This window comes from Punica granatum, chromosome 6, assembly GCF_007655135.1.
Source record: "Punica granatum isolate Tunisia-2019 chromosome 6, ASM765513v2, whole genome shotgun sequence".
NCBI lineage: Eukaryota > Viridiplantae > Streptophyta > Magnoliopsida > Myrtales > Lythraceae > Punica > Punica granatum.
The window spans coordinates 14,721,555-14,793,643 of record NC_045132.1 but is presented as its reverse complement, the minus strand read 5'-3'; the positions used below and the strand labels follow the sequence as shown (position 1 = coordinate 14,793,643).

Sequence of the window (72,089 nt, the reverse complement as noted above, 5' to 3'; positions counted from 1 at the left end):
AAAAATTAACATTAAATCTATCATTGTTATTGTTAAATTTGAATTCAAAATTTGAATTCTATCCTTTTTTTTTCTATTTTTCAATTAAGAATGTTATAGTGTAGTGCCACCAAGCTAACCCGTCAGTGAAAGCAAGTGCAGCAAGTATCATTGTCCACACTCCCATGTGGTTTGACGCAGCTGAACCTAAATTGCGATCTATTGATTCGCGCACGAATACCAGACAACAACTTTCTATCACCTGTTGATTCTACGAATATCAGGAATATGCATCAAACTCGAAAACAAATCAGAGATTGGAAGAAAGAGTACAGTAGCTCCACAACTTTATTGATAAATCCGAAATTCGACCCCTTAACCCTAGGGTTGTACAAAGCTTAAATAGGTCTTAAAAATGCTTAAATTGCACAAAAAACATAAATTTTCCTAACTTATAAAAACGTCCTAAATAACATAAATTGCCTGTTTGAGGCCCTAAACAATGTAATTTGCCTTAAATATCGAAAAATCACGGCGAAGCGTTGAGTTTTGCTCCAGAGGCCGTTTCCTTCGAAATAGGGTCGTCAGAACCTATTTTTCTCCATGTACCGACTTGCCGCCTCTTCTACCGCATCATTCTCCCATGGGTGGAGAGAATTCGCCCTCAAATTGTCCTCGTCCGAGCTGTCACTCGTGTAAGGAATCAGGTGCTTCACATTAAACACATCAGCAGTACGAATGTGGCTAGGAAGCTTAAGCCGATATGCATTCGAATTGATCTTCTCTAAAACCTCTATCGGCCCAATCTTCCTTGCTGAAAGCTTGTTGTACTCCCCAGCTGGATATCGATCCTTAGTAAGAATTGCCCACACATAATCACCCACTTCAAATTCCACCGAATGATGCTTTTTATCCGCAGCTTGCTTATACTTGGCATTAGCTGCTGTCAAATGTTCAAACACTGCTTGATGAATCTCTCGCAAGCTATCCACAAAATCTACTGCCTTACCATGAACTTTAGATTTGTTAGTTAAAGGAATTAAACCCAGAGGACCTTCGGGAACAGCAACATACACAACTTGGAAAGGGCTAAAACCCGTGCTACGATTGACTGCATGATTATGGGCAAACTCAGCTTGGCACAACTTGAGATCCCAACACTTCACATGCTCCCCCACCAGACTTCGCAGCAAGTTACCCAACGACCGATTCACGACCTCAGTTTGCCCATCGGTTTGGGGATAATAAGCACTGCTGAATTGCAGTTGTGTATCCACCATCTTCCATAAACTACGCCAAAAGTGGCTAAGGAACCGGGTATCCCGATCAGAAACAATGAACTTTGGTAATCCATGAAGAGGATACACCTCACGAAAGTACAGCTAAGCCACTCGAATAGCATATGTCGTCTCCTTACAAGGAATAAAATGTACCATCTTAGAGAATCGATCAACAACAACATAGATGGAATCATTACCACGCTGTGTTCGCGGTAGACCTAGCACAAAATCCATGCTGACATCCTCCCAAGGTCACGATGGAACCGATAATGGCATATATAACCCGGCATTGGTAGCTGTCCCTTTGGACACGTTGCAGACCCGACACCTCTGCACGTACTTTTCCACCTCCTTGCGAATGGTCGGCCAAAAATACGAGCCTTGCACTAGCTGTAACATCCGATCTCACCCAACATGCCCTTCTCCATGCAACTCCTTAATAATTTGCAAATGGAGGCTGCAATCTGGAATACACAACTGGTTGCCCTTGAACAGAAACCCATCATGCAGCAAAAATTTTGACTTCTCCCCAGCACGAACTTTCCCCAAAACATTAGAGAAATATAGATCAGTCTCAAGCAAATTACAAAGAAAGTCAAAGCCAGGTACCTCAATATGCAGATTAACCAATAGATTGTTCCTGCGGCTCAACGCATCAGCTACCCGATTCGTCACCCCTGACTTGTGTTTCACCACGAAGGTAAAACGCTGCAAATAAGCAATCCACGAGGCATGTCGTGGGGACAACTTATCTTGGCGGTGAAGGTGTTTTAATGCCTCATGATCAGTATAAAGCACGAACTCTCGATGAAACAAATAATGCTGCCAATGTTTGACTGCTTGTACCACCGCATAGAACTCCACATCATAGGTGTTGTACTTTAACTTAGCCTCAGACAGTTTTTCACTGAAATATGCAACAAGCCTATCGTTCTGGCTCAAAACTGCACCAATGCCCACTTTAGAAGCATCACAATGTAACTCAAAGGGCTGAACAAAATCAGGCAAGACTAATATTGGGGCAGTCGTAAGACGCATCTTGATAAGCTAAAATGCCTTCTCTGCTTCTTCCGTCCACGCAAACTTTCCACCCTTCATGCAATATGCTACAGGCGCCATAATTGTACTGAAGTGAGAGATGAAACGCCTATAAAAGGACGCAAGCCCATGGAAGCTGCGAACTTCAGTAAGGGTCCTCAGTTGCGGCCATTGCCTCACCACTTCGATCTTGGACTCATCTACCTTCAGTCTTTCCCCGGAGACCACATACCCAAGGAATAAAACCTTTGATGCCATGAATACACACTTCTTCACGGCAGCATAGAATTTCTCCCTGCGAAGCACACACAAAACTGCCCGCAAGTGCTGGAGATGCTCTGTTTGGTTAGCACTATAAATCAGAATATCATCGAAATAAACAACAACGCACTTGCCAATGAATGGTCGCAAGGCTTGATTCATCACACGCATAAAGGTGCTCGGTGCGTTAGACAGCCCAAAAGGCATCACCATCCACTCATACAATCCCTCGCGTATTTTGAAAGCTGTTTTCCACTCGTCGCCGGGCCTTATGCGAATTTGATGGTATCCACTCTTCAAATCCAGCTTCGTAAACACTGTTGCACCGCTGACCTGATCAAGCAAATCATGCAATCGAGGAATTGGAAATCTGTATCGCACCGTAATTCTATTAATGGCTCGACTATCCACACACATGCGCCGTGAGCCATCCTTCTTGGGTGTAAGCAAGGCTGGAACTGTACAGGGACTCAATCGTTCACGTATATGTCCCCTGGCCAGCAACTCCTCAACTTGCCTCCGCAACTCCTCATGTTCCCCCGGACTCATCCTGTAATGGGGTCTATTTAGCAGTGTCGCTCCTGGCTCCAAGTCAATTCGGTGCTGAATATCCCGCAAGGGTGGCAAACCATCAGGAAGCTCATCAGTAAAGACATCCACATACTCAGCCACTACAGGTGCGGCCGCAGTTGGAATTGACGCCTCACCGGCCACTTCTTTTCTGATTAGCACATAAATTAACTGCGATTCGTCCACCTCTTCTTCGAACCTCGCCAATGACAAAAGCTTCATTTCTCCACCCATAGAGGTTGGTTTCTCCGTCTCTCTACTGGGAACTACACAATCGTCACATTTTCAAACATAAAACTGTATGAGTTAGTCCGCCCCTCTTGAATCACTCGACGGTCATACTGCCACGGCCTACCCAATAGTAAATGACATGCATCCATTGCCACCACATCACACCACACAACATCTTTGTATTTCAGGCCAATGGAAAAAGAAACCAATGCACGTTCTGACACATTAACCTCGCCTCCCTATTTCTTCACCACCTCCGTAGAGACGATATTCTCGCAGCTGCCAGCGTCGATAACAAAACGACACACCTTACAGAGAACAGTGCACATGGACTGAAAAATATTATGCCTCAGCCAATTGTCGTCTGCAACCTTAGGCGTCAAGCATGAACGCCTAACAACCAGTGCCGTTCCTGTGTCTCCAGTCACGACTCCCTTGTCGACGACCTCCTCACTATCAAACTCAGGATATTCGGCTTCCTCCACATCCTCATCTTCGCCCTCCTCCGTGTCAACGAAGAATGTCTTTTTGCCAGCGGTATTCCGACTCTCAGATTGCCTGTGACCAACCTCGCCACATCCGAAGCACTTCATCCCAGTACCTGTTGGTCTATTTGGTTGGTTTGTGTTGGTAGTATTTATGTTGGTTCCTCCTCTAGGGCAGTTCACCCCGCTACTGCCACTACCACTACCACCAGGACGACTCGCACCACTACTGCTTCCTATACTGGAGGAATTCTCGAAATTACTGTTGCGTCGGGACTTTTTTTTTAACTTGTAGAGCCCTTTGATGCGCTGCCGAGACACTGGGTGGATCAAACATATTCACCATGTCTTGAATCTGCACCCGCAATCATCTGATATACCTCGCCACTAATTGATCTTCAGTTTCGTGTACTTCATTATGGACTATAAGTTGGAAAAACTCGGTGGTATATTCATCCACCGTTCGAGTTCCTTGCCGTAAATTCTGCAATCGCTGATACATCAATCTCTGAAAATTATATGGCAGAAAACTGACCCGCAAGTGTTTCTTCATCTTCTCCAACGTCACAACTTTTGACTTGCCCAATCTGCTTCTGGTCAATTTGAGTTGCTGCCACCAAGCCGTGGGTCTGTCTCGCAACCTAATTGCCACCAAAGGTACACATTTGTCTTCAGGCACTCCTTTAAATTCCAAAATCTCCTCAATTGTAGCCAGTCAATCAAGAAACTCCCCAAGTTTGAGGCTGCCATGAAATTCTTGAATTTTAGTCCGCATCCCCGACTCCCAACGCCTCCTGTCTTCCTCAAATGGTCACCTCCTGTTATGCTCGACAGCGCCCATTTGTTGTCTTCGTGGAATATCAACAAAATAGTTCTCTCTTTCCGACTCCTCTTCGGTTTCCTCTCGATCAAGGTCAGAATTCGAATTAGGGTTTCTCCGATTCTGGTTCTCCATAAGTGCAGCCATCTACTGTGTGAACTGCTTCATCATACGATCCATCCTCTGATTCACGACTTGCTCCATCCATTCCATCCTCTGTCCTAGTTGTCGCAAGTTGTCACGCTCAAGAACATCGTCCATACGATCCCTTCTCCCGGGCGGCATGGCTGTTCCAGATCAAACCGTAGGCTCTGATACCAACTGACGCAGCGGAACCTAAATTGCGATCTGTTGATTCGCGCACGAATACCAGACAACAACCTTCTATCACTTGTTGATTCTACGAATACCAGGAATAGGCATCAAACTTGAAAACAAATCCGAGACTGGAAGAAAGAGCACGGTAGCTCCACAACTTTATTGATAAATCCGAAATTCAACCCCTCAACCCTAGGGTTGTATAAAGCTTAAATAGATCTCAAAAGCGCTTAAATTGCACAAAAAACATAAACGTTCCTAAAAATATATAAACGTCCTAAATAACATAAATTGCCTGTTTGAGACCCTAAACGATGGAATTTGCCTTAAATATCGAAAAATCACGGCAAAGCGGTGAGTTTTACTCCGGAGGCCGTTTCCTTCGAAATAGGGTCGTCAGAACCTATTTTTCTTCAGGTACCGACTTGCCGCCTCTTCTACCGCATCATGGTTTGAAGACCCCTAGGTCTTGAGTTCGAATCACCCTGTGACATATGCTAGGGTGGGCTCTTTGGCTTGGGCAGGTCATCTCCGGCTTCTGTGAATTATACTAGGCCTATGGTGGTGTTATGCTAACGAGGCCAATGCTTGCGCTTATTCAATTCGTCTGATATGTTCGCGGTTGAACATGAGAGTCCGAATATTGTATAGGAGGCGGCAATGTTGCCATCAGTGCTGCACACCATTAAAAAAAATTCAGCAAAAAAAAAGCATCATTGTTCAGTTTTGAAACTACATGATGTGTATCCAGGGTAGTTGTCGATCTTTTCTTGGGTAAATGCTGTGATAATTCCTTACTAATGCCCATTATTTTGGATTGTAGGACCGTAGCTAGTTCCTTCATCGTATTCAAGATTGAGCATGCATTTCGAGAGGTAAATGTAGTTGCGGACTTCCTCGCTCGGACAGCCTGTGAAGACTTGCAAGCTCAGGAAGCAGTTGTCTACTTTGATTCCCCTCCTGATGGGGCACTGAAATTTATATAATTAGATTAGGGTGTTAAAACTATATGTACTGTTTGTACTAATCGAGATGTCTCGGTGGATCCTAGATAGTTGAAGTTTTTTAATATTGTTCCTTTTCTACCAAAAATGAAACTACATGATGTGTCATTAGAATATGGATATATTGTGATGCGGTACAAAAAGCGGCAAGTCGGTACCTGAAGAAAAACAGGTTCTGACAACCCTATGTCAAGGGAAATGGCCTCCGGAGCAATACTCACACTTTGCAGTGATTTTTCGATATTTAAGGCAAATTCTATCGTTTAGGGCATCAAACGGGCATTTTATCATTATTTGGGTATTTTTGCAATTTTAAAAATGTTTATTTCTTTTTGTGCAATTTAGGTTTTTTTTAATCCCTATTTAAGTTTTATAAAGCCCTAGGGCTAAGACAGTGAATTTCGGATTTTATCAATAAAGTCGTGGAGCTACCTTGCTCTTTCTCCCAATCTCGGATTTGTTTTCGAGTTTGATGCCTATTCTTGGTATTCGTAGAATCAACAGGCAATAGAAGGTCGTAGTTCCGGAATTCATGCGCGAATCAACGGGTCTGTGACTGGTTACTTGCGTGTACGCTTCGTCATATTGCATCATATACCTAACGTTGATAGATATTCTTAGATCTATCTCAACGTCGATTTTTTGCCTGAAGTATCCCAACGTTGCTAATTTGATGTCACCATCTAGCCTCAGGGGATAGTTGGTGAAACAAAAATAGCAACGTTGGGATACCTCAGGCAAAAAAACGACATTGGGATAGATCTAAAAATATATGTTAACGTTAAGTTATATGGTGTAATAAACTCTTAAAAGAACGGATCCTGTTACTTAAGAAAAGTTTTCCGTAGAAGCAAGTTAAGCGTGTCAATCCATATTGAACTAAGTCAAAACTAGGGGAACATAACTTAGGCCAACCGGCCTGTTACTAGCATCGACAATATATGCGCATAAAAGTTATAAGAAAAATATAACCTGATTCACAAACATATTGTTGCCTTTGTTGACATTAAACCATGTGCACCTGAATTCAAGATAATTTGATGTTCCCTGGACTTCGGAAATATGAGAAGCCACCTTCCTTGCATCAATTAGTGGCTAATTTATGTTCCATACATTGGGCCAAAATTATCAGTCCAATGAATACATAACTTTTGCACTTAATGTTTCTTCTTTGTTTGATACTTATTTCTTTCGAGAAGAATTCACGACATGTCGAGACTATAAGAAAATAAATAGATAAAACATTATTGAAACACGAAGGATGAACTTTAGAGTCATAAGTTAGCTAGTCACTATTAACTTTCAGAGACATAATTAACCTATATGGTTATTCAGTAAAAGAGTAACTCTCATATCTAATCCGACAGTCTTTTAACTGAACTTGTCCTCCATATTTCATTCTACAAAGATGAAATACTGCGCGATATGCAACCTCCATGCAGAACTTGCAATCACCATATGACATCTCTCCGTTACAAGCACCATGTCCATAAGCAATTTCTTCAGTCCATGGAGATGTATCATGATAATAGTAACCATTCTTGGGAGTCATAATAGACACATCCCCCAGAACGAAATTCACACTTCGGCTGAAACGGCCATCTTGTGGAAAGTTATTGACGTTACACGACCATCACAGACGTGTCTGGTCGTGCTCCAACGATGCTCCACCCAGCAAAAAGCCCGAGGAAGAGAATGAGAATTCCTTGCATACTAAACATTATTTAGACTGTTTCATGAGCTTTTAAACACTGGGTACTTAACGCTAAATGAATTTACTTTCTTATAGTTGTTTGTCTGTGCTTTCAAGGAGAATATAATTAATTTATTGTTCCTCTCGTTTTGTTGCAATTTTTTTTTAAAATCCAGCTTGTGTAATATAAAATATTATATTTCTTTACTCAATGAATTGAGTGTGCATTGTTTAATAATTAAAGAAACTCTTTTGCCAATTTAGCATCTCTAATTTCATGAGTACTATATATGCATGTTGATGCATGATACTCATAGCAATCATTGGGAAGAGCGAAACATATATATGCCAAGCGCATAATGCTGACACTAGTTGACTTAAATTTGGTGAACAAAACTATGCTTGAGCAGGGGGTTTAGAAAGAACCGATGACATAGGTGTTTGTATATAAAGATGGACGAATAGTTCAACAACTAACATGATTTTTTTTTAATTGTCAATCGTTCATTATATATTGTGATTTTTGAACTGTTAAAACGAAATTGAAAATATTAAAATATTAAAAAACTTAACAAACTAATTTCTAAGTACGTAACTAGGTTTGCTGATTTTATCAACATCACATAAAATTCCGGGTAAACTAGCTAGTTTGGTCTTGGTTCAACTGATTGAAGAAGAATATCTTTAGTGGTATGTACGTTATCATAACCCAAAGTACACTGTTTCTCATCGTTATTTTTTTTTAATGTATTTCGAGGTATCTCATTCCTTTTATGTTTTGTTACTCAATAAATATGGAGATTAATTAAACACCTAAGTAGGATTAAATCAGGAACGCACATTTCAAAATAACCAAAATGGATTTAGCACCAACCAGCACATTGTAACACTAGCCAAAAAATTACAATAAAGATTAAAAAACATAAATTTTATATGTTTGTCATTATTTGCACTTTGGAAGATACAAGGGAAAAATAGAAGGCCAAACATATCCCTGGCAAACCATTACAGTGCCTTTAGCGACTGATCTGCATTTGCAACATAAACAATATATATATATATATATATATATATATATATATATGTAAAACTCAATTGAGTAGCATTAATGCTGTTGAGCTAATGCATTTAAAAAATAAAAAAAATGTAATTTTAACTTTAGAAATTAAAAAATACTTAAAGATATCGGAAACTTGTTGTAAATACAAGTACTTATGTATTAATTGCAAGGACAAATGCTATTACATGTGGCATTATAAGTAGATATATCCGTTAATAATTAAAAGAAAATTTTAAAAATGAATTAAATTTAACAAGAAAAATTTTTATGAGAAAAGACTTATACGAGAAGCAATTCCTAAAATTAAAGGCATGTGATAATTAGATTTTTAAAAGATGAACTAAATTACAAGTGGAACAAAAATTAGAAAAAAAAATTGAAACATGAAAAATGATACAAAAAAATACATAATAAGAAAAGAAGAAATATGCTAAATATATTCGCCTCATAAAAATGATGCCATTTGTAATCAAAATGTTAAAAGATGACATCAAGTTAAACTAGAATTGCAAAAAATAAAACAAAAATTAACCACAAAGAATGATTATAAAAAAATCTTAAAATCGCATTCAAAAAATAATCTCTAGAGGTATTAAATATGCTAAAAATTACATAAAAATTATATTTGAATTGGAAAATTTCTAGTAAAAATTCACCTCAAAGTTCGAAATTAAGGAGTTTCATTGACTAAATGTTTGACAAACATTTTTAATATATTAATATCATATTTGTTATTAAATTCCTAGAAAATATTGATATTCATAAAAATGCATAGCAACATAAATTCTGTCTCGTTTGATTTTAAACTCAACTATACCAAAACTTTATATATATATATTTATTTATTTAATTGAGTCGTAATGATTGTATTATTGAATTATGAGAAAAAGTGTGAAAAAATAATAAATAGTTGAGAGAATTTAGTATTAAAAATTGAATTGAATTGTTAAAAAAATTGAAGAAAAAGAGAAAAATAATAATTGTGTTGTTAAATTGAAGATAAGTGGAGTAGAGTGGAGTAGAGTTAAAAAATAACTCTAAAACCAAACAGGACCTAAAAGTTTAGGAATCTTAAGATTATCCTTTTAATTGTTGACATTTATTAATTCATTTTAATATGACAAGCTCAAGACCCGTGCTACGCACATGATTGATAATTTTGGCATGTAATACATGAGAGGAGAAAAAGAAAATTATTGCATTAAAATAGGGAAGACAAAGTTTCAGTCATTCCATTTACGTAAGGTAATCTAATAATAATAACACCCAACATAAAAAAAGGTAATCTAATAATAAAAGAGAAAGTATTATTGCATTAGAGAGCGAGTATGAGAAAATAAAATAACATTAAAAAGAGTATAAAAATATCGTCTACTCTTGGCTGTGATTTACATGAATATATGTATTGGCGGTTCCATATCTCCATCTTCTTGCCCTTGGCCTTCCATAGCCAATAACAAATTCCACCAATTATATGTATATCGAACAACAAATTTCACTTGTAACCGGAAAAACAACAAAGTTCACCAATTAAAAGTGGAACACGTACATGAGAGTGTAGTTTTCTAATTTATTTTATTTTTCTTTAATTTATGAGTTCCTTATGTACTTAATTTGGTAATCGAAAAGTTAAGATGATTATTGCTTTGCTCACATATATCATGCATCGTGTGCAAAATTTTCATTGAAGAATTTGAATAACTTCTATCGCGGAGTGTATATTGTGTGAAGAAGTATAATTGCTCTGATGAAGGGAAGAAAAGAAAAGGAAAGAAATGGGAGAAAAATAAACAAAGCAACTGAATTTCGTTGAAGATCAGCACGTATCCTATCTATCAAAGCCGGAAAAATTCACTGAATAGCTTACCAACGAAGATGGAAAGAAAGAGGAAGAAAAGGAGGAAAAGAAATTAATACTCACTCACGCTAGAAGACAAAAAGGATGGCACACCGTCTTGTACATAGGCCAGAAACCACACATAAACAACTCAGCAAAGCAAAGCAATGTTAATAAATGCACAAATAAAATAAAAAAAGGAAAAAAGTGAAAGAATTATCAAAAAACGGGGAAGGGCTCAGCTGGGCAATGGAAGGGAAAAGGAAGATGAGCAAGTTTCCGCAATAAAAGGGAAACTGCGAGTTTTCACCCCAAAAAGAAAAAGAAAAGTAAGGGGTGATCGATTTCGGGTACTTTATTTTTTTTCACGATATCCGGACCATATCTTGTAAGGGATCGATTTCAAGATTTTGGAACTGGACCATACCCTGTTGAATTCTGGAACCAAAACCTACTCGGAACCTATATTATACCACAGGTTCCGGATATCCTGTTAAAATCTGTAAATTTTTTTATCTCGCCATATAAAACCGAAAATATCTCATCCATAATCAGTAATCACGGTAAAGATTCCCTGATTCACTATCAAAAAAATACATAAAGTCATTTTCTTCGTTTAAGTCTGTGTAGGCAATGATTTGTTCTGTCCATTGCTCTGGTTTCCTTTTCTTTAGAATGTATGTTGGCTTGGCTATGTTCAATATATGTGCCTTCTTATTCAACGCCAATATTGCATAATGTATTTATCTTTCCAGAGCATGTGTGAGCAATTTGTTGATATATAAAATTTGCAAAAGCAATGTTACATTGGTTCTTAAACTTTGAAATTTGGGATGAGTTGTGTAGATCTTTTATTGAAACAGTCGAAACAGAATTTGTAGTCAAACTGGGATGAGTTAGGTTACGAACAGTATAGACTAATAGAGCCAATTTATACAAACCGGGTGAGTAGAGGAGTCCAGAGGAGAATCGAAGATGAGAGCGACGGAGAAGAGGCAGAATCTCACCGAGAAAGAGAGCTTGAAGAAGAGTCGGAGACAAGAGCGATGGAGAGGAGTTGGAGTGGAGACACGAAGACGAGAGCAATGGAGAGGAGTCGGAGTGGAGAGACGGAGAAGAAAGCGACGGAGAGGAGGTAGAAGCTCACTGAGAAAGAGAGCTGGAAGGAGAATCGGAGACGGAGAGTCAGAGACGTGAGGCGAGCAACGGAGAGGAGCTGGAGTGGACAGTCGGAGACGAGAAGCGAGCGACGGAGAGGAGCTGAGACGAGAGGCGATTTAGGGTACTGAGTCTACAGACTAACAGAGCTAAGTTCCTATCGTCTGAGGAGCGAGGCTTAACTTTGCTCTCTTTTTTTAATTAGTAATTATCATCCGGTTTTGGTTCCGATTCTGGTTCTAGGTGCCCTGTAGGTGGGAACCGGATTCCGCCGGTTCCTTATTTTGTTACCCGGACTCTACCCTATTTTCAATTCGAGCCACCCGAACCCTACCCTAATGGGTAGGTTCCAACCGGTTTCGGGTATACCCAGTATCCGTGCACATCCCTAAAAAAAAGTAACCGTCAATCTGGATATTTAGTATTTTTATTGTAAAATTTGAAAAAGAAATTTATTACTAAGTCTAGGGCAAATGAGGAAAAGGAAATTTACCCCCATGCACTTTCCTTTTCCAATTTGTAGTATAATTTATATTGTAAGTAATATATTTTAACTGAATTATTTTAGTAACTAAATAATATTTGATATAAATCTGTGTGCATAGAATAGAAATCTATTATGTGACTAAGTAATATGCTATTGATAAATATTCTCAAAATGATCGTTACAAATAATTTATTCTATATCTGTCTATATACATATAGTTAAATGTTGACTTTCAAGAGCACTAATATATTAGCATAATTTGCAACGTAAACAATATAATTAGTATAACATACAATATTGCATTAGCTTATTAACATGTATGATAATGAAAAGTCAACTAAGAGGCGAGGAATTCTATGAGGGCTGCAAGTTTATAAATACCGAACTTAGTGGAATTGAATAAGAAACAAACCAAGAATAGGTGTTATAGAGAAAGTATGGCAACTCCATACAAAATCGTGATTATCTTATTTGGTTTCTTTTCAATATTAAACCATATTGGAAGAGCAGATCCAGACACAAGCTTTGTATACGCACACTGCAACGATGAGACGTTTGTGGATGGTGGCTCGTTCGGTGAAGGCCTAAACATGCTCCTCCCTGATATTGTGTTTCATACACCAGAATCAGGTTTTGATTATTATGAGGTATCTCCTCCATCTTATGACATTTCCTACGGACATGGAGCCTGTAATGGAGCGCTTTCAAAACTTGATTGCAAAAAGTGCTCGCGTTATGTATCTCGTAAAATAAGGGATATTTGTTACTTAAGATATGTGGGTCAAGTTCAATTAAATGATTGTAGATTAAGATATGAACGGTATCAATTCAGTGAATGATAGAACATTTAGAGAATCGCCAAAGAGCTGACAGCCTAGTTATCAATTTATCCTTTTTCGAAAAAAAAAATTGTTTGTATCTTTCTCATAGGCTATCAAGTTTTGCCGTGTATCACGTCATCATAAATAGCGATGCCTTTCCTTAAAATTTCATTGATCGATGATTCTATATTTGTTGATAATATAAATGTTCTACCTCAAGCTCCTCAAGGAGAAGATATTGCAATGAGCCTTTATGACACTCGCCGGTAACACATTCTCAGATCCTCAAGTTCAACTTGGAATGAACAAATGAACACATGAGATATATAGAGAGAAGACATCAATAAACAAAAAATAGCCCCATTTAATTGGGGCATATGCGACTAGTGAAGATAGCAAAAGAAAATTTTATTATATGAAAATTAAATATATCCGATCCACCTTTTACTCTCCAGCCTTATGCAGAACGATCACTAAATAAGATTGCAAACAAAATCGCCGTACATACCCAATCGTGATGATATCAATCAAAACTTTCACGTCAGTCACAGACGAATCTGAGTGGGACACTCAATGAGAATCCTCCTGAGATATCCAGACTTGTCCTGACCCATGCATACAGCAATTGCCAATTCTACTCTCTAATAGCCATGCCACCTCTGTGCGTGCTAGACAAAGTCAGGTCAGACCTGGTCCAAACATGTCCGATTATGGCAGAGACCAGTTTGCACCTCAATTTATAATATCTATTCACAAAGAACCTGGTCAATAAGCCCTAAAGAGGAAATCTTAAATAACACTACTTAAAATGATTTTGATGCAGAGCCACTAATATTGTCATAATGAATTACAATTATGACACAATTACTTGTGTTACTATTTCCGATGAAAATTTCTCTATAGAAATTCCGTAACACAAGTAATTTGGGAAGCACAAGCCCTACTTTCAAGTTTAGATGAACATTAATTCATATAAACCATCTAAACAACGAATTATAGAGGAAGGTGTCTCAGCGTAGTGGTATAGGGCGTAAGGTTCGATACTCACCAATGAAACTTATGTGCCTATTTATTTCGCTTTATTTCTCTTATCCTTGTATTAGGTCCATTGACCTTTCTTATTACATGAAAAAAAAGAAAGAAAGACTTCCTATTGATTTCTTAGACTACGAAAGAAAGACTATCGCTCTAAGCCTTTACATGGTAGGATCTCTCATGTATTGACTCCAAACCGCAGGTTACTTTTACATTTCTTCCATGCATTTCTTCATTTCGTGTCATCGCATGTTCATGAACAGAAGATCCATGTTGCACTGATTCACTCCTGGATATGACATGAGCGGAGTCACCCACCACGTAATGGTGGAGAGGAGAATTTTCACTTTGTGTTGTTATCACTAACTATTTGGTGGTCTGCTATGTCAAATAAGTAATATACTTGAGGAACTAAGTTATGAAGAACCGAGTTCGACGTAAAATATTGGTTCTGACTGTCAGCACTCCATTTCGGTCCACCGACTTCAAAGTGACAAAATCGTCACTTTGTCACCCCGTATGAGGGAAGTATTTCTAGCAAATTGCTCGAGTATTCATGGCCTTTGAAAAAGTGACATTTTTTTAATTTAACATCAATTTTATAAAAATATTTTACGGGATGTCTTTGAATTTCACGCGTGTCAACGTCAATTTTCAAAATCCGGAAAGAAAATTCGATGCCGAAAAATATTTTGCATAACACTAATCCATAAATTTTTCTGAACACAATGCCAGTCTTAGATCATTTTTTGGACATCCAATTGTAAAAATGAGATTTTAATCTCCATTAAATTTAAATTTTCGAATTAAAAAAAAAAAAGTCAGGTAGGTCAGAGCTGGTCTGACCGACATGACAGATGGGTCAGGGTCGGTCAGACCGACTGCTGACCCCTTTTAAAAAAAAAAGGGTCAGAGGCAACGGTCAACTTTGACCGTTGCCCCTCAATTCCCCCACCTATTTTGTCTTCTTCCTCATTCCCTTCTTTTTCCCCGATTCTTCCTTCTCTTCTTCCTTCTTCTTCCTTCTTCCTAAAAAAAAACCGAAAACCCTAATGGAAGGAAAAAGAAAACGGAACCCTAGCCGCCACATTCTTCACCTCTCTTCTTCTTTTCTTTCAGCCGGATAAAAGGAAACCCGCAGCTCGTTTTGGAAAGAAAAAAATCGCAGCTCATTATGGAAAAAAAGGGCAACACATTCGGCAAGAAAAAAAAATAAAACTCTAAGCTCGCCCGGATTGAAGAGGAGGCCTCATGAAACCCTAGCCGCGACTCCCCCACAAAGAACGTCCGCTTTCTTGCTCTTTCTCCCTCTGGTTTTTTCGAAAAAAAAAAAAAAAGAACCCGTAGCTCGACTTGGGGAAGACGGGAACTTCCGAATTCCCTTAGCTCCTCGGTGTTACGATCCTACGACTCGTCCCCAACGCTCATAGCTTGCTCTCGGATTCTACTCCCAGCCGACGCCCGAATTTCCTTGAGCTCGCGATCCGGTTAACTTCATCGATTCACCTCTTCTCCTCGGTTCCCTTTCAACACTAATCGGGTCGGTTTCCGTTTCTTTTGGGCCAGCCTGTTCGTGAGCCCAACGGCCCAGCCCGTGCGCGTCCAGCAGCTCGGCCTGTGCCCAGCAACACGGCCCAATCCGCCTCCATCGGCCCAATCCAGTAGAGGTCCAATCCGGCCCAGTTCGGCCTAGTTTGCCCCCGTCAGCCCGGTCCAATCCATTGGCCCAGTTCGGCCCACTCCCCAGCAGCCCAACTCATCTGGCGAATTTTTTTTTATTTACAGAATCACCCATCGGCTTCTCGAATTAGGTAAATTCCCAACTTAGTGGCATGTTTAGGACTCCATTTCTGAATATTAATGTTTGCTTGGATGGATATGATGTGAAATGAGCGTTGTTGGGCTGCGTGGATGATCGGATTTGTCCCGAATCGATTTTATGAACTTTCTGTTTTGTCTCATTTCAGTCCTGAGGACATCTTTCATTTTTTAAAAATCAGCCCTTAACTTTCCGATGCGTTTGACTCAATTCCCGATCATTTTAATATTTTCCAATCAGTCCTTGAATTTTCCAGAATTTTTCAATCATTCCAAGGAACTTTTCAAATTGTTTCAGTTTAGTCCCGGGGCTATTTTCCGCCGTTTTCAGATCTGCCCCGAATTTTAAAATTCCTTTCAGTCAAGTCCCAGCCGTTTTTACCATCTTCCAATCAGTCCCTGAACTTTTCAAAATTTCTAAACCTATTCCGGGAACTTTTCATGTTGTTTCAGTTCAATCCCTGGGGCATTTTTCACCTTTCATATCAGTCCAAACTTTCAAATTCATTTCAAAAAAGTCCTGGGACATTTTCAGTAATTTTTACATAGTCCTTAATTTTTCTAGAATTTTCAAATCAGTGCCCCGAACTTTATCCGAATTTTCAAATTAGTCCTTGTTCTTTTAAAATTATTCAATTCAGTCCCTGGATATTTTCTAAAGATACCCAGTCCTTTCCTACTCGGATTCCCGACATGTGTGCCCCGCTCAAATAATTTTGTTTCAGTAATCATATGTATATAACATGACAATGTGTGTTCTTTTATGTTTTTTCGCTTCCATGAGTCGGTGTTGTTTTACTGATTCCGTTAATATTATGTTTGTGTATGTTTGTATGTGCTTATCGTGATCATGACGGCACCGATTATGTAAAAATATGTGTGTTTATCGTGCTTGACGTGATAATGTGCTCTTGATCTGTATTTGAATGATTTATTTTCGTTTTAATCGAAACCTCAAATGAATCGATTTAATCATGCAAACTCGGCCTAAAATCAAAATTTTAAATTTTAAGACGATCGGAAATTCGAGTTTATCGGGCGGTCAACTAATGGCTATTCCGACGACTTGAAACCCGTAAATTAAAGCATTCGATAAATTTCTAATTAACCTAAAATCCTACATACGGGATAATCGGGACGTTAAATTTGACTAAATTAAATCACTCGACTCCTTTAAATGAATTGTATGAACCGATTAACAATCTGTAATCACGTCGACAGTTCAAGAACTGTTGGCCATGTCCTTTTCAAATTTACAATTTCAAAAACACCCAGATACGTGAAACGTAATCTTGATTTTCATGCACGCACATATTTACCGATTCAAGGGCATGACTATCGGTTCTTGTCCTGCTGTAATCTTAGTGTAGGTTTGTGCATAGAATTGGTCAAAATATGGGAAAACAAATTAATCTCAAACTCAGCTTAATCAAACATGGGTAAATAGTGAAGCAGAGGGTTAGGTTTTGGGTTTTAGGTGAAAATACTTTTAATCTGTAAAAGTCATATTTTCATGATACAGAATAATCTAAAAATAACCCACACATTCAGGACTTGACTGCAAATATTATGTCTGTCAGGTCCGTTAAAATAATGCCGAATACTACATACCCTATCCATCATCCATTTTGTTTGTTTTAAGGTAGGATTTGTATGCCAATATACCCCGGTTAATAATCAGTTAATTCACATAAATTCGGCGATAACAAGAAACCTCATTGTTTGTTTATTTGAGCTTGCTTGTTACATTTTTGCACTTGTTTGTTATGCGGATCGAGCCCGATCCTTTAGGACTCGATTCACACTGGGTCCAACGCCCATAACCGTCGATCACGGGGTCCAATGCCCCCATACACCGAGTGCGCATTTAATTTAATTTTCGGTCTTTTCCAAAACCATACGGTGAGCATGAGTGAAATAATGACCGAATACGAACCAACCGAGATTTAGTCATTGTAACTTGTCTTTTATTTATTTGAGAGAACAATGTAAGGGTTTATGATGTATATTTATTCAGGTAATAATCCCGGTCGAAGAGTGGACGGTTCAAGTGTCTCTTCGAATTTACGGTGTCAAAACGGGCGAGTCGAGTGCAACCCTAAATCATGCGGTAAATAAATAAAATGGCAAGCCTAGCAAGCTAGAGTACCGAAAGGGCGTGTGGGATATAGGTCCACACGTAATAGAACCCCCGAATTCAGAATTTTCGGTTCCGTACAATACCATTGCCTTAGCATACTAGGTGTATCCATACCCCTAAACCCGGGCGACTCACCGGCCCTCGAGTTTCGGGTCGTAAACAGGTAGTGGCGACTCCTTCTCACGTGCGTCCGTCGCGCGTCCCCAGGAAGGTGGACACTCCCAAGCCGCGTTGCATTTAGGCACGCGTCTGCGTGCCCCGACGAGACGAAATTCGGGTGCGCACACTGACAATAATGCAGACTAGTTATAAAGTGTGAGAGTGTCAATCTGGCTCTCTTTTTTTGTATTACACAATTGAAATCACACTATTAATGGAAAAAATATATTTTTTCATCACACAGTAAAATAAAATTTTGTATATATTCCCAAAGTCTGGCCATCAGGTTTTCCTTTTATTGTCTTTAGCTACTCCATTGAAACAGAAGATTTTATTCATTACTATAAGGAAGGAGCCACGATATGCGGCAGATCTTTGAAAAGGTTTTCAATCAACAATAATTTTTTTCATATGATTAAAATGCCAGAAAGAATATTAGTAATATTGAAAAGAAATATTAATAAATTAACATAGTGTGATTTATTTTAAAATAGATAGAACATTATAATTTTGTAATTATCCTAATCTAATGAATATATAAATGTGGAGAAAAAAGAAATGAGAAACTTGATCAAACGATATGATAAATACAAAAAAACAAAAGTGTAAATAAAATTTTAAAAATATATATTAAATAATTTTGACATAGAAGATCTATATATATATATATATATATATATGCTGGAGGTCTAACTAATATTGTAAGATTGAAAATATTAAATTTTATATAAATATACCATATCTATTTATATTACATATAATATTGCCACTATTTATTCATAAATAATAGTTAAGTTTAGCTAATTCTTCTTGAAAAAAACATATATGAATATAGAAAAAATTCAAATCTATTTTAAAAGTATAAGGAACAAATAAAAAAGACATAAATATAGAAATAAAATAATAAAAGTTTAACAGTAAAAAAGTTCATGGGATAGGTATAGTGGTACTTGAATTTATATATAAATTTAATGAAATTGACTCATTTTATACTTACGAAAAAGAAATTAACTCATTTTATTAATCATATATATTAATTTTCTTAGATTGATTAGTTGACATCTTATAAATTTATTAGTTGAGTCTTTTAAATATATTTATAGAGAGAGAATGGCTTAATAATAATAATTTTTACTTAAACAACAAACAAAAGATAAATGAAAGAATTGAGGTATTGGTTAATTTCAGAAATATCATATGGAGAGATATTCTAATACTCTAATAACACCTCATTTATCGTTATTTCTCGACAAATTTATAGAGACAAAAGTTACGTATGATATCATTTTGATAAAAAAAAAGCATGTGAGTATTAAAAATAATATTGTACTACACTTTAGTAGGATGTTAATTGTTTTAGTTAATTATTGTATAGATAGTTATGACATGATTATTTTGAAACTTTTTTATGCAAGAAGAAATCAAAAGAAGGGACAAAAACAGAAATTAGTCAAAATTGGTGGGTAAATCTAAAAACAAAGAAAAGAAAAAGGTTAGAATGAAGAAGGAAGGAAAATAAGGGAACACGTGTCCCATGTAGCTTAATTGTAGGGAAACAACAGTTAAAGATATATCAAAGATTTCCTCCGTTAATTCACATTATTATTATAAGCAAAATGCCTGCTTAAAAAATAACGTTGATTGAGCTCTCCGACCGGAAGCATCATTAATTAATGTGAAGAAACCGCCCTTTTCGCCGTTGATTGAGACTTGGGCAACAACTTGCGGTGCTGATAGAGGTGAAGAGAAGACATGGCAATGGGGGACATGAACGTTGCTCCGTTGATGAAAGAAATCGAGCTCTATGAGTGTATAATTCCCTTCTTTGCCCTCTCAAGAGAAGAGCTTGGAAGGAGGAATCGATGTCAACTGGTGTCGTCCCCGAACAGCGCGGTGTTGAGCATCAGCACGGGGAAGAGGGAGCTGGAGGGGGACCATGAGCACGAGGGCAAGAGAACGTCATGCTCGCAGGGGAGCGACGAGGGTGGTGGCAGCAGCTGTGGTGGCGACGTGAGCGGGGGCGACGGGGAGGGTAGGAGGAAGCTCCGGCTATGGAGGGAGCAGACGATGGTGCTGGAGGAGACGTTCAAGGAGCATAGCACGCTGAACTCAGTGAGTGAACATTTTAGTGAATTCTTTATCACCGAGTCAATCGATGAGTCACTATTCGTTGAATTGAACGAAAAAGTCTTATATATAAGAATTGTACCACATTTGGTATATCACAAATTAATGGTTGGTAAATACATCATTATAAATGGATGATATTAAATCTGTAACCAAATGATGTAATAAAGTTTTTATGACATGACATCATGTGATATATTAGTCCCACATAAGAGTTGCTCCGTGTTTGGGTTGGGGAGCGGACGCATGGGATTTTGAAAATTCATAGGATAGCAATCCCACCTTATTCCCATTTAAAATTTTGTCACGTCCTAACGACCAAACGCAGCCTTTTGTGTTTGGAATTGTAATATGGAAGGAATTTGCCTTTTCGCAAATCCATTTTAACTTTAGTTTTAACTCTACTCAACTTATTTTTAATTTAACAACATAATCATTACTTTCTCTTAACTATTGATTACTTTTTTCAAAATTCAACTACACAATCATTACTTTATCTCAACATTTATTACTTTTTCACACTTTTTCTCATAATTCAATAACACAATCATTACAACCAAATTAAAATCAAAACTCAATTTTACTTAACTTTAAAATCCAACCCACAACATTTGAAAGTTACACTATAAAAGTAATCCACTGTGATGTAGACAGAGTTCGGATGGATCAATTGGGGACCGATTGGTTGGACCGATGGGGGCTAGAACTCCGTTCGAAGTGCCTACGTATCTCGAGAACTCGAGTATCAAAATGGAAGGAGAATCAAATTAGATTTTGTCTTTTTCTTTGGTAATGAGAAATGGAGTATCAGCGCTTGAGCGGGAACTATAGTGATGTCTGACATAATGATCAAGGTGCCCCTTATCACAAATTGATTAATGAAAAAATTATGCATGTACCAGTAGCCCCGCCGCCATGTTTACCGCCTTGAGCCATCTCATCGACCTCGCTATCGTGCATCCCCAAACGGTCTCGGCATGAAGAAGTCATACTTGACCTCCCTGTCGTTGGATATGGTCTCTCCGACGTGTATTAGCCTTGGACGGAGAAGGGTGACGTGCTGAGCTTACAACCTCGAACCTAAGGGTGTAAAAGAGCCGAGCCTAGTTGAGTATTAGAATACTCAAGCTCGCTCGGCTCACCTCAAAAATGGTCGAGCTTGAGCTTACTCACGAGCTTGGTGGAGTACTACACAATGCGCATACTAAGCTTGTAATTTTCGTTGTACTGTACAAAAGAGTGAGAATTGAAAATTCGAGGATTCAGAAACCACGAGACTGGGGAGATTATATTGACAAACAATCATTAGAAGGAAGATACTGAGTAAGTGTGATTTTTAATGGTAATTCATCAGCGCCCATATAAATGTGGTCTGTTTAATTCGTAAGTGGCACATTTGCAAATTTAAGTAAGGTCATTTAAGCTCGTGAGTTTATTGCATCGAGTATCATTAAGCTCGTCTCGAGTATTTATCGAGCCGAGTCCAAGTAGTGTTTGAGTAGCTCATCTCGTTTAGACGCCTACTAGAGCCTCGCCCTCGGTTATAAGCGAGACTATGATAAGCCTCTCGGCTTTGTATGAAATTCTCAAAAGTTTCAATAGAAAATCCCCTTGTTTTGCGCTCCCTTGCACTCCGTTTTCCTTCGATCCAAACAGAAGGTTAGCGAGCTGCTCGGCCTCTGGCCGGAAGACCATGAAATTATAGCAGATTGCAATATGCTATTGTATTCACTTCTGCATGAATGGTTGTCGTCCTTTGAACACTTTTTTTCTTTTTAATTATTTTTTTTCCATATTTGGATAACTAATTCATCACCACATATCCAGTACCACTATTTCTACATAACGTAACTTCAGCGGCCCCCACTACCTACGTGCGTACCACAGGCGTGGCTGATACAACAGTACTAACCATTTACCATAACATCCATAATTTTATCTTTCCATGTCTGTTTAAAAGTCTTTGATTTTTTTTTCTTTTTTGGTGTGAATCCTGCTATGCAAAGAGATCAATGGGTCATGACTAATTCAGTTAAGGCGGATCAGCCCATTAAAGAATAAACTATTCCGTTGTGAATCTTCTCCATCCACAAAACTCGAATCCGAGCACTGAACGATTTGAACTAACTCACACGTTAGTTTAGGATTTTGATTATTCAATAAATGGATAAATCTCGAATCTTATCCTGCAATCCTGTAATTGCAGCTGACCACCTATCCTGTCCTTACATTCATCAAGTATCCGTTCGTGAGCGACCGACATGCATGTACTGCAGTCCGTTTCTGCGAGTTTACCATCGCAGGCCCCATGCCCGTAAGCAATTGCATCAGGCTCCTGGGAAACTGCATAGTAACTGTGACCTTGACTCGCCGCTGTGTTTTCCATTACATCACCCAGAACAAATTGTATAACGAAAAATAATGGGCTTCCGATGTAATCCGGCCCGTCGTGGGGGTCATATGACTCGCCATTACATATTTTATAAACGGTCCCTACACCCGGAAAGCCGTTTCCACTGCTAGAAAGTAAAGACGTCACAAGCATGAGAACCACAGTTCTCTTCGAAGAAACCATATTCTCTTCTTGGATATTTTGCTCATGTATAAACTCTGTGTGGGTTCCTTTATGAGCTTGGGATTTGGTCTTTATAGGGGTGTTCAGCGGACATACAAGAGAGCTTTAATTATCCGCTTCATTCTGTTTTTTTTTTTTTTGGGTGTGAATTGCTTAATTCATTTTTAGTTCCTTGAAGTCTTCGCTATATTCCATAGAATTTATCGTTGTTGGATCAACGATGTAAGAGAATATCCTCATCACACAGCATATCTTTCAGTTTCCTGGACGAGCTTACGAGGGGAACTTTGGATTGTAGAGACTTCCAGAAAATTAAGGCCAGATGAGTATATTTTCTATAAATTAAGGGTTGATTCTCATGAAATGAAAAGGGAGAATGAGATATTTTAATCCATGGGAAGAATATCTAAGCAGGATATGTTTGAATTTTAGTTATAATAAAAGTTTTTTTTCGGTATGAACCATGGTATTCGGAAATTCAATTGGGCCCCGACTAATCCAATTGAATCGGGTCGGTCCATTAAGGAGTAAACATTTCACAGCGTGAATTTTCTGTATTCACAAGTACTCGAACTCGAGATTTTACTTAAGCGTAACAAATGCTAAACTGTTTGAACCAACTCATGCCGGTTATAGTAATAGTTTTAGCTAGAAAAACATATTGAGATGATATATTCTTTTAAGATATATTGGTAAGACAGCCACATGCGCTGCACATGGAGAATATGAATAAATTTCACATCCTATCTTTTTTTCAAATCCGTATATTCAGTTATTAGATTAAGATTAAATAGACAAGAAGACCGTTAAAATTGTGTTAATCATAATAACACTTTGATACTCAATTATGATACAAAAAAATTTATAATCGCGTTGTCTTTTTAAGACATGTTGCAGTAATCCTATTTAAGACATATTTCATGTTTTAAAACAATTCATATCAGGTTCGCTGTAGGAAACCAAATAATAATGAAAGAATATATTATCATCCTTTTAAATTTACTGTACAAACTACTTTAGATGCGAGATTAGAGCTCAGATATGCATCTATATTATGGCATTAACAGGTTCATCTAGGTTTGGAGCTCCATTCCCAAAATTACTATCTTAACTATATTTTTTTCGCTGTGAACTTTTATATTTGGAAGTCCAATGAGACCCCGATTAACTTGCCATGTCATCACTTAATGAAATAACTTAACAGAGACAATCGGCATGCAAGATTTGGAGCAAATATTTTATTTTTTTGTAGAAAAATTTTAAAGTACATACTAAATTTTAAAAAAAAGTCAAAAACATACGTGATTTTATATATTATTTACTCTTTTTTAAATGAAATTATCATTGTCCGTCGCTCTTCACGTTAGGATTCTACTATCTCTTCGCCGTCGCTGCTCCCCTTGTACTAAATTTCAAAATCCACCCCGCACAGTAAGGCACTGTGTCTTATCCTCGCAGGCCTCTCGAAATTGTCGTTATGAATAAGCTGCCATTGTTTAGTTTGGGTTGATGAAATCTCATCTTCGTAGCTCTTCATGCGTATAGATTTGTGATCACTCTTCATAATAAGAGTTTATTAATCCTCATTGGGCACGAACTCCGACTAGTTTATTGATGAAATTTATGTTTTTAGACGGTTTTTATGTCAATCATGATGTCGTGATAGCGTTTAGGTTTTGTTTGGTTTTTAAATAAAAAATTTTACTCTATTCAACTCAACTTCATTAGTTCCCAAATACCACACTGCAATCATTACTATTTTATCTTTTTCTCCATTTAATAATGATATTTCACTAATACATTTTTTCTAACTATTTTTTATAATTAATTTTTTAATAATAAATTCTCCATCTACTTTCATATTTATATATAAATACATATATATATATGTATATATTATCACCTATTTATATATTTATCAACACTTGCAATCATTACACAAAATCAAGTTAAGTTGAATCATGATCCAACTCAAAAACAGTTTAGCTAAGTCTGTTGTTAGTGTTATAAGTGATTTTGGCTCTTATTTAGTGGTGTTTTGGCAATGGTAGGTGCGGATTGGAGCTATGGTCAGATTGCAGGGTTACAACGCTCATTTTCGAAGGTTGCAATGCCAGAGGATAGAGCAGAAGTCAGTAGCTTCAGAGTTGCAACACCCACTTTCGGAAGTTGCAACACCGGCTGTACTGTCATTTCTGCCCAAAACCGACTTACCTTTCCGAAAAGTCAAGGATTGTCGGCTTATTTTTGGTGATTTAACGGACAAGTTGCCCACTTGAATTAGACCTTATTAATGAGAGCAAGGACAAGGAAGCCGCGTTTTGATGTTCTATATATAGGAAGCAAAGAGGAGAGAAGATGAAAAAGAGAGAGATACATACATCATCATCTCTTTTCCTCCTTGTTCTTGCTTTTGTAGCAAGAAGAGGAGGAGGGGAGGAGAGCTGCAAGAACAGAGCTGACAAAGGAGAAGGAGGACTGCGGCAAGTCGTGGAGGAGAGCAGGAATCAACATCAAGTCGAGAGCGTCGATAATAACCGGGCTCTTGCCTTCACCCTTTTACTTCCTTTCCTCTTATTGAACATGATGTGTGCTTTTGGGATGATTTGTATTTTGGCCATGAACTAAACTTGTTCTAGGGTTTCGAAGAACTATTAAGTGTAGTTAACCCGTAACACTCTCTTGGGCTTTCTTGATGAATGAATCGAGGTATTTATTTTGTAGCTGTGCTTAATGCGTATGGTTGCTTGATCACCAACTATATTGATGTGGTAATCTATACGGGCTCGACGGAGTAAGTAGGGATTTAGAAAAGGAATGAAATAGCCTATATTCGACTTCGACTACTCAAGAAAGTTGGGTTGTTTCGCATGTTGAATAGAGATATACCAGCTTGCCTTAGGCATCCTAAATCGAGATTGTTACTTAATGAGTCTTCATAAATGGCAACATCCATAGAGAAACAGGAAGTTAGTTTAAGGAGATATCTTGCCTAGGCAAATCGAGAGATACTTAGGGAAGTACGTCGAATCTTGAGTAATATACTCGGTTCGTTTAAAGGAAAGAGAAGAAGGGTATAAAAGGGATTTAACCAACGTCAAGGGATTTGAAACCCTAAGTCTTTCTAGACATAGATATTTCACATAACTCTATAGCAATCTTCCTAAGTCTTTCTTTAGTTACACCTCTCATTATTACCGATTTATTTTACTTCTGCTGAGTGTATTAATTTTAGTTCTTAGCGATAATTTTGGAACTCTCTGTAGAAACAATACTCTATTCACGTATATATTACTTGATACGATCCGTATACTTACATGTTTGTGATATCAAGAATGTCCACATCAATTTATTTATGCAATTGCTTAAATAGTCCCTCCTGGGTCTCCGAGCTTCAAAATATGAATAAATATATCGATAGTAGCAATCAAATCTTCCCCATCCAAAGTCATCCAAGCACAATGTGTCTAGCTAAACAATGGAGGACTTCAAGTCAAAATCCAAGGACGAAATAAGATTAATTTAAGATCCAAGAGGAAAAGTTTGAGGACCAAATACGATTAGCCTTCTGCCCCAGTTGCTTTCTGAAATCACGACTTTTACCAAAAACCAAATGGTTCCTCTTCCTCTATGCAATTCATTCCAGATAATAGCAAACCTAATCATAACTCAATGACCGAAACAAGATTCAACCGCATATGTATCGATCCTCAATCCAATATGCACGTTCTATGTTCATGTACAATTCAAATTTACCTAGAAATACCAAATAACAGTACATATCACTACAACATCCAATTACACGAAGTCCGAAAAGAATTTTGAACAATTGATGCAAAAAAATAACCTATATGAGTCCCCAAACCTAAGCTCATAACGAAACATCGACTTGGATCGAGGATTCACTTAAAATAATATCCTTCGAGTTATCAGCCTTAGGATGGTCTTTGGAATTTATTCGTATTCTGACTTGCACTGGCTTGACAAAGATGAGGTTCTGTAAATCGGATCTCAAGCTCAACAAGATCTGGCGGCAAGAACTTCTAATCTTCCCCCTTTTCGAAGGAACCAGAAGTTCAGCTAATCGAGCGACTTGTTTCTCCCAATTGCCTTCTTCAGGGCTGGGGTTTGCTTTCAGCTTCAAATACAGAGCCGCATAGATGATAACCTTCAAAGAAGATAGACGAGGACAGAAGGCCATGAGTCAGGATAACCCCACAACAACCTCAGAATCTATGGACGATTACAGTTAACACCCATAAATTTAATGTTTTGATGATCAAAGCATGAATCATTTTGGAAAAATTGTGGAACTCAATCGGGTAAAGCTCTGCATCAGATAATACAATCTAGGTGATTCAAAATTGATAAATCTGAGGGAAATTTTCTGACAGTGCTTTTTGATGTTTGGGTTGCTTATTCGAAATCGGTGATTATTTCCCTTCTCTTGCAATGAAAACAATAGCCAACTCTTCATTGTTAAGACTTTCACATCTAAAGAAGAGAACTCGAAGAGCAAAACTAAACTAACAGCATGAAGTAAACAAAAGTTGAAGAAAGAACAATTACCTCGCTCGTCCCAGGACTTGTATGTACAACACAGTCGATGTGCACTTTATCATCTTGAGTATTTATTGCATTATTATCATGTTGAACATCTGACTCCATCTCGGTTGTCGTAAAGGCAAGGTTGTCTAACTCATCATACCACTGCTGGGCCACACCTACCTGCTTGATAAAACAAATTGTCATAATTACGGAAATTGGGGAGCTAGAATCATTGTACGTTGAATCATCTCAGAAAGAATTAGTAAGGACCTTTTCTGAGGACCCGACGACACCCTGGGATCCCAAGACTTCCGTAGCAGCCCCCCTTGCCTGGCGCCATATACTGCTATCTTTCAATGGCTCTACCAGCTCAGTATCAGCAGGCAAGCCAACATTCAATTTTATCTCGACACGACCTGATTAAATCAAGCCATGTGAATAGGATAAAATTTCACTATAATCGGAGACTTGCAGAAGTTTTACAGAAGTCATAGATGAGGATGAAAATTTTCCAAATGGTCAATCCTGACTATAGACCGAGGGAAAAGAACCAATATTGTGCCATAATTTGACCTAAATATTATGAAACATTCTTCGTATACACACATTTATATAAGAGCTGTATGCAAGAAAATACCTGGCAACAGACTAAAATGTTGATTATGATCAATGTGAGCGCTGTGAATCTGGTTAACACTGTAGTTAAAAAATTGAGAAGAGCAATCACTTGAGATGAGTGAGAAAATGTTCTACAGAAATTATGTACGAATAAAAGATGCTCTTACATAGGATAGACTCTCTCGAGAGGGAAGCTCATCCAATAAGGCAACCCAAGAATCCCAAAGTTTGAGAACTCTATATCCAAAATTGCTCCAGATTCCCGACAAAGTCTTGAAACCTTGCAACCCACTTTAAAGGATACATTTCATGGGATTAATGTTTATATACTATCCCAAAAGGATCTTAGGTGGAATTTTGATTTCATACCCGGATCACAGGCTATTATGTAATCTCCTAATGTAGCCACCGATGACACAAGACTCAGGTGTCGCTGATCTTCCAGTGAAAAACTGGCGGAAGTTCGTTGATGTAATTGATCACGAGGCAGCTGCTTCAAAAGGGACATTTTTTCTACAATCAACTCTTGACAAACCGCAACAACTTGCTGAAACCCTAGGTTTCCATGTATAAACAGAAGACAAATTCAGTTGAGCGATATTTTAAGACATTTACATAAAGTAATTGATCAAGAAATTAAATTACAAACCTGTAATAGTTTCTTTCAACTCCCATGAAGACGAATCAAGAATCCACAATGTCTCAAATCTGCAAATAATAAAGTTCAAACTTTTTGTTGTCAGAGCATTGAGGACATAATCATCGATCTTGTCATCCATACAAGTAATCATATCATCGATCATGATTCCAAAAATAGATTCCAATTTGAGGTATGAAACTCCATTTAGCATCCATCAGCAAAAGAATTAGCTGAAAATTTCTTTTCTTGAACAGGAGTTCCTCTAAACAGTTTTTCTTCACATCACCAATGCTTAAACAAGAGCATGATTTCGTGTTCCACAACCAAATGCAATACCTCAACATATATAATATATATCTATACATCTATGGAAAATAATTTCCCATGTAAACAATTCTACTAGAAAAAGTTCTACATAAGGGAGGGGAAAAAAAAAAAACGAATCTAAGATGTCGTACCATCTTCTTTAAGATACAGACTAACGGGGCTTCTCCTTTTCATTTTAAATGGTAAATATGAAACGACAGACAAGTATATATACCTGCGGCTAATAATATATACTTGACTATCTGATGCTTGCAACAAATGCCAAGGAAATGTAAGTACTTCTGTATCAGAAGTCTCAGAGTCCACAACGACTTCCTTGTGCAGACCTAATTTACTCTTAATCCATGTCCAAAATGTGTTCGATTTACGATTGCTGGGGCCCTCAGGGTAGACTGTCTCAATAATCCGCCTGCTCATATCAGCCCTCCGAATGGCATGGTTCTTCATAGATAAAAGCAAGCAAGAAAAAATAAGAGAATGAAAGGCAACAAAATACAAGAAAAAATTATCCCGAATACAAGTAAAAATTAAGCAAGGCAATAAGCTCAACTTAAGACATGGGGCCTTCATCGTGCTTTTGAAATCTTTTTCTTTTCTTTTCCTTTTTTTTTTAACTTTTTCGACATAATGAGCCAAAGAAATTTTGGGCCCAAGGTCTAGCTTGTAAATGATAAACATTTTTCAGTTAAAAAGGGGAAAATGGATATGTTTTCTAGACCATTTTGCAAATGGGAATTCTGTATACAAATAATTAATCGGAGCTTTCAATTATTTTCTTGGTTTAACATTTCAGGCAAAAGTTGCTCTCAAATTACAGTTCCATTCCTATAATATTTCCTCGTCTTGGGATGCTAAGACTCTCAAGGCTTTTCCCGCACAAATTACATTGAGAGAAGATGCACTCGAGGATATGTTTCCATATGTAACATAACCAAAGTAAAATTGAATATGGGCTTCCTCCTTAAATCTCTACTATTTTTTACGGAATTGTCTTTTCGTATAAACATGTAAAACAGAGATTCCTTGGAAGACGTGGGTTTGAGTCGTTTGACAAAGGAAGAAGTATATGCATGACTATGAAGACTATGAAAGTTTGGAGGCATACCTCTGAATCCACAATATACAGGCAATCCTCAGCATCATCATAGAGGGTAGAACCAGGACGAAACAATTTGGCAGACTCAAAATCTCCATCTTCAAAACCTGGGGAAGAGCCTATCTGGCACATTCTTTCAAATTAGTACTCTCAGTTACCTTTACCAATTACCAAATGATTCATAGAAGCTTGCAAACAGAAAAAAAGACAATATCTCTAAGATATGTGCATACATGTAGACAATTATGGAAGAAAACAAGCTAAGAATTTAATTATCTAAAGAATTACTTGCCAGACCTCATGATTGAAATGAAACTACAGTCATTTGTGCAATATAACATCTCTTCCAACATCAAGATATTACAACTGATTCATGTATCATACAAAATTAGAAAGATGAATACTCTTCATGAGAATATTCTAAATTACTAATCAAGAAGCTCGGTTGCAGGGACTAAAGGATCAAACTTAAACCGCTAATAGCAAAGGTCATAGGATTTTCATGGAAAAATCTATTAGTAATGGTCGTAATCTTCTCTGTAAACAGAGTCAAACTTAAATAGAAGCAGTTGGTTGAATTCAATTACGTACACAATCTAGAATCTTGCCAGTTCTATCAGCCACAATTATCCGATGATGATTGCTGTCAGAAACGAATAACCGATCACCACTCTCATCAGCTGAGATGCAACCTGAGAGAAATAACAGACAAGAAAACTATGAAGTAATCGAGGTCGCCACTTAAAGCTAAGATCACAGTATAATTTGTCCCCGGAAAAAGCATCTAATGAGCCACCAATCCATAATAGGAATTCGACCATGGACAACATAAACACTCTATAAAAGGTACAATCCATAACATGCACGGGAAAAATTTGAAGCAACCTCACCCCTAATCTAAAGACTAATGGATCAGGAAGACACATCGCCAAATCCAACTCCCTCACTGTATCACATTCATAAGGATGAATCCAGATTTCCTTGATTTGCACAAAGTTGTGCTCAGATGTTTAAATGATTTTGGGACAGCAGTTTCTATTGCACAATCTTTCTAATGTGGTCACTCTATAAGAGCCAAGAAGCTCTCAATCATGTCGCCACGGAGAAGCTTTTATATTGTTTACAGGCCGAATAGTAGGAACCAAACCTGATTCTAATGGCAATTGTTAGCCCCTCTTAAACAGACAGTAGGTTGAGAAAACATATTTGTCCTTTTGATGAATAAAGCATTTTCCATGTTTCAGCATTCACCACGAACGAGGTATATCTTAAAGAAAATAGTAAAACACCATGCAAACCGAATTTATACCTGGAGAGAAGAGAAGAATGTTTTGCATCGCAGAACATAGGTATGGTTCCTTCACATTATTCTGCTTCAGAATCCACGTCGAACTATCGAACAGCTTAGATTCCTTATCACATTGATTATTTAGTTTCTTAGTAGCTGCACAAAATTGCAAAAGAAAATAAAAATTCTTCATTCAATTTTAGATTACTACATAAATGAAATGTGAAATTCTTGAGTAGTCTACTTCCCTTTGAAAGATGAAGCCCCTTAAGGGTTGTAATTCTAAGCATAACTGATAGACATATCAGCAAGAAAGGCCCAACCCAGTAATAACCGAAAGGAAGCATCAACTTTCTTTATTGGGAGAACTACACATTTTTCATGAAACCATACTTTTAACTAAAGACACGAAACTTACCCAGTAGCACACTAACACTAAAGTGAGAGTGGCCTGACCCAATAATAACCAAAAGGAAACATAAGCGTTCTTGCTTTCTTTATCGGGAGAGCTATACATTTTTGCATGAAACAATACTTTAACTAAACACACTCAAACTGACCCAGTAGAACACTTCCACTAAGGTGAGAGTGGTTGCACACTGGTCTTTTGCTTCAAATACATTGTTCATACATGCTTATTTGAATACCTTTATCAATAATTTCAAGATCAAGATTCTCCTCAAGATAAAATACAGGGTGTGTAGAGTCTTCTAGTAAAATGTAGCTTGACCCTTTTGGTATCTGAAAATATAAATGAAAGATAAAGAAGTTAGAACAAACAAAAATATCATAATAAAGAACTTTAAGAGGATAAACTCGTGCACCAATTCAACCCTACTTCATAAGTAATTTAAACTAATAGTGTGATCGTTTTCTCTCTGATTATTCCATTCCCCACGTTAGATCCTCCATTCCAAAAAATGCTTAATTATGCACCTTCTTGGTGCCTCTTAATGAAATCTTTTACTACTAAAGAAAAAAAGATTCTCCATTCCAAATACTGAAAGCCAGACCAAATTTCACGAGTAACTGAACCACTTAGAGTTGTAGAACAACTTCTTATCTTCAGCTTATCATTTTCAGTCTTGTAATCACTAAATCCATCAGACATTTGTTTACACTCGAAATGGAACAATTACACAAACATTCCCTTGATTAAGACAGTCGAATTTGCTTAGACCAAATAAACAAACTTCTCATACCTACACCCATGTTTTCAGATATCCAATAACACTACTGCACTAAGAGCTATCAATCGGTGCTTAACATACGCCACACCACATTCATGTAATACGTATGTCCTAAAGATCCCAATTGACCTAAGAAGATTGTTGTCGACATGTATCACAACTACAATAGGCAACATCACTATGCTTCACAAAAGTACAATGAAAGAGAGAGCAAAAACTGTCAGTAAATGTGGTCAAGAAAGTGCATCCAATAGTATATGATATAGCTTAGTAAAATAAGATAACCATTTGCATCTCACCTCAGAGAAGTTCTTGTGAACCACTAAGATGGGAAAGGTAATATACTCCTCTAGTATCGATTGAACTAGATCATTTTGATGTACAGCAACATTGCCAAGTTTAAGACCCATAACATAAAGGTGTGGAAACCTAACCACAAGAAAGCAAGAGTTCCTTTAAAGCTTGAAAATATAACTCAATAAATGAGTTCAAAAGAGGAATAAGAAAGTACTTCATATCCACTACCTTTGTTGAATCGATTTTAACTTTTGAATTATGACACTGTTATAGCCTGCAGGTGAAGCATTCTCAAACAATAATCCAACTAGGATTAAGGATGGCTTATCTTTCTTTACAAAATTTTCATGTCCTTCAACTTTATTTAACCAACAGTAGTTTGGGCCTGTAAAGATGAAAACTTCATTATCAGAAGAGCGTGCCTCCATAGCAAATAAATCAATCCCCCTCTAACAAAAGAACAAACTTGAAAGAAAGGACGTTTTGCAGAAGAAAAAAATGAAATAACAACTGAGATAGTTTTATCGTAGTTTGTGCTGAACCCTACCCTCAAGGTCTTCTAAAGTGGATTTCATGAATGAAGCCAAATCAACTTCGTGCACTGAGTGATTAATAACCTGTGATGCTGTAGAGTACCTGAAAAGGACTGTAAATAATAAGTTAAAAGATATATCAGCCATCAAAGAAAACAAACCAGGAAAAGTTACAATTTTAAAAATAATGAAATTATATTACCAAATTTTCTAGTGAAGCAACAAGATGTGAATAATAATCTCTAAAGAGTTATACAAAGGGAAAGTGAACACAACGCTAAACTTTCGAAGTCCAATTACTAGAAGAGTCTCAATTCCCAAATAAAAGTACACCAGGGCACATCAAGCAAGTTACCAATTTATGGAAGTTCTATAGCTATTCAAAAGGTTTATGCAAATCTTTCATTAAGCAAGATGAGAGCTCAGAGGTTTCTTCAGCCATTTCAAAGGAATTTCAAGGAGTTATCCAGCCTATACATTACTAATTTGAACAAAGACAAGAATCAAGGAAAAAAATGCACATTTGTACCACATGAGGCTCCAATCAAAGTTAACACATTAAAGAAGGTCCTTTCTTTTCGGTTGTCTCCAAGTGGCTACACTCCTTTTGATTGATCATCCCGAACATTGTAATACTAATAGTAAGTCAGATTGAAGTTACATTATGAAAGGCTTCCACATACATTTCAAAAGAAGGAACAGAAAAACCAAGACCAGAAAATGATATAACACTACTCAAGCATTGAAAGTTTATGAGTGAGTGAGTGAGAGAGAGAGAGAGAGCAGTGTCTAATTACCTGTGGATGAGACATTGGCTCCCACCAATTTCTCTGTCGGTTAAATTCACTGTACGAGGTGAAAGAACTATAGAGGAGGCGAAGACATAACCATCCCCTGAAAATAAAGAATGGCCAAGCAGGTTGAGTCAAGAAGATGATAATTCCAACCTAGATGGGCTCAAAAGAGTCATTCTGAGCATTATTAGAATCCGACTCAGCATGGCCCGAGCTTGGTCCGAGCTTAGCGGTCAATTTAGCAAAACTCGAGCTTGAACATTTGCTCTTCAAGCTCAGGCAATCTAGAGCTCCACATATTGTTGAAAACGAATTAGTAACTAGCTCCAGTCTATCCGAGGTCGATGCTAGCGAACATCAATTTAAACCGAGTTTGAGCCTCCAAAGCAATGATCCATCTAACACAAGTTCAAGTTCTACCAATGGCAGTACTTTGCTCCACATCAATCTATGATTATCTATAGGCATACAAATTGAGCTGCCTCTGTGGAAGCGACTCTTACACTGAACAAACACGGGCATTGAGCTAGAAGGCTGACCTGAGAGAACCCGAGGCAGGAACCTTGAAATCACACGGAGACGGCGGCACCTGGCGGCCATAATCCTCAACCAGACGTCGTCGCAATCCGCAGCCCCGACGTGGGTTTTGGAATGAGACGAAACCCCAAAGGCTTCTGCTTATGAGATGGAGGGGTTGAACGAGCGGGGTAGAGGAGCCAAGCCGAGCCCCAATATAGCGGGCTCAAGCTCGGCTCGTTTATCAACTCGTGAGCTCGGTCTAGCCTAAACAGCCGAGGCCGAGCTCGAGCTCGAGCTCGGCTCGTTCAAATAAACGAAGGCCCGGGCTCGGCTCGGCTCGGCTCGGGGCTCGGGGCTCGCAGCAAAAGAACTTGAGCACGGCTCGTTGGGGAGCGGAGCAGGGAAGCAGCAACAGCAGCGGCGGAGCGGGGGAGGGGTGCAGCGAGCAGCAGCAGCAGCGACGGCAGCAGAGCGGAAAAGGGAAGCAGCGAGCAGCCGGAGCGGCGGCGGAGGGGAAGACCGATTGAGAGGATGGACCGGAGAGGAGGTTGGGCTGCATAGGAAAAGCACGGACTAAACTATCAATTTCGTCCCCACTTATCAAAGTTGCATCAATAAGGTCACCGAGAAAAATATTATATCAATACGGTCCCGATCACATTAATTTAATCTCTCATCATATCAATTTAGTCCTTGATCATATTAATTTCGTCTTTAATCACATCAATTTCGTCACTTGTCACATCAATTTCGACCTTGGTCACATCCTTTAGTTCTTAAGCGCATCAATTTCGTCCTTGATTACATTAATTTAGTGCATCCGCTTGGTCACATCAATTCAGTCTCTTCTTGATCATATCATTTTGGTCCTTATTAATATCAATTCTTTACATAAAAAAAAGTCTATCTGGTCTTCTTCATCCCTTTTATTATTCTTGTCTTCGAGCCGATTTTGGAGCATTCATTCTCATTATTCAAACTTCTGATTCTCGTGTTCATGGTGACTATAGAAAGATTGTACATATTATTACTACCTAGTATCAAGTTTCGAGCAAAATCACAAAGAAACAAGTTTAAAAAATGCAGTTAAATTTCACTCAGAAGGCAAAAAGTTCAGAGAGCGATATGTCTCAAACCGTGCAAAGAAATTACGAGTTATCAAGTTACGCTATGAGCAATCTGTCTATATAAATTTTTTGAATCAATATTGACTTTATAAGAATTTGTTCTCGTGCTTTAAAGAGAGGAAACTTTATGAATCATAAATGATGAATTCTTATAGAGTCAATATTGGTCCAAAAATTTATATATACTGATTCCTCATCTCGTAAGGAAGCACCTGACGGCTTGTAATTTTGTTGCACGATTTGAGATATACCACTCTCCAAAATTTTTGCATTGTGAGTGAAAATTGAATTTCAACGGCATTTTTCTAATTTGTTTCTTTGCTTTTTGGCTCGAAACTTGATACTAAGTAGTAGTGTTATGTATAAGCCTTCTATAGCCACTAAGAACATGAGAATCGGAGGTCCAAGCAATTAGAACAAATGCTCCAAAATCAACTCGGAGACAAAAGTAGTAAAAAGGATAGAGAAAACTAAATGAGCTTTTTTTATGTAAAGAATTGATGTTAACAAGGATCAAAATGATGTGATGATTGAATTGATATGACTAAGAGGATGGACTAAATTGATGTAATCAAGAACGAAATTGATGTAACTAAGGATGAAATTGATATGACCAATAATCAAATTGATGTGAACAAAGACCGAATCGATGTAAAATTTTCTCAGGAATCTAATTAATACAACTTGCATAAGTCAGGAACAAAATTGATAGTTTACTCGAGAAGCATGGGATGTGGCAGAAGCTTGAGGGCTTTAATGCTTTTTTTTAATAGCTATTTTCCTATTATTTTGTTATTTTTTATTAAGAATAAAAGTGGGCTGAACAATAAGAAATGGGCTCGTGCCACGGTAATTGTTATGGACCACGCATGTGACTCTATGCATAATCAAGAAGCCCATTTAGGCTCACAAGATTCATGAGCCTAATATTATTGAGCTCGTGCTTGGCTCATTTAACTGGCGAGTTCGAACTCAATAAGATCGAGCCGAACTCGAGTTTTCATCGAGCTGAGCCCGAATTGTTCGCAAATTTTCTTATCTCATTCACTCGGAGTGACATAGATATAAGGCTTTTCGCAATTGGCTTTTGCCACCGGCGCATGGATAGCCAAAGCAAAGGAAGAAAGGACGCAAGGAAACTAATGAACTACAGGCGTCGCGAGTTCATTTGGTTTGGGAAGAAAAACTCCATTTTCTCCGCTCCTCTATTTCTAATTTTTCTAAAATGACCCCAACCTTATTTTTCTTTACAAAACTGCCCCAACGTCTCGTTCTCTCTCCATCCTTTGCTTTCCTCGCCCTCCTTCCCCATCCAATTTACTCCTCTCCCATCACCTCCACTAACCCTAAAGCCGAATCAAGCATCTTGGCTGTATATGAGGTCACTTCAATAGCTAAAAAGTAGTCAATTTGATATGTGAACTTAGTAGTCGTGATTGAGCTATAATGACCCATTAATGTTAGGAGCTGGCCCTGCAAGTGTAAGCTAGGGAAGGAGACGATTAGAGGACGGGAACAAGGACGCAAAGTAGGAAGTGGTAGGAGAGGACACAGAGAGTTGTAAAGGGTAGAGAGAGAGGGGGCAGTTTTTCAAAGAAAAGAAAGTTCAGGGTCATCTTTTGAAGAAATAGAAATAAACGAGTAAGGAGAATGGAGTGGACTATGGAGTAGCGTTCATCTATTCCGCAACCAAACCAACACTATATATAGCATATAGTATACAAAGATATTATATATAATAAATATTTAAAGAAATCATATGATAACAAAATATATAAGTTATTATTTAACTTAACTTAACTTAACTTAACTTTTCACTCAATTTAACAATATAATCATTACTTGTTTATCATTTTTTCAATTTAATAATAAATTATCTCATATATTTTTTTATTTTTTATTATTACAATTAATTTTTTAATTTTAAATTCTCCTGACTATTTATTACTTTTCCCTCAATTCAACAGTACAATCATTACTCTTTATCTTCTTCTTTAATTTTAATAATAAATTTCCGAACTACTTTTATTTTCATTCCGTGAAATCAAACTAATTCAAATTACATCAAACTCTACTCCGTTACTAAAAGCAATAATAACTTAAAATAAATTTTATATTATATACAATATCTCTGAAATTTATGTTAGCGAAAACATGGATTTAAAATTATTATAATTCATCTAAAATACTTAAAAAAAATTCCGGAAAATTCAAAAGAAGTTTTGCAGACTGATGAAGAAGACGACGCACGACAAGTAAGCAGGGGAGAAATAAATTGCACTAGTGGTTCGAGTACGACAATAAAGGCTCGACTTCGTCTTGTGTTAGTTTCCTTTCTGTTTTCATCCCCTAATCAAATTTTTTTTCATATATTGAAACAAGTAATTTAGTTCTCAACTTTTGTAACGTTTTGATTGTGTCCTAATCCTTTCTTTTTTTCTATAGTCTTGTCATTGATGTTAGACACTTCATTCTTTAACCATCAAATAGTCATTCTAACACTTTGTTTTTAATCATTTTTCTCTTTTTCTACTTACCATACTATGTTGCCTTCCATTATCGTGCTTTTATGTCGTGCCACCCAATAACATTACAACAACACCACATGTTAATCATTTATTATGCTTATTGCCCCATGCTAGGTGGCCTGATAAGAAATATGTGCCTTGCCAAGTCCACACTTTCACGGCATATTTCCATGCCGTGTGTGTCAACCCATGGAAATTTGTTCTGGCCTGGCTGGATAACCTTGAAAAAAATGAGTTGCCCCCTTATTCCCACAACCCCTTCTCTTTAACTCGAGTATATATCTTTTAAGTTCTTAATTTCATATTTATTTTTAATTTTCACAAAGAGATAAAGCGATAAAGTATAATCCAAGCTTGCCAGCGACTTCGCAAGTGCAATATATATAGAGGATCGGGATGGTTGCCCCTCTCACATTAACTTCCATGTTCCATAATCTCCTTTGAATAAAAAATTATATTTTTGTTTCATTAAATATCATGTTAGCATTTATGCTTGAAATTGAAGACTATCAAAAATTAAAGAAGACTAAAGCAAACGATAACACAATGTGTAATGCTAAGTGATAACAACATAAATGAATTTAAAAAAAAATAGAGAGAATTAGGACAAAGTCCAAAAAGCAAGTAGAGTTTAGGACTAAAAACTTGACTATAATCTAATAGAAAATTAAATAAAATGATGGAGACATGGAAGCAACCTTATACTTATAAGTATAGGATGAAAACAAATGGCTCGAAGCATCGGCCAAGAAGAGAGAGAATGTAGAGAGAGAAAATTCTCCTACTTTTAGGAAGAAACCTGCAAAACCTCATGGAAGCGGAATATGCTCCTCAACAGAGCTTAAGTGACAACATCAGTGATCAAATATGTTAACATGGAGTTGGTGGAAGGCTCAGAAAGGGAAATGTACCTTCTCCCCAACCAAGAACCATCGAAGCTTACATTACAAGCATTCTTATCTTACAGAGTTAAGCTACTGGGAGTCATCCTGGGCACTTACCAAGAAAAACTCCTTCCTCAAGAAGGATTGGTGTTCAAGGGCAGAGGAGGGTAGTGGTATGTTAGAAGATGATGGGCAACCTCGCATTTGGTTACCAAGAGAGGAGAAGCTAAGGCTTACAGAACCATGGCAAAACTCCCTGATTGTTAAGCCTTATGAGAGAAATTTAGACTGCAAGTACTTCATTCAATGCCTCAATGGCGTGTGGAAACTAGAGGAAAGAATGTCCATAGTGGATCTCGGATATGGATTATGTTGACAACTAAATTCTGCATAATGGGTTGGGTCAAGATCACGTTTGACTGGGATAGAGGCAGGCGAAGATCATGTTGGAATGAATAGGGCTTGATCAATGGCCAATGGAAAAGGAAAGTCACTTTGATTCCGACTGAACTCTAGCTCCATGATAGTAGCTAGAATGGCACCATCTTAGGCTTTGAAGGATAATTATTCGCACTGTTTGTATATTTGTTTATTTTAGAAAGTAGTAGTTGACATCCAATCACGAAATTTGTAAAATTACATGCATTGATGTATATAATTTAGAAATATCGTTTTAGGCCAACCTTGAGTTTCAGCCCAAGAAGGTACTGACATTGTGTCCTGTTTTCAAGCTCACTTTAAATGAGTTGATTTCTAAAAACCCATGTATTAGTTCGTTGGTCAGTCCACATAAGAAGGCCGATTTGTGATCATATTTGATTAAAGAAGAAAAGCCTGAGATTGGTCCGTTATCATCTTCATTGAGGCTAAAATTAGAAGGATTAGAAGATACTCTCTAGAAATGTGAAAGAGAGGAGTTTGGGGGCTAAATTGAAAAGTGGATAAAATGAGCCATGAAAGCTCATAAGCGGCATAAGCTAAAGGGAGAAGAAGAATTGGAGGAGGAGGCAATGGGAAGGGACGTGCACCAATGAGAAGATTAATTGAGTTTAATTGTTCACTTACTTATTGAGATGAATTTGTATAATTCTATGACTAATTAACTCTTCCTTGACGCTCAAGGCCATGGATCCTATACATAGGACCATTAACCATAAGATAACACACAACTTCACAAGCCATGCTTGTTTATCCTTTATTCTTCCAAGTTCAAATTGGTGAAAGACTTTTTGTTCGTAGCAACGCATAGAACCCTATAGGAGTTTCCCATTCCTACAATCGTCTCGACTGTTGAATTACTTGCGCTCTCACTTCAATTTTACAATCCAAGGGGCTATTGAGTTTCTTTTTTCAGAGATCATATGCTTCGTGGCACGCCCTCCTAAGTACCGAGCACAAGGCCGATGAAATAATTTAACAATTATTTGTGGCACGCACCAGTGGGACCAACCGATTCAATCTTGGATAATGTCACTGCATTGCCAAACAATAGCAATCTCTAGTTTCTTTAGCCACACTACTTCACCATGGAATACTATGCAGCTGAGGCTAGCATTAGGAAGCCGAACTACGTGACTATTATCGAATTTTGGTGAAGGGCAAAATGAGGTTTCCAATCTTCTAATTTCTAGACAATCAGAGAACCTATTTTTCTTTCAAATCTTTTGTGGATTCTTTTGGTAATGCCTCCCTTAGAGGGATTGTATGTAATGGAGAGATTCACTTAAATCAATTAAGCAATAAAGGAACTGAAACACTTCATTAAATGAAGAGATTCGATACAATGATGGAAATACAACGAAAAGATATGAATAAATCAACTCCGAGCAACGTTATAGAGGATTACCCACTCTTCTTTCCATCATCACAGTGTAGTTTACGCTTTGGATTACGATATGAGGTCACTTGAGACAACAGAGAAAGATTGCTACCACATTGGGATGCACGAGGCAAATGGCCGTGTGCTAAGGGCGAGACTTTTTGTCAGCAGACTGATGGAGTCGTGACCGTGTCATTGAGAATGCAATCATGTCGCCACAGTTTTTAATCATGTCGTTACATGCACATAATATCTAAGTTACTCCTATTTCTAGGGATAAAATAGCTTGAAGTAGTTACGTAAAATCTGCAAAGATTCTAAATGCTGAGAGATGTGTGTTGCTCTAGCAAGATCTTCTGGTATGTATAGCTTTTCATCACTTGTTGGCAGTTATGGATCTTCTTTCTGCAACATTAGGAACGTGGGTTTGCAAAATCCTATCCCACGTGATAATTATCCAAAAGTTTGACTCAGTTTCCTTGGATAATCCTTATCCTTTCAGCTTGTAACTACTTTTGTTCTAGAACGGCATCATTTGGACCCAAACTCTAGAATTTGTGCAAAATGTAGAATATGGCCCATGCAAGTCCATGCAACATCTATGTTCAAATTCTGTCTCTTGATGGGTTCAAATATAAATTTATTTCGAGTTTCAGGCGACAATTCTCTAAGGCTTCGATATTACACCTATGCCACCTAGACTTCCATAATTTTCAGAAATACCCTTGACATGTGTCTCATTTTGACTGGGCCACGTGGTAAGGTCTTGAAAATTATTTTATACTAGTAACAGCGGCTGACACAGACGTTTACAAGCCAACTTACTCGACTTATAGCGTTTTGTGTTGGAATAACGCTTCGCAACCGGTTTTTAGTCCTTATCTTTATGCAAGAGACTATGAAGCCGTGAAGGAAATAAGATCATCATTCATCGGGGCTTATGATGACCCATCTTGGGATAATTCGAGCCCATCGAACTTCTATCACTATGAGACTGATTATTTTCGTGACGCCCATTGTATACAATTCACCGCAACAAATTTCGTTTCCATCTGCCCATGGTTATTTTGACATGGTGTGATACCATGAGGCCGACAATTATCATGACTCTAAAGTATTGACTTTTTATGATTTAATGGTATCGCAACCTTATGGGGCAACTGTCGAAACATTTCATAAGCCAATATCATAAAATTCTAAGGAAAGTCAAATTGCTAAGCAAACTCGACAACAAGATGAGTTCCTCTATTCTATGATGGAAACGCTAAAGCACACTTCCCTGCTCTTCGACAAAGCGCTTAAATAGATGGCAAAGCCACAAGATATCGCACCTGGAAGATAGTCGAGATCGCTATCCATCATGCCATCTACAATCACTTCGATGGTGATCGTACAAAAAGAATGGGGTCCCAACCCAAATAAGGAGAGATGTTTAAAAAGCTGTTCCGATTACGCCTATTCGTAATCCTAAAAGGAATTTAACGACGTATGGATCCATATGTAAAAATAGTATCTATTTAGATACACCCAAATGACCTATTCTCATAATGAGAATGTATATAATCCTATTCTAGTTATGCCGACTGATATCATCGCAGTTGAGGAAGAAGCATCGAATCTGAATCACAGTGAAAATGGCCAAAAAGACCATTATCGCCCTCCGCGGTTATGTGATAATATTTTATCATGTCTTAAAAGGCTTTGAAAACCCATAAGGAAAGAAATACCACCACGGTCAACTGAGCGAGCTGCAATTTGGTTAGCCATGAAGTTAATGACCGAAAGAGCTTCATCTACTAGAACTTCCACTGTATTGGAGATAGACTCCATTTTCAATCGCGATGAAATCAAGCAACTAGTTTGTCTTCGTCCTCCTCTTTTCCGCGTTGAGTTTTCATCGTGTTCAGTTAACTTTGGAAAACTCGGGGGGAAATCATGCCACAAAAGGTTGAGCTCGCTAATTTTGTGGCTTCACTCATTTCATCGCGGTCTATTATAATCGCAAATGAGAAGGCAACATGAAAGAATTGTATGAAAGTCAGAGGAATATCAACCATCGGTGCCATCAAATTTAGTTTCACTAATCGTAAGTATGCCTCTAAAGTAGGTGGTTGAAAAGTTCATTTTCCATACTTGAGGAGCTCCACCTTGCTAGAAAATATCAAAATGCTGTGGAAAAAGACCGGAAAAAAAGACCAATAAAGGTACTTTTGTTGCTGAAGAACCCACAGTTCCTAGAGAAATGCGAATAGATTTTTCTGGACGATGCAAATATCATTCGTAACATATTAACTCTTGTGTGAGAAAGCATGAGTCGCGACCAAAAGAAGTAACATGTAAGTGATTATTTTGGTTGGCCATGATTCTCCAACCTATACTCATATCAATTATCGGCCGAGACAAATTAACAGTTGAAAGTTTCTCTTGCCGTAATATAAATTACTTTCATGACTTACTTTAGGTAATAATTCCATCGAGGAGAAAAGTACCTAAACCACCATGGAGACTTTCATGTTGTTGGGTGTTCCAATGGGTAATGAATCTTTTACTAGCGGGGGCAAGTCGCGAGGAGCACGAGCGAATTCCAAGCGCGCAATTTTTAGACTGTTGTATCAATTTGAATGCAATAGAAGCATATTGAGTACGCTTGGAATAAAGAAGCTTCACCTAAACCTAGTTGGACGTGGTGGAAATCCATCACTGCCACTAAAACTAGTGAAGAAGTTCTCATTTTCACCAAAATCTAATTGACAAGCATCATTCTTTTGGATGTAATTGTTCAAACCGTTGAATGGTTTGTTTGCTACCTTAAGTGATTTTGAGCATTTATCAGAAATTCGTACTAGTAGTGAAGTAGGTAGCGGTGAACACATGAATTTTCACATTTATGTTTTGTTTGCCACGGACTTACTTATAAGTGAGACCAATAACTCCAAATCCGTAGAATCAGAACCTGAAGGCCAATATCATGGCTAGGTTATCATCTCAAGCATGTAGAGAGAAAACCATCGCGACCAAGGTTAATTAGTGGTTTCATGCTTTTTCCTTGCACAATAAAAGCCCCTAGTGCCACAATTAAAAATATGCCTGAGTTTGAGGTGCTTGTGTATGTGTGGCCAAACGTAGTGGGTCTCCCATAGTGAAATTTGACTTCTTCTTAACTTTCATGTGAGAAAATTCGGCTTACAAGTACATAAATCATTGACCTCGGTTGAAATACAAATCGATTGAGCAATCATATTTGGGCATTTTTAATCATTTGTACCTCAAATAAAGTCATTTGAGGCACAAATGCGGGGATAATTGTTGACACCTAATTATCGGGAATTTTCAAAATTATATGCGTTGATCTATATATAAGCCAACCTTGTGTGTTGGCCCAAGAAAGTGTTGACATTGTCTCATGTTTTCAGACTCACTTTAAATGAGTTGATTTCTAAAGGCCCATGAATTAGTTCATTGATCAAGTCCACATTTGAAGGCTAATTGTGATCATATTTGATTAAAGAAGAAAAGCCTGAGATCGGTCCGTTATCATTTTGATTGAGGTTGAAATTTGAAGGATTAGAAGATATTCTCTAGAAATGTGAAAGAGAGGAAAACAGACCAACTGACTACTCTATCAACCTAAAAAAAACCAAAGCAGCTAACCTACACATCAACATTAAAACAAAAAAATTAAGTCAATAGCAACACAATCATAATCAGACAAGCATATGATGCAAGGTAGCACCCCAAACCTAAATCTAATATTGTTCTCAATGTCAGGGCCCACAGATAATCAGATGGACAATAAAAGAAACATCGAAAATACTCCCCTCGTGTGAAGAACAGCTTGAACTTGCCGTGTAGTGCTACTAATTACTACTCCGCATCCCATTTATTCTCAGCTGCAGTTCCATCTCCCTTGTTATTGTTGTCTTCTTCCCCTCCATCGAGCACCACAGTGGGAATATAATTCCCCAATTATCAGTGCTGACGAGAGGAGGGCTACTGCTAAGCTCGGGGTAGAGGCTTCTGGTGGTGGCTAAGGGCTCGAGGCTGCTGATGGTAGCATCGAATAGAGCAAGAGGCTCAGCTTTGAGTTGTCATCGCGTTGATCGAAGGTCAGCTCGAAGGGTCAAAGTCCCTCTGCTATTCGTTGTCCTTCGTCAGGTCAGCATTACCATATCAGGAGAAAGCGTCTCCCTACTTACTTGATCGAAGGTCAAAAGGGCAATGGTGGGCTGTCGATCACCGCTGTCAAAAGGAACCGGGACGGATGATCCATCGAAGGAAGTGGAGCAAGCAGAGACTTCTTTAGGTCGGCTATGAACGGCTTCACAAGGACGATCAAAGCACAAGCGTGAAGGGGAAGTATAGTTGTTTGTTAAAGAATCGAGCCCGATACCGATCAGGCAAGTCATCAGTTGGAATCCAATCGGAAGAGATGACCTGTGCAATAAAGAGAGAATAAGGGAAACAGAGAAAGTCGTGAGAGGTAGTCAACGTAAGAAGAAACATGTCTAAGGGTTTTGACTTTTTTATGCTTCTGATTTTAATCCTCGAATTTTCCCTTTTTATTTTTTTTCTAATAATCAATTGCCGCAGCAACTTATGAATTTGCCGCAACAAATTAAAGTATAGAGGCTAGGATCCTCTTTTATCATGGCCATTTTAAATTTCGCTGTGGCCATTTGGAATACTGAGACGCGTGTCACAATCGAAAAATCTTGCCACGGCAATTTTGATTTTTGCGGTAGCAAATAAAAGTACAGAGAGCTAGAAAATTGGGAATTGCTCTCGCCACGACAATTTTCAATTTTGCTACAGCGACTTGAACTACTGAGACCAAAATCTCTGTCTGCACAATTTTAAATTCATGCCTCAAGGCACGTTTAACGGAAATAAAATTGTCGTTTCAGACCACTTTGCTAATGCAAAATTAACACTGTGCCGCAACACTTGAGTCCCCAAGCTGCAAAATATCTAAAATTGAATTAGACTCTAAATAAAAGAAGATAAAATAAAAAAAATCAAACCGAAAGAAATTGGGTTTGCCTCCCAAGAAGCGCCGAATTTACCGTCAACGGGTTGACTTTGCGATATGCTCAAGGGTCCACCAATTTTATCGAGGAATTGTTCCTCTCCATCGGAGTAATACCATCGCCGCCTAGACTGCCACCTAAGCTGGTTTCTTAACCTGAGGATTCTTTTTCTTAGCTCTTGATAAAGCCACTTCAATACAGTTCTCATCCAATGTCTACATCCCTTAAATTCCTGATTCACCTGCGGAGGAACAAAATTTTTGATTAGTTTGGGCAAATATAAAATATCTCGAATCCCTGTTTGAGGAGATCAAGCATGAAAACCCATGCTTTGAGAAAAAAAATTTGCCTCCTGAACATGGAGGGGAATCGGAACCTGAAGAGATTTTTTACAGTTACCAGGTTTGACATCTAACTCACAGCTCAAAAGCCTAGGTGCGGAAGAGTGAGCTCACCTCGTGTTCAGTTTGTCTTCTCACCCAAGTACGAGAAAGGAAGCCCGACTCATGATCAGTTTTTCAAGGCAGGTGTTCGATGGTGTATGACATTGTAATAGTGATGCGGCAGAAGACCTGGTAAGTCGGTATCTGGAGAAAATTAGGTTCTGACGACCCTATTTTGAAGGAAATGGCCTCCGGAACAAAACTCACGGCCTTGCCGTGATTTTTCGATATTTAAGGCAAATTCCATCGTTTAAGGCCTCAAACAGGCAATTTATGTTAATTAGGGTGTTTTTGCAATTTTAGAAGAGTTTAGTTCTTTTTAGGCAAATTCCATCGTTTAAGACCTGGCAAGTCGGTATCTGGAGAAAATTAGGTTCTGACGACCCTATTTTGAAGGAAATGGCCTCCGGAACAAAACTCACGGCTTTGCCGTGATTTTTCGATATTTAAGGCAAATTCCATCGTTTAAGGCCTCAAATAGGCAATTTATGTTAATTAGGGTGTTTTTGCAATTTTAGAAGAGTTTAGTTCTTTTTATGCAATTTAGGTTTTCTTAAACCCTATTTAAGTTTTGTGTAAGCCCTAGGACTGAAGGAGTCATCTTTTGGATTATCAATAAAATTTAGAGCTTTCGTGCTTTGTCCAATCTCGGATCGATTCGAGTTTGATGCCTATTTCCTGGTATTCGTAGAATCAACAGGTATAGAAGGTCGTAGTTCCAGTATTCGTGCGTGAATCAACGGGTCTGTGACGATTACTCGCATTGTACGCTGCGTCAAATAGGAGATTCTAGAAAGACCATAGCTAAGTTGCCATGTGAGACTAGTTGGAAAAACATAAAGCAAAAACCACGAATATAAAAACATTAGGCAAACCATCCTGTCAATTGGATTGAATATGGATCTAACCACTTATTAGAACTTAGTGAAATTTTTTAACAGATTCTAATTGCCAATTCTTTGGAGACCTTTGCCGGGTCGATCGCCATTATGATCATATTGGATATAATCTTACTTGAAACATGAAACTACAATGAAAGGAGCAAGTATCACCTCAATGAAAGGAGGGAGTGAGTGTCATGAATTAACAAATTTGTCTGTGAAAGAAATTTGAAAGATTTATCAGATGTACCGATATAGAGTTAGCTCTTATTTTCTGCCCATCTTTGTCCTGCGTTTTCTTGAGATTAATTTCGAGCTAGTCACCAATCGGCAAGAGAAAATTTGACGCATGAGGCAAAAGAATGTTATGTCATCATTTATAGGACTGAACTTCGAATTAAGTGCTCAGTTATTTTTCTAGCTAGAAAACCCAAAATGCGTGAAAAATCGTATATGACGCAAACTTTATAGTTGTAGCAGAGTAATCATTTCTACTTGATACATGAAAATATGATATCGGCACAAGTGATACAATTTATAAATAATGCATAATTAACTTACCAGTAGACATCATAATACATGATTAACCAGTGAATCATTTTCCATATAATATAAAATCAGCCACCACAATGCTGAGTCGTAAAGCTTTGATTATTCAATATACATGAAAATATGGTACCGGCACAAGTGATACAATTTATAGATAATACATAACTTGATCAGTAGACATCATAATACATAACCAGTTAATCTTTTTGCATACAAATATAACATCAGCCACCATAATACTGAGTCGTAAAGCTTTGATTATTCAGTAAATGGATAAGTCTCAAACCTTATCCTGCAATCCTGAAGCTGCAGTTGACCACCTATCCTGTTCTCGCATTGAAAATTTATTTGATGATGGGCGACCAGCATGCACGAACTGCAGTCTGTATCAGAAAGTTCCCCGTTGCAGGTTCAATGCCCATACGCAATTGCGTTATCATATTGGGAGCTTGTGTAATAATTGAAACCCTCACCCGGTGTGTATTGCTCTACATTATCCAGAACAGTACCGATACTGAAAAAATAGTGGGCTTCCGATGTCGTAATCATCATGGGGTGGATATGAGTCGTCGTTACACATATGGTAAACTGTGTCTGTGTTTGGAAGGCCGCTCCCAATGTCAGAAAGTAAACACGTAACAAGCACAAGAACCACAATTCTCTTCGAGAAGATCATAGTTCTCTTCTTTGACATGTTGCTCATGTATAATTATGTGGGTTCTCTTAATGAACTTGAGATTTGGTCCTTTTTTGAGGGCCGTTCGCTGAACGTTAAGGAGCTCTATCCTTTTATATTATACGTAGTTCCTTGAAATTTTCGCTATATTTTCCTTAGAAGTTATCATTATTGGTTCATAGTTGTCAAAGTATATTCTCTTACACAACATATACTTTACTATTTTTCGTATTAACATCGAGGAACTGACGTGGAGGAATTTCGGATCCATATAGCTTCAAGAAATTCAAGTCCAAATGAGTATCTCTCCGATAAATTGAAAATGGATTCGCGTGAAATACAAATGGAAGATGAGTTGTCTTCATTCATAAGTAGAATATTAGATTGGGATATTGAATTTTAATTAGATTCTAAGATTTTATTTAGATAGAAAAATATTTAAAACATTTTTTTTTGGTGGACAAAACATTTTCTTTTAATTAAGATAGAAAAGTATGATAATTTTTTTAAAAAAATTTATGTTTCGATTATCTTTATCTAGCATTCTATTCCATGTCCTTGGTAGTATTAGGGGTCATAATTTTCTATATGAATGGATTTTTTTTTCGCTCATAAAATTTTCCATATGATCCTTATAAGCCTATGGCCGTCAGAATAAGAATTTCATAATCATCAAAGAATAGTCCCAAAAGGTTGCAGGTTTGATACTTAGTGGGACTATTCATACCAATTTATTAAACATTGTGATTTCTATTTAACAGTACTATGCCTATGGGTTTCCCTTGTAATCAAAAGAAAAAGAATAAGCTAATCATGATCTTTCATTAATGAACTAGTTGATACCTGTGCATGTGCGGTAACTCTTTCCCAATTTTTGTATCACAGAAATTGTTGGGAAGGGATGTGCTCAACCAAACAATAACGCAGCGATTAATCTTCCTCCCCTATACTAGTGTAATCGAGATAGGAACTAATCAAATCAACCAACAAGCAATAAAGTAAAAGAACACCAAGAATTTTACGTAGAAAACCCCGATATGGAGAAAAACCACAGGACCAATTCCGAATCAACGATCCACTATGAATGAAGGTTATACAATGTCTTTCATCAAGGGTAAACCCTTGGATCACCAAACTCAAGAGAAACACTCTCTTGGATCACTCAAACACTAAATTCGTCACCCACACCGGGTGGTTCACAAAGTCAGCTGAAACAGCACCTACAGAGCTCGAATAGAAATTCTGACCGTTCAGAACTTAGCCCCACGTGTTGTGAAGCTGCTGTCAAAATTTCGTCCCAATCAGAGTTCGTTTGACGTCCCGATCGAGGTTTGATCTCCAGCTGCGCGCTGCCCCTGTTTATCCGAATTCTGCTCTGCTCTTCTCTGTTATTTTGTGCTGATCTACTGCTACACCTCAGCTGGTTTGCTGAAAAATAAACCCTAACAAAAGTGGGTCCTTGGGCCTATTAAAGCCCGATAAAAGCCCAATACAATTTGAGCCCAACTTCCTCCAAATTGGAGGGATACCCAACAAACTCCCCCTCCCGACTATTTGGAGGTTTCGAGCATACCGGCTATACTTCTGCAAACATGAAGTTTCTCCCTAGCGAGAGGTTTTGTCATCATATCAGCTCCATTCTCATCAGTGTGCACTTTGTCTAGCTTCACTAGCTTGGACTCCAACACATCTCTAATCCTATGAAACTTGATATCGATATGCTTCGACCTCGAATGGAAAGTGGGATTCTTGCAAAGATGAATGGCGCTTTGACTATCACAGTGTAGAACATACCTTTCTTGCTTCAAGCTCAACTCCTGCAAAAACTTTTGCAACCACAACATCTCCTTGCAACCTTCGGTCACCGCAATGTATTCGGCTTCCGTTGCAGACAAAGCAATGCACTTTTGAAGCCTTGATTGCCATGAGATAGCTCCCCCTGCAAAAGTCATCAAGTATCCTGAAGTGGATTTCCGGGAATCAATATCTCCTGCCATATCTGCATCCGTATAGCCCACTAACTCCGGCTTACTAGTGCCAAAGTGTAAACACACCTTGGATGTTCCTCTGAGATACCTCAGGATCCACTTAACCGCATTCCAATGCTCTTTCCCCGGATTGGAGAGAAAACGACTAACCACACCAACAGAATGAGCGATATCTGGCCTTGTACAGACCATGGCATACATTAAACTTCCTACAGCTGATGAGTAAGGAACTTTCTTCATCTCTTCTTTCTCCTTTTCATTTGTAGGACATTGCTTCGAGCTAAGTTTGAAATGAGAAGCAAGTGGTGATGAAACTGGTTTAGCATTACCCATATTGAATCAATCCAAAATCTTCTCGATGTACTTCTCTTGAGAAAGCCAAATTTTTTCACTTGATCTGTCACGAGAAATATGCATCCCAAGGATCTGCTTTGCTGGTCCCAAATACTACATGGCAAAGGACTTACTGAGCTCTTTCTTCAACTCTGCAATCTTGCTCATATCATGACCAACAAGTAACGTATCATCCACATATAATAGTAAAATGATAAAATCACCATCCGAGAATTGTTTCACGAACACACAATGATCTGCAGTTGTCCGGTGTAGCCATGGCTCAACATGAAAGAGTCAAACTTTTTGTACCACTGCCGAGGTGCTTGCTTAAGCCCATACAAGCTCTTCCTCAGCCTGCACACCAAATGCTCCTTACCTTTAACTCGAAATCCTACAAGCTGCTCCATATATATTTCTTCCTCCAAGTCACCATGCAGGAAAGCTGTTTTTACATCGAGCTGCTCGATCTCCAAATTCAGACTAGCTGCTAGTGCGAGAACAACTCGGATCGATGACATCTTGACAACAGGCGAGAAGATCTCATCGAAGTCAACTCCTTTCTTTTGGTTGAAATCTTTCACTACCAGTCGAGCTTTGTATCGAGGTCGTGAGTTCTCTGTCTTTAACCTGTAGACCCATTTGTTCTTCAATACTCTCTTACCTTACAGTAGCTTCACTAGGTCATACGTGTGATTTTCAAACAAGGAGTTCATCTCCTCATTCATCGCCTTCAACCAATGCTCCTTGTGCTCATGTGCCACAGCTTCACCATAGTACTCAGGTTCTCCCCCGTCAGTCAGTAGCACATACTCATGAGGCGGATATCTTGTAGATGGTCGTCTTATTCTATCAGATCGTCTAGGTAGATCTGCAGGCTCTAACTGTAACTGCGAGCCTGTATCATCCGTAGTCACATCATCATCTACCTGAGGAATCTCACCCCCAGTCGTGGTTTCTTCATACTCACCAGGTAACTCTTCCACTGGATGCTCTACATCAACCGATACAGGAATAGAGATCTCGTGAGGATTGCCTACTCTGGCCTTCTCTAACTTTTGCAAATCCTCGATTGTTTGGTCCTCAAAGAACACAACATCCCTGCTCCTGATGATCTTCTTGCTATCAGGGTCATAAAACCTGTACCCGAACTCTTCATGTACATAACCCAAGAAGATGCACTGTTTTGCCTTGGCATCGAGTTTTGATCTTTCATCTCGAGGAATGTGAACAGATGCCCTGCACCCGAAGACTCTGAGATGCTTGTACGATACTTTCTTGCCGGTCCACACCTGCTAGGGTACATCTCCATCAAGTGCAACTGACGGTGTAAGATTAATAAAATCAACTGCTGACGTCATTGCCTCGCCCCATAAAGACTTAGACAGTTTCGCCTGAGAAAACATACAACGAACTCTCTCAACAATTGTGCGGTTCATCCTCTCTGCAAGCCCATTCTGCTGTGGTGTCTTCGGTACTGTCTTCTCAAGTTTGATACCGTGAGTCCTGCAATAGTTCTCGAAAGGACCCCTATACTCATCACCATTATCAGCTCTGACACATTTTAGCTTTATGCCCGTTTCTCTTTCCACTGCTACATGAAAGTTCTTGAAAATCTCAGTCACCTGATCTTTAGTTCTCATAGGGTAAGCCCAAACCTTCTTGGTGTGATCATCTATAAAGGTCACAAAATAGAGAGCACCACCAAGAGATCTATCCGACATGAAACAAACATCAGTATGCACAAGATCAAGTATATGATCGCATTTAGAGGGACGACTTCTAACAAAAGAAACTCTTTTCTGCTTACCAGCTAAACAGTGATCACAAGTGCTCAAGTGCATACCTTTAACAGGCAAAGACTGCTTTCTAGCAAAAATTTGAATACCTTTCTCGCTGATATGCCCAAGTCTCCTATGCCATAGCTCAATAGGATAATCCTCAGCAACATTAACCTGACCGGAATTGTGCTTGGCACGCAGCCTGTAGAGAGTGTCGGTCTTCTGACCCCGTGCCACAACCAACGAACCCTTGGAGAGCTTCCATCTCCCATTGCTAAATTCGTTACTGTAGCCTTCATCATCAAGCTGACCTGTCGAGATTAGGTTAAGGCGAATTTCTGGAACATGCCTCACCTTCTTCAGAAGCAACTTGCAGCCAAGCTCAGTTTCTAGACAGATATCACCAATACCGACAATCTTGCATGACTGTCCATTCCCCATTCTCACATAACCATAGTCCCCGGTAGTGTAAGATAAGAAGAAATCCCGATGAGGAGTGACATGAAACGAGGCACCTGTATCTGCAACCCAAGTAGAGTCTTGACAAGTGAAATTCACATAGGCTTCATCACAAATGATGTAGGTCTCTCCATCAGATGCCACTGCTGTAGTGCCTTCTTCCTTCTTACTCGCACCGTTGCCATTCTGATTTTTCTTCAAAGCTCTACACTCCCTTTTGTAATGTCCCTCTTTTCCACAGTGATAGCAAGTGACCACTTTCCTCGTCTTCGACTTTGATCTACCCCTCAATTTGCCACGTGAGTTACTATGCTTGGAAGAGAAATTTCTGCTTTGATTTCTCCCCCGTTGTTCAGTAACCAAAGCTTCAGACTGAATGGAAATTCCCGTGCCTTTCCTTCTAGTCTCCTCATTAAATAAACTGTCTGTCACCGTGGCCAACGATACCTTCCCGTTTGGCGCAGAATTGCTTAATGCAACCACAAGTGTGTCCCAATTATCTGGTAGAGTCCCTAAAAGTAGACAAGCCTGCAACTCATCGGGTAATATTATCTCCAGGTTCGTCAACTGGTTAATAATATCCTGGAAATTACTCATGTGCACAGCCATATCATCTTCATCCTGGTAACGAAGATGAACCAGCTTCTTCACGAGAAAGGCCTTATTTTGCGGAGTCTTCCTCGCGTAGAGATTTGTCAATTTATCCCACAAAGCTTTTGCATTTGTCTCCTGAGCAACATGATGATAAATACTATTGTCTATCCACTGCCGAATCAAACCAATAGTCTTCCGATTTGTGCGTTCCCAAGCTTTGTCATCCTTATCTTTGGGTTTCGCGGAATCCCCTTCAATGGGATCGTACAAATCCCTGCAAAATAGAAGATCCTCCATCCGAGACTTCCATATAGAGTAGTTGGTTGCATTCAACTTGAACATAGATCCTGTAGACTCCTCCATCTCGAAAACACCGAAAAAACTCAAACTTCTCTAACCCGAGGCTCTGATACCACTTGTTGGGAAGGGATGTGCTCAACCAAACAATAACGCAGCGATTAATCTTCCTCCCCTATACTAGTGTAATCGAGATAGGAACTAATCAAATCAACCAACAAGCAGTAAAGTAAAAGAACACCAAGAATTTTACATCGAAAATCCCGATGTGGGGAAAAACCACGGGACCAACTCCGAATCAACGATCCACTATGAATGAAGGTTATACAATGTCTTTCATCAAGGGTAAACCCTTGGATCACCAAACTCAAGATAAACACTCTCTTGGATCACTCAAACACTAAATTCGTCACCCACACCGGGTGGTTCACAAAATCAGCTGAAACAGCACCTACAGAGCTCGAATAGAAATTCTGACCGTTCAGAACTTAGCCCCACGTGTTGTGAAGCCGCTGTCAAAATTTCGTCCCAATCGGAGTTCATTTGACGTCCCGATCGAGGTTTGATCTCCAGCTGCGCGCTGCTCCTGTTTATCCGAATTCTGCTCTGCTCTTCTCTGTTATTTTGTGCTGATCTACTGCTACACCTCAGCTGGTTTGCTGAAAAATAAACCCTAACAAAAGTAGGTCCTTGGGCCTATTAAAGCCCGATAAAAGCCCAATACAATTTGAGCCCAACTTCCTCCAAATTGGAGGGATACCCAACAGAAATAAATAGTTAACACATATGGCAATATGAAATTAATATAATTAGAACAGTGACGTCAAAGTGATATACTCTACCAAACGTACATACTGAAAATATTATGGATGTGAGTAAAAAAATATTATGACGATGGGAAGCAAATACATATAATAGTCTTATGAAATTGAAATAATCTATATAGTAAAAAATAATAAATTTGTCATATATATATAGGTAGGTGCTTATGAAGAGTGAACTATATTACGTAGAGATTATCATGGAGGATAAAACCATTTGCCCCTGGTGTTTGAGAGTAAACAATGTTTGCCTCTAGACCTTTAAAAAGTTGCACGTAAACCCCCAATCTATATGGAAAACAAGCACTTTGCTCCTCCGGTCAATATTCCAGTCAAAATCATTTTTACAAATTCAACAACAACAATAATAATAATTATTATATTATTGTAAAAAGGGAAAGCAATTTATTACACATCACATGATCTTTGGTGGCGATTGGCCGAGGCCGAGCAGCCTCGAACCCCCTCAAACCCCATATTTGCCACCCCCATCTGTGTTTGACTTCGTTAGCATTTCAGAGAAGGAGAAAACAAAAGAAAGAAAAGAGAAACTTGAATGAAGCTCTAGATAGGGTCGACGAAGGAAAGAAGAAGCTGATAGGGGAGGACGGAGGGGAAAAGGGCGGAGAAAGGACGGGGAGAGAGAGAGAGAGAGAGAGAGAGAGAGAGAGAGAGAGAGAGAGACGAAGCTGACAAACGGAGATGGGAGAGAGAGCGCTTGCGTTGCAGAGGAAAGGGAAAAAGCAAGAGGAAGACCCGATTGGGATTTCCGAAATCGTGGGTGGGGAGCTCCCGCCAGCACCATAGATCATGTGATATGTAAATTGTTTTTATTTTTTAAATTATTTATTTATTTATTATTATTATTATTTATTTAATCTGTAAAAATGATTTTGGTCGGAATATTAACCCATGGGGTAAAGTGCTTATTTTTCATAGAGGTCGGAGGGTTATTTGCAACTTTTTAAAGGTCACGGGTAACCTTTATCCTAGTATTATCAGAACCGAACTGGAAGGGGTACGGATTTATGGGTTTATGGGTCCAATCGGGGGTTCGATGGGTCGGACCACACGTTTATTTAAAATAAAATAAATATTCATATTATTAAAAAAATTATGATAATTAAGATAAAAGTATGATGATTTTAAAGAAATATAATAATAGTATAAGAAAGTATCTATATTTAATATTTCTTACTTCAAAATAAATATTTTATTTTAATAAGTACTTAAAAGTAGAGTTAAAAGAACAAAAAAGTGATGGTGGCTTGGTTGGTAGTATGCTAGTATAAGAAGCAAGAACTCATGAGTTCAAATTCTTACACAACCAACTAATTTTTACATTAAATAGGAAACCCATAAAACTGGCCGGTTCAATGAAATTTGGCTTAAAACTGGCCGATTCAATGGGTTCGACGATTCAATTTCGGTTTTCAAGTGAACCGAACCGGACATGGTGCCAGTTTTCGGTCCGACTGGTCGAACTGACCGGTCCGATCCGATTCTGATAACAATGCTTTATCCTCCCTCAAAAGTCAGGGACAAATTGCTTTTTCCTCGATTATAATATAGGATAAATTGCATAAATTACCAGAAACATGAAGTATGAAATGAGCCTTCATGTCTCCTATTTATAAGGTATTTAGCACAAGGAACTTAGACAAATCACATATATGGACAAATCGTTTCGATTATCAAGAAAACTTTTAAATTTTGAATATTCTTTTATTATATATTGTTACATGCAAAAATGTAAACAAATAGCCAAAATACGTTGAATATAGCACAAATGAAATTTAATAAGAATTCATTTAATCAGAATTGAAGAGTCAATTGGCATGAAGCTGAGGGTTTGTAATTTGACTGACCACTAGCTTTTATATATTATAAATTGATTACTAAAGTGGAAAGTTTCTGTTTTATTATGCCATTCTGGGAATATATTCACAGGATTTAGACGCAACTAGTCATGTACAGTGTGCATTGCATTATGTGAGCAATTACACTTTTTATTTATGATACAATCTTTCTAACGAATTTACAAATGAGGATACTTTTATTTTTATTGTGTAAAATAAAAATAGAAAATTGCACTGAATAAATGAGGATGCTTTTATTTTTTTTCTATTTTTATTGTGTAAAATATTTGTGATACTTTCGCTTTATAGTATAAACAACATATCATATCCATATCTATAAAAGAAGAAGAAGAAGAAGAAGCTCTGATTTGCTTATTGAAAAGCAAATTTATAAGCCATCATATCTATGAAAAATATGACCTAATTTGTTTTTCGAAAATCAAATATGATGTTACATTATTTATTTTATTTGGATCTTTTCATAAAATACTTGTATCTTAAAAAATTAAAAGATCGAGAAAATAATGATTGGCCCAACAAAAAATTTAAATAATTAAAAAATTAAAAACATTGTTTTCTAAAAAAGATCGAAAAATCAAGAATATAACAAAAAAAATCCAAAAATCTATATTGATATGGTTTGAAAAATTAAAAGTTGCGTAAAAATGATAGATAAATATAAAGTAATGTTTGGTCCCATATATCTATATCTCTATATTTTTAAGAATTTAAAAAATTTATAAAAAAAACTAAAATAATCTAGATAGATATGGTTGGTTTAATCAAAACAAGACCATCACCAGAAGTACATGAATATTCAGCCGACCATTCAAGCAAATATAGGGGGATATACGGAAAAATATAACAAGCATGTTCATATCCTTGAGATTTCCCATTGATTGGGGTATGGATTCTAATTGATCGAACAAAAACAAATGAATGCACTCATGGGTAATCGAATAGAAAAACTATCCTCGTGATCATGGATTTAATTAATGCATACAAATCAAAGCTCAATCACTCATACCCGTTTTGCCATCTCAATTATTAGAATATATTCTAATATCAATATATCCATTTTGCTGGCTCGGACAGACCTAGTCTAGGGAGAGCTAGATTCGTTGAACCGAACAGAAGCAAACGATCATTCATACATCAAACTTTGGGCGTAAGATCTTGGGTTCGTAGTGTATATATATCATGTAAAGGAGATTGGAGCACTGTTTCTTCTCCATGGTAACTTTGATTTATTGACTGGGTTTTAACTTATAGGGCATATTCGGTCGACCGGATCAAGGGAAGGATATGATCTCCAAAATCATAAAATCCATGTTTTGTGACGATAAATATAGATTGGGACGGCAATTCGCCCGAATTCTAGCCAATTCTTTGTCAACCATCGTTCTTTTTTATTCGCTTATATCACCTTGTGCAGATCCCATAATATTATTCAGTATGTAGATAGAAATTATAATTATCAATGTGATTCCAAGATTGCATCAATAGTCTTAATGAGCAATATGCGAGAATTCAACACTTAACAGGGGAAAAAGGAAAAGAGAATTATGCAATTCAACGTGATGGATTTCACATTCCGGCACGCAATAAAAGGAAAAAGAGGACAACAAACATGCTTCGCTTTATTAATCAGATAGACTTCACAAAAAGTGCTGATATATTTTCCCGCCGATTCAAGTTTTTATTCATTGTCTACAAATGCGTAAGCTTCATACCGTATCCTACAGTCCCTAAGCTGAAGCTGAGCTCCATATCGAGTAGGACATATGTCCAATATCTGGGGGAATGCAACACCTAGGCACGCCTTGCAATCGACGGGTTGAATTTCCCCTTTGCAAGCTCCATGACCATAGGCGAGATTACCGGGATTTGGAGATGTGGTGTAGTAGTCGTACCCCCAGTCCGCAGTCTGAGCCACAATATCAGTTAGAACATAATTCAGACTCTCTTTGTAGCCAGTATTAACATCATACTTGTCGCCACAAATGTGATATACTTCGCCCGTATCTGGAGCACCACTAACAAATCGACCAACACGGACAATCAGAAGCATTGAGAAACCTGTGATTGTATGGAAGGCAACCATCTCCATTTTCTGTTTTCCTTTTCCTTTCCCATTGATCGGTGAAGGTTGGTCCGGTATATGAAGGCGTTACCCTCATAGATTCATCGTTAATATTAATGAAGCACAAGATAGCACATATTATTTAATTAGAGATGCCATTTTGTCCTACTTAGAGAAGTTGGAGTTCCAGATAGAATCACTTTAGTTCTCTGGGCTTTTGTATTAATCAATTTGCTTAAGGTTAACACATCTCTAGGTTTCCGTAGTCAGTATTCTACATCTCATTCGGCATTTTGTTTCGTTCTAACTTTTAGCTATCCGGAAGGCATTTCGCAAACCAAAAGTGTCACATAACAATGACTTTGTCGCATGAAACAAAAACATAAATTTCTGTTAGAAAATACTGAATTGAACCTATAAGCTGGACTTCTAGAACAAGTTACTAATTTTTACAAAATCATTCTCATGCTAACTAAATTTAATATCTAAATATAAGGATATACAAAAATATTATCTTTTTTAAAATTGCAAAATTAAGTTTATACATTCAACTTTATATTTGTTGAAAATCCGCATAGTATATTATTATTTAATAAGTATATAATACATACATTAAACAAGATAACTAATACTCTAATATATATAAGTCCATGACAAAGATATAACTGAAAATCTTTTTTCTTATGGACGCTTGTCAAACAATTAAAATTTTATGCTGCGTTTGGTTTCAAAGTAAGATTTTAAAATTATATTTTGATTTAAAAAAAAATAGTATAAATGGGGCCCACCCTTTGACTTTGTATGATTTATTTTGTTTTGTTGTGAAAAAAAGGTATAAATGGGGCCCACTCTTTAACTTTAAATGAGTTATTTTGTTTTGTTGTGGGTAAAATTAGGTTAAAATTGTGATTTTAAAACCACATTTGTAAATCAAACAAGCCTTTATCTTTTTATATATTATTATTAATTATTTGATATTTTATAGTAATACTCTAATATATACAAGTCCATGACAAAGACATCATGATACATCCCCTCCCTTCTTTTTTCTTCATGTTACAATTCTATTTCCCAATTTTTATGGTTTGCCCCCAAACTTTGATGGTTTTTTGTTTTTTGTTTTTATCCCTTTCTTTTCCAATTACAAAGAGCACCCTAAACTTAATACTGTAAAACAAAACGTTAAACAAAAAGAAACCAAAAGTCCCATTAGCAGGATCCAAATAAGAAAATGTATTATGATTGCTTTTAATATTCTCCCAATTATATTTTTACCCTAACCAATGTATAAGTTTTTAATATCGAATTAGAAAATACAATGTCGTTAGATAAAGAAAATATTATATAGACGAGTGTGAATTGATCACGAAAGAAAAATACAATTAAAAAGTCAACCTAGAACAATATAATTGATACGATTAAATTAAGTCGAACATGATTTTAAAATACAATGCGTGCATCATTTTAGTTCTTTTAAACTTATTCATTGTTTATGTTTGATTGGTTCAATACTTCAATTATATTATTTGAAAATACAAATGTAATTTAGTTAAATATCTCAATATATATAATCAGAAGAATGATAGTAATATTATTTTTATTATCTAATACTCTCAAAATAAAATGAGAAATATTGAGATATTTTTTGTAAAAGAAGAATATAAAGGTAGTCATATCTTCATAATCTTATAGCGAATTTATCAATATAATTTTCTGATCCCATGGCAAAGCGCAAAGCATCGTGCCCTAGTGTATCATATAAAGGGCAAGGTAGACCCCTCCACATAGTTTGTTCAGCGTGTCTTAGTTTGCTCCAACAAATCCAATGCAAGTGGTGGTTTAATCATGAAAACGCATCACAATTGGCAAGGGACTGCAGACTATATTGAATGCGAATAGGATTAGAGAGCGAAAGGAAGAACGAACAAATGCCGGTTACTAATTTATACGTGTAAAGATTTTACCCACAATCCAGATATATTATGAACTAACCAACTAATTATCGTTCGAACAAGCATATTCTTGCAATAAAATATTCAAATATTCCATCTGTGTTCAAAATTTGGTAGTTTCAGCCATATATTGAAAAAATCCAGCCAGTGTTGCTTCAGACTAGATTTGTGAAGCATGATAAGATATATGCATTGCCGTGGCACAAAGGTCTCTTTGCCATGGCTCGGTGAACCGAGAGCAATGTGCATTCTTGTCATGTTACGTGCTTCCTAGGGGTACTTTGCCTTGCTGTGCTGTTGTACCTTTTGTACTTGGTCGTGGCACGAACCATCTAAGGAGCTCACGTTCAGTTGAGAGGGCCTTATCGGTTCGGTTAGTGAACCAAGTCTCCTGTACTTGCGAAATTAACTACATCTCAATATTGATAAACACCAAAAACTTGCCAATATCCAGTAGAAGTTCATGAAAGCTAAAGGAAATCCTTAAACGTACAAATTCTCCAGAAAAAAAAAAGAAGAAGGCTAAAACTACTAAACAAACCTAAAAGCTTTTACAACACTTGACAAGCTTGGCTATAAGTGCTGTGGCCGATATGGAATCATAAGAGTCTTGAAGGGGGGTGCTCCAGTGTAATGAAGGGAACTAGACTAAATGGCATGTACATTACGCAAGAAAATGGTTTGGCCTTACTGATCGATCGGTATATGACTCCTGATGGGATGCTTAAGATTGCATGAGTGAAGATGGAGCTTAAGGCGAAAGTTCCAGATATATACTCACCCTAGCATAGGGGTTATTTAGACAGAACGATCTAAATGGATGTAGCAACCTTTATGGGATTTGTCCCCAACAGAGAGCAGGCTGAGGATGCTGAAACTGTTGGACAGATTCGCATTACTGAGTTGGTGGTTTCATGTGCTGCGAAAGTTGGGGAGGAGCTCACTTGTTAATTAAAGGGGCTACTTTGGTGAGGATCCTGCAGGATTGCTTACAATAGCCCGACACCTCCGGAAAGTTCAAGCGAGGCTTGGACTTGAACAAAGGTTGGAGTGTGTAGGGGCTGTGTCAAAGTGGGGTGTGAAAACTGACTGATGAATTGGCTGAAAGTAACCGAAATATGTTATTCACTGTCTCGTTCGAATGGCCGAGTTGCACTTTGTTAGAGATATTTGAAGATTATGGAAATTACAACGTAAATGCAAACAAAGAGTACAAAATTCAGCTTCTTGGGCAGATTGGCGAACACATACATAATACTATATATTGCGTTGCTTTATCTGTAAGCATGGAAACAATTATATGTTGATTTTCTTTTGTTGCCGTGCACTGAATCAATCTACAAACGCATAATTCTCATACCTCATTCTACAATCTTTCACCTTAATCTGAGCCCCTACTGAATACGCGCAATGATTTATTAGCTTGGGGAAAGCGTAGCTGACACAAGCCTGACAGTCCACATGCGAAAGTGCTCCATTGCAAGCTCCATGACCATACACGATTTGGTTGTCCGGAGCTGGATGAGACGTATAATAATCATAAGCTTTATCCGCTGTGTTAGCAACTACATCCCTGAGAGTATCGTCGACGCTTGCTCTGTAGCCACTATTAGGATCATAGACAGCATTGTTACAATGATATTCTAGCTCGCTTGTGTCTGGATCAGCCCTCACCATATAAAACATGACAAGCATGATAAGCGGGACGCAACGATAGTACGCCATTGTCTCACCGCTCTTTCTTATTTCTCTGCTTGTTGCATTAGAGCTCAAGTTGGTCATTTATGAGAGGGGATGTGGTCTTCCAAAATTTCGGAGTTCTCCATGGAACAAAATGTCATAGTCTTTTATTTTATTTTATCGTTTGTTCTAATGTGCCACTGGCAACATTTATTAGGTGGCATCGACCTATTCAGTTTGAAGATCAAAAGGACAAATTTTAACCTGGATCCAATGTTAAGCTGTAATACAAATGCTTGACACCAACTGAGCCAAAGAAATTAGAATATATCCAATCACCTTGTCCATGAGGAATCTTTTTTCCAGCCCAAAAAAAAATGCCAAAAAAGTAAACGTCCAGCTTTCTCGAGCAAATTCAGAAAGATCCGCAAGGTGCTGTAGGTATAAAACTATATGTACAAAGAACACGGTAATGTAATATCTTTATATTTGGTACGAAAAGTAGATCGATACAATAAGCATATCATTTTACGATAACGCCCTCTCTCTATTAATTTAATGCATACATATATAAAATTATATGCCTTTCGATTTTTCCCCATGAAATGGTGCGTTTCTGGACTGCTCTGAATTTATCGATAATTATGGGAAAATCCACCTTCATAACACCCCCCATATTTTTTTCAGGATATGGAGATCGATGAGTCAGGAACCCATAAGAGTTACCTTTGCATGTAAACTTGACCCGAGGAATTTTGAACGAATTATTTGTTCTTGATATTCCAGATCTGTCTATTGTTCATCATTACGCGCATAATTCCTTCTAAATTCCCATTCTCTTTCCTCGATTCGAATCTCGAGATGGGATGCCCACCAAATCGACCTTGACTGAATTACGTATGCGATGGACTAGGGAATTGCTTTATTTGGATCCGAATTGAACCCAATACGTGAGTTTGAATTCGGGATTGAGTTGTCTCTGATTCACTGTTTTGACACCTCGACTTCCGAGAATTTTATCTCCCGATTCCAATAAGGTCTTGGGGTGGTTTTTGCTCCCAGACGCCACCGACTCATCGAACTTTAAGGAAAATAATTTTGGTGCCAATTGCTTCCATTAAGCAAGTTGGTTTCATGGATAAAAATCACACAGGCACAATGCCACTTTCACTACTTTCTCCTTAATTGGTAAATTTGAAAATCCATTACTAGGGATTCGAGGTGAGTTATGGACGCTGTAAAATCCTAAAATGTATGTCTCGCTAAGCACTATTTTCTTGTGAAATTATCAGACCGCTCAGAATCCTCAATGTGCCAATCGGCCGATTCACCACTCCTGGCAATTGGCAACTGCCAAAGTTTGACTCGTTTGAGTAATTTTGACTTTGATTGATTTAACTTGTCCAATTGCAACTTTGGCCGTCTTTGCCCGGCCGGGGGAGTGATCAAATGCCAGAATAGCGTATGCCACAAATCTTGATCTGCTCGATCATGGTTGTTGGTCAACACTTTTGGTCATCAAGCTTGACTTTTACTTTGACCATGTTTGACTTTGACTTTCCTTGATCATCATTGACCGGTAGCCAAGCCGATTATTATCCGATTCTTTATATTCTTCTCTCAAAGTTCATCGAGTTGACGTCGTTTTATCGGGTAGCTGTTTTTGAGAACCTAGATTGAAGAGAGATGATTTTTTTGCAAACTGTGGGATGGAAATGGCGGAACAGAGCATCCCCCGGTACGAATTTCGAGGAATTGTATCGCAGTTAATTCATAACCAAGATGGGAACTTTCCGGCTCCTAAACATGGAGAATCGAATTAGCATCTATTTTGGCACCAAGCTCAATCTGACCCTCCCACCGAGGAGAAATTAACGATTTTCTGAAGGAATATGGACGAAACTGCAAAACTGGGACAAATTCAGCATGCCAGGAGGAATAATTTATAAAAATTTCAATTTTTCATGCTTCCGTGCAAGACTAGTGGCCACGGGTTCTTGACTCGCTGAATTTTGACATGATCAAAAGAAACACCGGGTGCTTTTGGCCCAATTTATTTGGACATGAAGACCAATGTCAGACCAGAACTGCAATGCATTGTTTTCGGTAAAAATCGAAGGCATACTTTCCAAAATCAAATAAGGTCAAAAATTGACCCACATGTGCCCTACATGCCTCTAGCATATAAAAATGTCTCCAGCTTAGAATGTCAGTCTTGTGATTTACAAAAGTTCAGATAAATGTAGCATCTTGAATGAAATCAATCATGAATACTTGATTTGCTACCTTACGCCCGATCGTCACCATTTAAGCCTCATCTATATTCTTAAACTTGCTCACAGTATATCCCTAGTCTCCATTGCCTCTTGAACATCCAAAATTCAGATTTGCAAAACTAGGAAAGCTTGAGCTCCAAGAACACAGAACCTTACATTCCCTTCTTCTTCTCCCCTTGCCGCCACTTCTAGCTGCCACTCCACCCCCGGCGACCACCGCCATCGACCTCCAGCCAACCCTGTCCACTCCATCTGCCCCTAGCCACCCCAATCCACCTCACCGAAAAGCTCCTCCACCTGCCTTTCTACCTCCCTTGCCTTCGTTTGACCCGACTACCTAAACCGACCTCCACGGTCCTTTCGCATCCCTTCAGCTCTTCTCTGGCCCTTTTTCCGATGACCCAAGGCTCTACCGAGGCCTTGTTTGCTCGATCGAGCCATCCTAAGCTTGTTCACCTCCATGACCGCTGTTTTTTCTTTTTTCTTTTTTTAGGTTTATTGCCAGGATTCTCAAAGACTTGCGCACCCCCCTGATCCATAACCCGTCCTATCGGGCCTTCTGACATTAGCACGCAAGAGTGAGGACTCTTGCACTTAGAATCTTTCATAGGGGAAAGAATTTTTTATGATTGTTGGACGTTGATTGTTGATGATAGTTGATGGTTGTTGGCCAACAAAAGCATGAATTGTAATAATGTTAATCTGGACATAAAATGGATAACTAAAGAGAGAAACGACGTCACACGAACATTGATTAAGCTCCTATATGGCCTTAAATCGATTTAATAGTGAAAATGGGTGAAGAACAAACTCAAAACGGGCATAAATCAACTTGGATCAGCTCTGTACATTTAATAAATGGCTTGATTGGATATTACCCTGTTGATTTGATGCTTAGTGTGGTACTTGAGTGGTGTATGTGGCCAAATTCATACGATTTTTTATAAATCACGTAAATTTGACCGTAAATTGGTTTGTAATGTGTTTTTATGAGTCCAAATTAAATAGGATTGGTCCCATATGTTTGAGAGCTCGACAATCGACAAAAGAATGCGAAATTTGCATGAAAACAGCCCAGGAAGGGGTAACCCGCCCCAAGCAGGGTTAGAGCAGTCACGGGCCATCAAATGGGGCAGCACATGACATGAAAACTCAACCCAAAATGGGTTGTGTTACTACACATCGACGCTCCAATCGATTTATTCTTGTTCGAAACCCATTTAGCACGCTTAATAATGTTAAAAGTCAAACCGATGATCCCAAAGTAAAAGCGAGGTTTTTAGGGAACTTCGGTTTGCCGCGTTAGAGGCCCCGGGCCATTTACTTGCACATTATTTTATGTATTTCATAGGATAGGTGGTGAGGATGAGAGGTTCATTTTTGTATCTAGTCCTGTATTAGGACAATTGTATACGGACATTGGACTATAATATTGCCGGGGGCCTACGCCTGCGATTGAGAACCCAAATCGGGTAGAACATGGCACTCAATGTTACAGAATGGGTCAAAAGAGAGAATCAGATCGCTTAAGCTAATCTCACTCAACTAGAGAATTGTTAGGAAAAAGGAAAAATCGTATTAAAAGCAATAAACGGTAGAGTAGAGTTAGTTTAGGTTTCATTTCAGGGAAAATCAAAAGATACATATATGATCAGATGGCTTGTCCCATGAATTTTATCTAGGCAAAGATAACAGAAAATCAAGAGAATTAGATAAGGACTAGTAGCGGCCCACTTACATCTAGGACTATCTCATGCCACTGTGTGCTCGCTTGGCCCGGTTCCTCGGAACGATCAAGTGAGAGTGCTAATCGCGATAAGGAGTACATGAGGACGGTAGGATAGTGATAAATTATGGAAAGTAATTAAAACCAGCAAACCTTTTGGGGCCTGAGTACCAATCTTGGGCGAAAGGGTGAAGCTAGGCCACAACAGAAACCCGAACATGTTCTCTGATTCAAGACCCCTTTATAAAGACTCAAAGAGGCGTAGTACCACGTCCCCCTTCAAATGGTAACTTAACCGGCATGGAGTCTTAAATAGATAGTGGCGGCTCCATCTTGTAAGAATTCGATTCCAAGTGTCAGACCCAATGTCCACACATGATCCTTCAAATAATTCATTAGCTTTTCGTGTTATAATTTTGATTTACTACGTTTAACGGTAATGCAAACACAATACAAGGACTACAATATATCAGCTCGGGAAAATGCATTTAATGGGGGCAAGGGCCGTCACAGAGTGATTTTATGGTAAAGTTCATATGTCACAATAAAAGCACATGTAATGTTCACAATTCAAGATTGTCACTAAATTATGTGAAAACCAGTGATTATGATTGGCCATCACTAAATCCTTGACCACCATAATTAGAATCAGTGAGCACTGTAGAACTTATTTCTTGTAGTGACTATATATTGACTTTGCCTTATCTTTAGGCGAGGTAACCAATGTTTTTTTATTTTATTTTGTTGCCATGCACTTGAAACACTTGAATCAATCTAAAAATTGATAATTTTCATTCCTCATCCGACAATTATTCATCTTAATCTGAGCCCCTATTGAATATAAGCAATGATTCATCAGTTGGGCGAAAGCAATGCCGACGCAGGCCTGACAATACGCATGCGCAAGTGCTCCATGGCAAGCTCCATGACCGTACACGATCCCATTATCCGGCGCTGGACGAGTTGAATAATAATCGTAAGCTTTATCTGCCGTGTTAGCTACTACATCGGCAAGAACATCGTCAATGCTTGCCCCTTAGCCACTATGAGGATCATACACAATAATCATATTCTAGGACATTACGAGGATCATATGCATCATCATTAAGATGATATTCTGGCACGCCCATATCTGGATCAGCCCTCACCATATAAAACATGACTAGTATGATAAATGGGATACTACGGTAGTACGCCATTCTTTCTATACCTCTTTCTATTATTTTTCTACTTTGTTGTTGCATTAGAACTCAAGTTGATCATTTATATGAGGGGATTTGTTTTCTAGAATTTCGGAGTTCTCCATGGAGCAAAGTATCATATTTTCTTATTTTATTTTGTATTAGCTGTTATATTTAATTTCTAGGTAGCTTATTCTAATATGCTATCCGCGACAATAACTAGGTGGCATTTACTTTTTATTTTGAAGAGCAAAATGACAAACTTTTTTTTTCAAAGTCAACGGGGTAAGACAACTGTTTGACATACGGATGGCACTGGAAGGGTCTGGAACGATAATTCATGTTCATCCTATACTCTTGTCATGAAGAAAAATTTAATCTCAGAGCCTTCCCAAATTCATTAAAATTTTAAAGGGAAGAGTTATTCCCACTAATTTAACGGATATTCAGTGGAACCTTTATTTTGCCCACTTATATGTTTGGCAAAAATATTTGTAAAGACTTATTATTTTATATGATTTATTTATACACAATAGTGTAAGGTAATAAAAGTATTATTTTTGCTGAATAGGTTGTCAGCACTCAATTTTGGTCCACCGACTCCAGAGGGGCAAATTCGTCATTTTGCCACCCGTGAAGGAAGTATTTTCGATTAATTACTCGAGTATTCACCACTTTTTGGAAATAGCAAATTTTCTTATTTTAACCCCAATTTTATGATTTTTTCAAAAATAATGCTATTTGGGACGTTTTCGAATTTCGCGTACGTTGACGTCAATTTTCAAAATTCGGGACAAAATTCGAGATTGAAAATAATTTTATCGCACAATATCGATCATCGAATGTTTCTGAGCGTGATGGCGGTCTCGAATTATTTTTCCGACGTCCGATCGAGAAGACGGAATTTTCAATTTGTACGCGCGTCAATTTCGAAAAAAAAAAAAAAGGAAGTCAGAGCCGGTCAGAAGTCAGTGACTTCTGACCGCTGCTTCTCGATCATCATTTCTTTCCCTGTTCTTCTTCCTTTTTCTTCTTTCCTTTCTTTCCTCTTTCTTTTCCTTTTTTCTTTCCTTTCTTTCCTCTTCTTCTGCTCCTGGACAGCGACGAACCCGAGCCCGTGACCGCGCGGCGTCAGAGGCCTGCCACACGTCAATTACTTTGCACACGCCAACGTTTTCCTCTGCACACGTTAACTCCGGCTCGGGATCCCGCAGCTCGGTCGCCCCTCAGCGGACGACCCCCTCCCCACAGCTCGACTCGGCTCGCTCGCTCTCTCTCTCTCTCGCTCTCTGTGTCTCTCTCGTTTAAAACCCGTAGCTCAGCCCTCGGCTCGCGCCGGCTCTCTCTCGCTCTCTCTCTCTCTCTCTCTCGATTTTTCCGGAACAAAACCCGCAGCTCAGGATTTTTCAAGAGGAGGAGGGAGGAAAGAACCGGAAGGGACGGATTCTCTCCAAGGAAAAAAACCTCAGCTCAATCCTGAAAACCCCTGGCTCGGGCTCGCTCTCTCGCTGGGACGACTCCCTCGGCTCGACCCGCAACTCACCCCCAGCTCACTCGGGAAGCCCCAGCTCGAAAGAACCCGAAACCCGCCGCCTCTTAGCTCGCCCGATCCTCCCAAAAAAACCGCAGCTCACGACGCCCTCTGCTCCGACACTCCCTCTCGGAACTCCCGGCTCTCGGCTCCCCAGTGCCACGACCCCGTCGCTTGTCGACGCAGCCATCCGAACCACCCTTCTCTTTCACTGCATTTTCGTTTTTTCTTCTAACCGGGGGCTCCGTGTTCTCCGGGTTGAACAGGTGTCGGCTTAATAGCCCGGCTCAGCCAGCGTCCAGCGGTCCAGCCCGCGTCCAGCGGCCCAACCCAGCGAGCGCTAGCCCAGCCCAGCGAGCGGTCCAGCAAGCCCGTTCGGCCCAGCAACAGCCAACTCCACTCGGCCCAGCCCAACTCCCAGCAGGCACAATCCGGCCCAATCCTCCCCCAGCAGCCCAACTACCCGGCGAATTTTTTAATTTTTCTTAATTTTTTCCTTATTTACAGAATCACCCCTCAACTTCCCGAACTAGGTAAATCCTCGACTTAGTGGCATGTTTAGGGCTCCATTTCTGAATGTTTATGCTTGCTTGGATGAATATGATGTGAAATGAGCGTTATTGGGTCGTGTGGGTGATCGGATTCGTCCCGAACTCGATTTTACAAACTTTTTCATTTTGTCTCATTTCAGTCCAGAGGACGTATTTTTTATTTTTCAGATCTGCCCTGAATTTTAAAATTGTTTCCAGTCAAATCCCGGTCATTTTAATATCTTCAGATCAGTCCTGAACTTTTCGAAATTTTTAAATAAGTCCCTGAACTTGTCGGAATCTCCAGATCAGTCCTGAACTTTTCGGAATTTTTAAATCAGTCCCTAAACTTGTTGCAATTTTCAAATCAGTCCCTGAATTTTTCGGAACTTTCACATTAGTCCCTGAACTTTTGGAATTTTCACATCAGTCCCTGATCCTTTCTGAATTTGCAAATCAGTCCCTTAACTTTTCGGAATTTTCAAATCAGTCCTGAACATTTTCCAAAGACATCTAGCCCTTTCCTACTTGGATCACCGACCGACAGTGTGTGTGTCATATTTAAATATTTTATTCTTGTAATTATATGTATACGGCATGACAACTTGTGTGCTTTGCATGATTTTCCGCTTTCCATGAATCGGTACCGTTTTATCGATTTCGTTGTTATCGTGTTTGCGTGCATGTTTGTATGTGTTTATCATGATCATTGCGGCACCGGTTATGTATATTTGTATGTTCGCCGTGCTTGATGTGGTAATATGCTCTTGATCCGTGTTTAAATGCTTTATTTTCTCGTTTTAATCGAACCTCACATGAATCGGATTAATCATGCAAATTCGACCTAAAATTAATTTTTAAATCCTAAGGTGGTCGGGAATTAGGATTCGCATCGGACGGTCCATCAATGATCGGCCCGACGGTCTGAAACCCGAATATTTAGAGCATTTGGCAAAACATTAATTAATTTAATCAATAATTTCACTAACGGGTAATTGGACGTTCATGCGATTAATTAATTCACTTGGCCCTAATAATTTTGTACGAATCGGTAATAAACCGGTAACACGCGTCAATGGGTTGCAAACACGTGGTTCGATGTGACATGGATGTCTAGGAAGGACTTGCGCGTCTTGACTCGAGGCATCACCTGATTTCAGGAAACTCAGGTCGGGGCGTGGAAATTCTCTTAGATCACTTCCGGATAGATTAACCGATCTTTTGGGTTTTCTAGGGTTCTTGACAACCCTGGAAGGTCTAGGGGATCGGTTAGCGCCGGTCACAGGCCGAGGCGGCCCGCACCGCGTAATCCCTCTTTTCTGAAAATAACTTTAACCTCAAGGGCAAAATCGTCTATTTGCAACCTAGCGACACCCCTAGGGTTAGAATAATAGAAACACTACGGTATCAGGGTAGGGATGGGCTACCTGTCTAGGCGCAGCTTCATCTGCATAGCCCGCTCTATCCGATCGATGAGTTTTTGTTATTCTAGCGTAGTCTCGGGTAGTTAGTTCGGGTGGATTGGCTCAAAATACAAATACCGGACTAATTGTATACTTGGTTAAGACAAAAATGGGCAATAACGGGATAGGCATTAGGTTCTAAGACTCACGAGCGGAATCCATATTCGGTAATAACTTGTAACAACCGTAGTGTCATAACATAGAGTAATCCTAAAAGCAATCCACAAACACAAGATTTGACAATAGACGTCACGTATGTGAAGTCCTCAAAAAAAATAATGCCAAATGCAAAATACCTTCCCGAGGCGATCCTTGATCGATTCACACCTTGTACCCACTTTGTTTGCTTTAGGGTAGGATTTGTATGCCAAGATACCCCGATTAATAATTGGTTAATTAACGTAAATCCGGCAACAATAAAACCCCATTGTTTGTTTATTTATGTCCGCTTGTTAACATTCTTGCACTTGTTTGAGATGCGGGTCGAGCCCCATCCTTTAGGATACGATTCACATGGGGTCCAACGCCCCAATCGTAGATTACGGGACCTAATCCCCTAAACACCGAGTGCGCACCTTAATTTCAATTTCAGTCTTTTCAAACCACGCGGTGAGCACGAGTGGAATAATAACCGAATGCGAACCGACTGGGATTCAGTTATAATTTGTATTTTATTTATTTGAGAGGACAATGTAAGGATTTATGTTGTATGTTTATTCATGTAAGAATTCCGGTCGGAGAGGAGACGGTCGAGTGTTTCTTCGAATTTACGGTGTCAAAACGAGTAAGATGAGCGAAACTTAATCATGCGGTAAATAAATAAAATGGCAAGCCTAGCAAGTTAGAGTACCGAAA

General features: G+C 38.3%; 3 protein-coding genes across 5 annotated transcripts; all 3 read right to left on the bottom strand.

The window, feature by feature from the left end:
- Positions 1-563: 563 nt before the first annotated feature.
- On the bottom strand, positions 564-1,259 carry LOC116212181. Its single transcript, XM_031546751.1, has 2 exons — positions 771-1,259; positions 564-689 (listed from the first exon to the last, which is right to left on the bottom strand). Exons 1-2 carry the CDS (start codon positions 1,257-1,259, stop codon positions 564-566), a joined length of 615 nt encoding a protein of 204 aa, XP_031402611.1.
- A 25,310-nt stretch (positions 1,260-26,569) lies between these two features.
- Positions 26,570-35,324, bottom strand: LOC116211344. Of its 3 annotated transcripts, none has more exons than XM_031545680.1 (17): positions 34,767-35,324; positions 34,231-34,327; positions 33,448-33,536; positions 33,129-33,285; positions 32,903-33,032; positions 32,061-32,154; positions 31,435-31,569; positions 30,717-30,817; positions 30,135-30,248; positions 29,244-29,470; positions 28,712-28,770; positions 28,432-28,617; positions 28,230-28,353; positions 28,082-28,140; positions 27,715-27,860; positions 27,466-27,624; positions 26,570-27,064 (listed from the first exon to the last, which is right to left on the bottom strand). In XM_031545680.1, the coding sequence occupies exons 1-17, from the start codon at positions 34,825-34,827 to the stop codon at positions 26,768-26,770; spliced, it is 2,235 nt and encodes a 744-aa protein (XP_031401540.1). In that variant the 5' UTR covers positions 34,828-35,324; the 3' UTR covers positions 26,570-26,767. The 3 variants fall into 3 exon arrangements, with proteins under 3 accessions (XP_031401540.1, XP_031401541.1, XP_031401542.1); XM_031545681.1 differs by having other exon boundaries at positions 33,448-33,546; positions 34,767-34,811; XM_031545682.1 differs by lacking the exon at positions 33,129-33,285 and having other exon boundaries at positions 33,448-33,546; positions 34,767-34,811.
- A 23,187-nt stretch (positions 35,325-58,511) lies between these two features.
- LOC116212180 (antifungal protein ginkbilobin-like protein) lies at positions 58,512-62,572 on the bottom strand. The gene is made up of 2 exons (XM_031546749.1): positions 62,208-62,572; positions 58,512-58,848 (listed from the first exon to the last, which is right to left on the bottom strand). The coding sequence occupies exons 1-2, from the start codon at positions 62,570-62,572 to the stop codon at positions 58,512-58,514; spliced, it is 702 nt and encodes a 233-aa protein (XP_031402609.1).
- Positions 62,573-72,089: the final 9,517 nt, after the last annotated feature.

Bases quoted from the DNA above. Each gene is read 5' to 3' on its own strand.
- LOC116211344 (XM_031545680.1), bottom strand. From the start codon at position 34,827: ATGGCCGCCAGGTGCCGCCGTCTCCGTGTGATTTCAAGGTTCCTGCCT. The intron at 28,771-29,243 runs GTATATATACTT...TATTATTTGCAG, and splicing joins GTATATATTATTAGCCGCAG to ATTTGAGACATTGTGGATTC. The intron at 27,625-27,714 runs GTCCTTACTAAT...TTTATCAAGCAG, and splicing joins TCGTCGGGTCCTCAGAAAAG to GTAGGTGTGGCCCAGCAGTG.
- LOC116212181 (XM_031546751.1), bottom strand. From the start codon at position 1,259: ATGGTGGATACACAACTGCAATTCAGCAGTGCTTATTATCCCCAAACC. The intron at 690-770 runs GTTTTAGAGAAG...TTTAATGTGAAG, and splicing joins GGAAGATTGGGCCGATAGAG to CACCTGATTCCTTACACGAG.
- LOC116212180 (XM_031546749.1), bottom strand. From the start codon at position 62,572: ATGGCGTACTATCGTTGCGTCCCGCTTATCATGCTTGTCATGTTTTAT. The intron at 58,849-62,207 runs GTATGAGAATTA...TCGATTTGTTAG, and splicing joins GTGAAAGATTGTAGAATGAG to TGGTGCTCCAGATACGGGCG.